This window comes from Aedes aegypti, unplaced genomic scaffold (assembly GCF_002204515.2).
Source record: "Aedes aegypti strain LVP_AGWG unplaced genomic scaffold, AaegL5.0 Primary Assembly AGWG_AaegL5_hic_scaff_735_PBJ_arrow, whole genome shotgun sequence".
In the NCBI taxonomy this organism is placed as follows: domain Eukaryota; kingdom Metazoa; phylum Arthropoda; class Insecta; order Diptera; family Culicidae; genus Aedes; species Aedes aegypti.
Window position 1 is genome coordinate 6,300 of NW_018736423.1, and position 72,089 is coordinate 78,388.

The 72,089-nt window shown below is 41.0% G+C and overlaps 2 protein-coding genes and 1 long non-coding RNA gene across 4 annotated transcripts; 2 read left to right on the forward strand and 1 right to left on the reverse strand.

The window, feature by feature from the left end:
* Positions 1-17,260: 17,260 nt before the first annotated feature.
* On the reverse strand, positions 17,261-40,805 carry LOC110681333 (MMS19 nucleotide excision repair protein homolog). Of its 2 annotated transcripts, XM_021857085.1 has the most exons (4): positions 40,702-40,805; positions 40,503-40,617; positions 39,705-40,438; positions 17,261-18,979 (listed from the first exon to the last, which is right to left on the reverse strand). In XM_021857085.1, the coding sequence occupies exons 1-4, from the start codon at positions 40,774-40,776 to the stop codon at positions 17,276-17,278; spliced, it is 2,628 nt and encodes an 875-aa protein (XP_021712777.1). In that variant the 5' UTR covers positions 40,777-40,805; the 3' UTR covers positions 17,261-17,275. The 2 variants fall into 2 exon arrangements, with proteins under 2 accessions (XP_021712777.1, XP_021712778.1); XM_021857086.1 differs by having other exon boundaries at positions 40,503-40,782.
* Positions 40,806-41,586: 781 nt separating this feature from the next.
* LOC110681337 lies at positions 41,587-42,642 on the forward strand. The gene is made up of 2 exons (XR_002503169.1): positions 41,587-42,213; positions 42,279-42,642. It is a non-coding gene; the product is annotated as an uncharacterized LOC110681337 (long non-coding RNA).
* A 13,342-nt stretch (positions 42,643-55,984) lies between these two features.
* LOC110681334 lies at positions 55,985-56,767 on the forward strand. Its single transcript, XM_021857087.1, has 2 exons — positions 55,985-56,081; positions 56,149-56,767. Exon 2 carries the CDS (start codon positions 56,170-56,172, stop codon positions 56,692-56,694), a length of 525 nt encoding a protein of 174 aa, XP_021712779.1. The 5' UTR covers positions 55,985-56,081; positions 56,149-56,169; the 3' UTR covers positions 56,695-56,767.
* Positions 56,768-72,089: the final 15,322 nt, after the last annotated feature.

A 72,089-nucleotide genomic window follows, 5' to 3' on the forward strand; every position in this document is an offset into this window, starting at 1 on the left:
GGAATCCAGCGGATGCAAGCATATTGGTGATTTGGCAACGTTTCTTGATGGCAGCTTCCACATTGTCTGCTCCGGAGAGCAAATCATCGACGTAGAAGTCTTCAACGACGGCTTGAACGGCATCTGGATACTTATCTCCTTCATCCTGGGCCAACTGCAGCAGGGTTCGAGTGGCCAGGTATGGAGCAGCTGCGGTACCGTATGTGACGGTGAGAAGTTCGTAGGTAGCGAGCGGCTCGGATGGATTTCGACGAAACAGGATACGCAGAAAATGCTGATCGACGGAATGATGGAGGACTTGTCGATACATTTTCTCCACATCTGCCACAAATGCGACTACGTGGAAACGGAAGCGAATGATGGTATTGACTAAAGGCTGTTGCACAACTGGACCGACGAGGAGTGTATCGTTCAGAGACACAGCGGAAGATGTCTTGCAGGACGCGTCGAACACTACGCGTACCTTGGTGGTGGTGCTGCTCTCCTTAAACACTGGATGGTGGGGCAGGTAACAGTGGGGCACATCGTCGTCAACAACATCGAGTTTGCGCATGTGACCGAGGTGAAGGTATTCGTCGATGAACTCGTGGTAGGTTTGCTTTAAGGCGGAATCTTTCTCAAGGCGTCTCTCGAGGCTGTAGAAGCGGCGAGTGGCAATTGTTCGAGAGTCGCCGAGGGTGACTTGCGGATCTTCGGACCGAGGAAGGCGTACGACGTACCTTCCGGAGTGAGTTCGGGTGGTAGTATTGGCATAAATTTCTTCGCATCGTTTTTCCTCAGTGGAATACGTAGGGCCATGATCGACGGCTTCGAGTTCCCAGAATCTCTGAAGCGCTGTTTCTAGAGATCGATCGACTGTCGACAGGTAGCACACCGGTGGTGCAATGGAGGAGTTAATGGCAGTTTTTCCAGAGACTGTCCATCCGAAAAGGGTGTCAACCAAGAAAGGTAGACCGTCACCGAGTGACAGACGGTTACCTGTGTGGATTTCATGGTAACATTCACCGCCGATGATAATGTCGATCATGCCCGGAACATTAAAGTTCGGATCTGCTAGTGGAAGCTTTGGTATGTTCCATGATGCAGTATTAATAGCGATAGTGGGTAGATTGGCAGTAGGCTTCTTCATGATTAGGAATTCGAGAGTGGTGGAAAAGGGTTTAGATTGGGATTTGATCGTTGCGGAGATCTGCCGCTTGATCTGCTTCATTGATTCTCCGATTCCAGCAACTGCAATATCTACGACGGCTTGACGGGTGGCAAGAGCATTTGCCAGCTTCTTGGTGATGAAGTTTGACATCGCAGCGGAATCAAGAAGTGCTCGGGCGGTGATTTCTTTGCCGTGCTTGTCGACTATGGAGAGAACAACCGTTTCCAATAGGACCGTGCTTCTACTTGATTGAACGGATAGATTCACTTCGGGTGGATTCGACGATCCAGCGGTCCCAACGTTCGCTGACGTGGATGGAATTGGTTGCTGCATAGACGTGTTCGACGAGCCGGCAGGGTTCGGCGTGGATCTTGCTGGTGCAACTTGGTCGTGCAATAACGTATGGTGCTTGGCGTGGCACGTTCTGCACGAAAACTTCGACTTACACACCTTCGCTTGATGGTTTGGGCGGAAGCAGTTCCAACATAAACTTCGCTGTGAAACCAACTCTCGACGTTGCAAGACTGGCATATTGGCAAACGTCGGACATTGGAACAGCTGGTGCTTTTGTGGGCAAGCATGGCATTGTGGAACGTTGGATTTGGGTTCGTTGGTAGCACTGTTGACGATGGACTTGACTGTGGAGGATTTCTTCGGAGCTGGGCCGGCCACCTTGATGCTGGGCCCTTGGGAACGATACTGCAGATCACTAGAGACGGACTTCAGCATCCGGACTTGTTGCGTGAGGAACTCGATCAGTTCATCATACTTGACTTCGTCTTTCTGTCGAGTTTCCTGCTCCCAGGCACGCAACGTGTAGGAATCGAGCTTGTTGCAGAGAATGAACGTGAGCGGGGTGTCCCAATGCTGAATTGGTTCACCAAGTTTCGCTAAAGCCTTCACGTGTCGTTGGAAGTCGTCCACCAGAGTGTTCAGCTCCTGCGCCGACTCACGCTTCATCGATGGCAGTTCGAATAATCGCCGAAACAACTCCTTCCGCAAAAACCGCTTGTTGTCGTATCTCTTCATGAGCGCATCCCAGGTTGGTGCGTAGTTGTCCGCTTGGATATCGACACTCTCAAACGGCTTCCTGGCATCTCCTTCTAAAGACTGCAGCAGATATTGCAACTTGTTCACCATAGGAATGTCATCGTTGCCATGGATCATGGATAGAAAATTATCCCGGAACGAAATCCAGCGCGATTCGTCTCCAGAGAACTTCGGCAGGTCGATTTTCGGCAAACGATGATGGAATCCAGTCACGTTATGAAGCGGCGCTAGTGTTGATGACGTCATCGTTGAATTAAGAAGCGGATGATTCCGCTCCGTGGGTCGCTTGGCGAGAAGAAAGCCCTTCATCTTGCAGAACCGGTTCTCAAACTCATTCCGCATCGCCATGTGGTGTTCGAAGTTTTCCTCATCATCTAGCTTCTCGATTTCGGACTGGATATGCAGAAACTCCTTGTTGGTTCTGTTCAGCGTTTCCAGCCGCACGACGACTTCACCAGAATCCCTTTCGTGGTCGTATTCGCTAATGAACCTTTCCACCACATCTCGCGTTGCCAATACCCGTTTGAGAATCAGCTTATCCTCCGCCAACTTCTTGTCCTTCTTGCCCGTCATCACTTACTACCACCACGAATCACTTGACTGCGCGAACCGAAACGTGAACAACACAAAATCGCACGAATAACTCCTTCCCGTCGCGTTGTGCTGCTCGTACGCGAACGACGGAAACACCACGGATAATCGAACGTGTATCTCCTTCCCGTCGCGTCACGTGATGCTTCTACGCGAACACGGAACGAACGACCGATAGAGAACACGTAAAATCGTAACGATTAATCCTTCCCGACGCGGTTACGTGTCTCCTTAAACGATTCGCGGATCCGCTAAAACGCCACCGCGCAATCGTAGGAAATTGAAAATCAATTAAAAACTAAATGATTTATTTGGGTTTGCCACCGAACCAACAAATGTGTGCGACACTGTATAGCGCACCTAAGGCAATTATCAAACAGGCTAATTGGGTGAGCCTATATTCCACCGCATATGATTTTGCCAAACTTCTACGTGCGCTAATTCTACATACAAACGATTCGATCGTTCTTCGCCTAGCAATACAAGCATGCAACGTTACACGTTATTCCTCACACAGTACGTACTATGGGCTTCTGTACTGGGGGCAAAGGTTGGCGCCGATCGTGTGTGCAGCAATTTGCTGATCAATAGAGATAGCTTGAATGGCCTACCTTCTGTGGTCAACGTCCTCTGACCACTTACCACAATGGCGAATACCACCAATTCGCGCGTCGATTTAGGCTTGGATGCTTCCTCCGATCCGGCTCGAAGGACCAATGTTCGAGCGTGGAGCTCTAATTGCCGGCCACCGGAGGTTTTTCTACCCGCTATATTCAATAGCGGCGCACCAAATCACGGGATCGTGAAATTCACCACTACAGCACTTCACAGAGTCGGTTATTCCCCGAAACAGTAGCCACAACTTGCACAAATTTTTACATCAGGTGCACGAAACCTGGTTGCCACAGAATAATGTTCGCGCGCGATCTCTTCTCGTTGATTAATTGCCACCGTTGGCCACAGCCGAAGATATAGTTTCGGATTCGAGATAGAGATCGATTAAATTGCACTTGCACTTGATTTATTGCGCGGAACGGGCGAGGAAAAGAACAAACGCTACCGATCGTTTTGCTAGTCTATTTGTACTGTTTGTTTGATACTGGGTATTGGGTGTGTTACGTAATACAGTTCTTGCTTCTTCTACATGTGATTGAATGGTGAGGAGTGTATGGTGTGTGGACAATTTGATCGTACAGTGTGTCATACAATTGTAGTTCCTGTTGCTGGTCAAATTCAGTGTTGATTCAAATTCACATTACTTAATTCTAGGACTATTTACAATTTAAACTATTTACAAATATTTACACCAGATCAGCGTACTGATCAGACAGAAAATCGTTTTAGATTAGCTTTCCACCAACCGTTTAAAATCTGCTAAGAAATAAAAAAATCCGGCAAGATTCTTATATAAAACCTACTTGAAGTTTGATTAGTTATCCACTACTTAACTTTTAAATGATTTTCCAAAGAACTTTCAATTGCCTGGTTAATTATCGCCTGGATTCCCGTTATGATTACTGAAATAATCTCATTAAGAATTTGCCATGAGTGTTAATAGAAGTCTATCAATCAATCTATCAATCGGGAATCCTCAAGTGCCCTTTAAGATTTTTTATTATATTAATAAAATTTCATAAGATCTCCTTTGAATTTGCGCAATATCTTGCCGCCAGAAATCTTTAAAACATCTCACAAGAAATCGATATCATTTGCTAGAAAACAAATGCCAAAAATCTCTCCAAGGAATTAACGATTTTTGTATGTTTACGAATACTAGAAATCGTTAACTATTCCTTAAGCATCTTACTAAATGTTATTCATAATGAAAAGTTTGAGTTGTCAAACAGTCGTGTATCTTGTGTCAACATTTTTCAGTTTTGTCCACGGAATATATGTTTTTCCCGGTGTGTTCTACAATTTCCCGGGTATTTCCCGTATTTTTCCCGGCCAAATGGAATTCCCGTGTTTTTCCCGCTTTTCCCGGATTTCCCGGATCGATGGACACCCTGTGTAAGTATCCGAATCGGTTCCTGAATCCACGGTTGCGAATGCTCCTGCAGAAAGGATGGACCAGACCACCAAATATCGCTGTTGGACAGTTTTTTGGTGTTCACTCCTCGGGAGATTAAATCTGCTGGGTTGTCCTTCGATCTTACATGATGCCAACAATGAGCAGACGTTTTTTGATTGATCATTTTAACTCGGTTTGAAATGAAGGTTAGCCATCGGTGCTCTGGTTTGTTAATCCAATCTAGTGTTACCATTGAATCGGTCCAATAATGAATGGAATGTATCGGAACCTTTAGTGCCGCTTTCACAGTTTCCATTAACTCCACCAGTAATGTGGCTGCTCTTAAGGTGAAGATGAATCGAAGCCAAACTTCAAATTTTCTACAGCACGGATCTGGAGAACCAAACATCCGTTTAATCTGAAAACTTAATCGATTGGTCACCACCAGCGACTGACCAATCGATTAAGTTTTCAGCTCAAACGAATGTTTGGTTCTCCAGATCCGTGCTCTAGAAAATTTGAAGTTTGGCTTCGATTCATCTTCACCTTAACGTGGCGTTGAAAGCTAATTTTGGAGAGCTCGTTCATTTGGGCAAGGAACCTGTTCCATTAATCTGCTAACAGGGGTGGTAGCGGTTCATCCCAATCTAGTTTTTCGGACCATATATCTTGCATTAAGATTTTTCCGTGGATGATTATTGGGCTAAGACTACCAAGAGGATCGAACACCTTCTGTACTTCGGATAACACATTGCGTTTTGTGACTGCTATCCCGCTGATGATTTCATTACTAAAGGAAAACATATCTGTACGCGGATTCCATCGTAACCCAAGTATCTTTGTGATATCTGGCTCTTGATCCTCATTCTGGTCGTCGGCTATGTTAGATGTCCATTTGTGCAGCTCAAAGCCTGCGCTGCTTAAAATGATGATAAGCTGTTGTTTGATCTCCAATAGCCGTTCTTTATCATCATGTCCTGTCAGTGCATTATCCATATAAAAGTCTGTTTCGAGTACCTGTCGAAAATAATAATTGAATGTTTATTGCAGAAATCAGTGTGCATGTCATTAATTGTAGATACCTCGGCAGCTTTTGGATATACATGAGCAAAGTCCAGCGCAAGTTGTTTCAGACATCTCGCTGCTGCGAATGGTGTTGAACGAGTACCATAAGTAACTGTCTTGAGGCAATAGGTGCTCACCTCATCCTCTGGTGAAAATCGCCATAATATGAGTTGTAGTTGACGATCATCCTCGTGAATCTCAATCTGCCTGAACATTTGTTTGATGTCCGCAGTCAGCACGAATGTAGGACATCGAAATCTGAGCAGAATGTGCAGTAATTCGTTTTGAATGCAGGGTCCCGCCATTAAGTTGTCGTTTAGTGAAACGCCGCTTGATGTTGTTGCAGAGCCATTGAACACCGTTCTTAATTTCGTTGTGCTGCTGTCAGGTTTGAATACAGGGTTATGAGCGAAATAGAACACGGGTTGACCGCGTTGCAAGCTGGCTTCGCTCACTTTTTCCATATGTCCCAGGTCGAGATAGGCTTGCATAAACGCATGTTGTAGTGATGGATTTCTTGCAAACCGCATCTCCAGCTTCAAAAGTCTATCCAGTGCCATACTTTTCGACTCACCAAGTTCTTGAGCGTTTGGTTTTATGGTAATCGTACTACAAACTTCTCATTCTCACCGCGCGTAGTTGTTTTTGGCAAATATCTGTTCACAGAGTTCTTCTTCCTCTGTCCATTCCTGAGCCACTAGACTATTGGTTCGGTCATCCGTTTGATGCTTCCTCCAATTAACCACCCCAGAAAGGTGTTTTGAGCTTAAGGCATATTCTCAGCGACCTTAATGTTTCCGTTACGAAGAATGTCGAACATTACAGTGATCCCTAGTAACATGTCGATAGGACTACTTAAATAAAATTCGGGATCACTTTGTTGAATTGCCAACTACTAACATCTAAATCAGACGGCGGCAACATGCCAGTAATTTGATCTAATACTAGCACATGTACAGTCCTTTGATAAGTAGACGTACGAGATTCGAACGTGATGACTGCCTTTTCGCTGACAGGGCGAACATTTTGTCCAAACCCCATTATGGATATTTTCGTATCTGCAGTTTTTGCTCCCAATCGACGAATCAATGACGTAGTCGCAAAATTGGATTGAGAACCTGAATCCAATAATACCCGACACATAATAGGTGAACCATTATCGCAGAAGACCAATACGGAAGCCGTTGGAAGGATGGATTGTGTCGATACATGATGAAGATCATGTTTCAAATCTGACAAATTTATTAATAAAAAAGAGATGTAAAGTTATATGTTACGAAATTGTCTGCAGTCTCAATTACTCACGTTTCTCATAACGCGTTCGTCCCTGAGAAGTTTCTGATTGTGGTTCACGGTGTATCGATGTGTGATGCTTACGCCCACACTTGATGCAACGTCTGGTATGACACTGATGCGATGTGTGTTTTGGTTTCAAACAATTGAAACAAAGTGAAAAACGTTTGATGATTTTAACTTTGTCTTCGATCGATTTTTCCCAGAATCTGTGGCAGTGTCCGATAAAATGGTCTTTGCCGCATGCTGCACACCCTTGCCGTCGTGTCAAAGTTGTCGCTGTAAAAGATCTGGTTTCCAATTTCGGTGTCTTCAGTGTTCCTATTTCTTGTGGAGCTTTACGCTTCACAGGAATGGCATCTAGCATCTGGCATCTGCCTAGTACAAATGTTTCAAGTTGGTTGTACGTAGGGGGTACACTTCCCGAAGCTGCTGACTCCCATTCTCGTCGGGTAACTGGATCAAGCTTGTTTGTCAATTGATACACTAGGATGGCGTCCCACGATTCTACCAGCTGCTTGAGGATTTGGAGACATCGCAGATTTTTCCTGGCTCCATCAAACAGGTTCCTCAATGCCTGTGCAGATTCCACATGAACAGGCTCCAATTCAAACAGTTCCCGTGTGTGTTTTTGTACCAGTAACTTTGGGTTGTTGTATCGGCTCACGAGTAGATCATAGGATAATTGGCTTCGATTGTTGGAAGGGAGTCAATTAGGCCTATTGCAGGGCCTCGTAGTGAAAACTTCAGATATTCGAATTTCTGAATGGTTTCCAGCGTTGTTCGTCGGTGAATCAGGGCGTTAAATTTGTCGAACCATTCAAGCCAGTTCTCGTTCGCTCCGGTAAACGTCGGCAAGTCGACTGCTGGTAGACGTACCATATCTCCACTGTTCCTTGTCTCTGCGTTCATCTTTTTGCTAGCAATGGTCTTGTCGAACAATGCGTGTCCAGAAACGTACTGGATTTCTACGGCGTCACTATTTTTCGCTTTATCCGCGCACCACTGTTCTAGCAAGTTCTGAGCCTGGTCAAAATTTTTGTAACATTCTCTTAGCATGTCACGTCGAGTCTTTAATAACATCACGTCGCTCTCGAACATCGCTCTTGTCTCGATTATGTTTGCAATTCTCGTAATGGCATGATTCCGTTGCTCCGTAACGCGTTCATGTTCCGACTGTTTCACATAGACTGGTTCCTCTACGGCTCTATTAACTGTCACTTCTTCCGACGAGCCCGCAGTGTGTTCCAGCTCTCATGTTTATGTCTGGTATCCGCAGTTCGAAGGACAACTAAATGTTTATCACTCAAGAGCTGTTAACGGTTGGCTGGTTGTAGCGAAAGTGGACGAGTTCAGGGTAAGTCGCAGTGGTGACACCTCACTCGGAGTTGTGGAGAGATTTGTAGACAAAGCAGTGGAAGGAGTACCAGATCTGACAAATTTATTTCAGGGTTGTGTTAGAAGCGGTACATTACAAAAAGGGCGTTACAACATCTTACAGTAGATTTAACATTCCTTCTATAGCCGGAGATCAGAAAGTAGATTTAAGATTCCTTCTATAGCCGCAGATTAAGGCAGAAAGGTTACTAGTAATTTGTTCTGCAGGTCTATCAGATATAGGCACTGGTTTTCGTCAAAACTTATTCAGGGTGTCGACTTATTTACAGAAATGAAATTCCCTGAGATTTCCAAGTTTTTTTTCAGGTTTAAAGAAAAACAATTCCAGGTACTAAAATGATCTGAAAATGCCTTTAATCATCAAAATTAGATATGAAGAAAATATGCTATTCTTAAGGGAAAAAGCTTTCCCTTAAAATGGGATTCTGAATTACGGACATCAGTGATACACCCATGAAATTTTTTTAGAGGGTGTTTTGTATTTTTCCAAGATGATACCTTGGGGAAATCGGGTCTGGTATCGTTTGATTGTCTTGGAAATAAGAATTTTAGATACCTCTTCCCTGAAAAAAAAAACCGAACATGTACCAGAATGAGACCATACAAATAATTAGAAAAATACCTGTAAGAATGGCTGTAGTAATAGCTGATGTGGAACCTTGAATGAAGTTTTCAAGAGTCCATGGAGTTTGGAAATATCATTAGAAAAATTATTAGAGTAATCCACAGCAATAATATTTTGATGAAATGCTGGAGAAATTCTGAGGAACTTAATAAGAAATACCATTTTTTTGAGAAATTCTTGGAAAAGTTTATAAAAGATTTCATAGATTCAATGCTTCTACATGTGTGGCCTTGAACTTTTCAGCTGTATGGTATTATTAAAATTGTAAGCCCTAAGTAAGTACTTCTACATGTGTGGCCTTGAACTTTTCAAAGGACTAAGAATTGAAATAATTTGAATTACGGTAAAGAATTACTTGGGCATCTAGATGATTTACTTAGGCACCTGGGGCTTTTGTCGGACAAATAATCTATTTCAGCATTAAGATGCACTTGAGATGATTATAAACCAAAGCTGAACCTCGAAATTCCAAGAGCACGAGTCTAGAGAGCCTAACTCTGAGCTGAAATTTTGACCGTTTTATCATTACCAGAATGCAACCAATCCATCAAATTTTCAACGCGTACGTTTGTCAGGTTCTCTAGATCTTAAAACTTGAAATTGAAAATTTGAAGCTCCATTGATTCTTAACGAACGCGAGACAAATCGATTCAGATAAATACTATTTCTAGTATGTCCTAGTTTTCTTCAGAATAAGATTCTATATAGATTAGAATAAACAAAGTCAACTTATTGTTCCTATAATGAAACTATTGATAAAGCATCAAATTAGTATGATTTTTTTTAAACCGATTTTAAAAAAAAATGTTGCAGTACTTTTCATAGAAAAGATTTTTGGTGTAGAAAAAGTCAATTAAAGTCGTTGGAAAGAATGGATTCAAAACCGGGAAAACCGGAAAAGCGGGAGTTTCAAAATCGAAATTTGGTGGCCACCCTGATTGAATAATGCCTGGAGGAATTATCTGAGCAGTTTCTGAAAGTAATCGTAGATGATCTTTATTTATAGAATCCCTATAAAAAATGAAAAATCGGCGTAGGAATTTTGGTAGGGTTTATTGGAATAATATCGAAATGAAGAATAAAGTGGTAAATCTCCTAGAAGTAACAACTGAAAAAATCGGTGATAGAATCAGTGGAAAAATATGTGGAGGAAATCCTGGAATAACCGTTGTATTTTTTTCAGGCAGATCTATGTGAAAATTACTGGAAGTAATAATGTTGCAATGCTCTAAGATTTTTTTGACACAATTTGTGAAGGAATTCATTCCTTGTAAAATTGCTGGTACGATTCCTGGAGAAATTCATAAAGGTATTCCACGAAGAATCTACAGAATACCTGGAACATTTCTTGAAGCTTCCTCCAGAACTTGTGGAATAGTCAAAATACATTTTTGTTAACAAATTTGCCTTTACCTACCAACATTCAAATCCAAGTTCTGACAAAAATAATTAAAATAATCGTAAAAAGTAAGGGCTGAACATCTCTAGTAGCGTTTTGATAGCGGCGCATCCGAAAATTTTTCTGATTGAAGAGATTTTCTGTCACAAAAAGGACAATTCTATCCTGTCCTGTATTACTGATTCAAAAAAGTTTCCTCAGCCTTATATTTAATTATCGTCAGATCACGAAAATAGTGACTTTAGTGATCATTTTACTAAAACATTGACTTTAGTAACTTTTTGTTGCAAATAATGTCTTGTTAGTGACCATGTCGAAAAAACTGGCCAAGACACTAAAAAATAACTCGCTACCAGTTTTGAATGCAATGTTTTTGACTGGCAGACAACTCCTTAGAAAACACAACATACATTTTTCACATTTTATTTGTTTTACCTACAACAATAAATCTCGAAAACGTATTCAAATAGTCTCAAGTCAGAAAAAATGAACATACTTACTTTTTCGATCCTACGTGTTTCGCTGACAAAATTCCACACGTTCCGGCTCTTACACAACTAGTTTTCTCACTTTTAGAATATTTAATACCGGAATTACAAAACGGCGTAAGTAAGAATTTCAAATTTTGCAACCCAACCGCTACTTTCACCCGTTCTATGAAGAGACAAAGTGACTTAACCACGAGTCAAAACAAAACACTACTTGAGCCGATTTTACACTAGTAGAAAAACGTCGAAAGTAACTGAATGAAACGGCTTATCATTTTGTTATAATTATTTTTGTGGGAAATAATAGAAACTACTTAGTTTTGGAACGCGAGCTGATTGTGTGCAAAATTTAAGCGATGTACCTACACGGTGAAAAAATGTTAAAAAGTTGATTCATTTTAAAACAGTTTTAGAAGACAGGTTGTGATTCTTCCTAATTAGTTTTCTCAAAACCGTATTAAAGCAATTTACGTCGATTTGTAAAAGTAATCGAGAAATGTTTCATTTTGCGTCTAGGTAGTGAAAAAAGTTATGTAAATACCAAAAAATAAATTTTTGATTAAAATAAGGATATTGAAATGCGAATAAAAGAGCAGTGAATGGCGTCTTTAAGGTATCAGACGTACAAAAAAGGTGATGGAATTCCGATCTGACTAGACTCAGGAAACAATGTAGAAAGAGTTGGAACAGACGCCGTTCAGCTGGATCAGAGTCGTTCAAGTCGGCTCGCAAGGCTTACAAGAAGGCTCTTCGTTCTGCTGAACGATCCGGCTGGAAAAACCTTTGTACAAATGTTTCCAGTTTGAGTGAAATCAGTCGGTTGAACAAAATTCTTGCAAAATCTAAGGATTTCCAAGTGAACGAAATTCGCTTACCTAATGGTGACTTTACTTCTTCCGATGAAGAAGTTTTAGAATGTTTATTCAATACACACTTCCCCGGATGTGTGGACATAGCATCTACGGATGAACCAAATGTCTTTTCATGTAGTTACGAGTCTCTGGCCTTGGCTCGCAGTATCGTAACTACTGAATCGATTCAATGGGCACTTAATAGTTTTGCTCCTTTCAAATCTCCAGGAGCGGATGGGATTTATCCTGTTCTGCTCCAAAAGGGATTTGAGTCTATCAAACATGTTTTGAAAAAGCTACTTGTAAGCAGTTTTGCTACCGGGTACATTCCCAAATCCTGGCGTGATATTACTGTAAAGTTTATCCCAAAAGGAGGACGTGCGTCGTATGAGGAAGCGAAGAGTTTTAGACCAATCAGTATGACCTCTTTTCTTCTGAAATGTCTGGAACGCATTATCGATCATCACATCCGTGATGTTTATTTGGCAAACATGCCTCTTCATGTGAATCAACATGCTTACCAATCTGGAAAGTCCACGGTGACTCTTTTACACAAAGTTGTATACGATATCGAGAAAGCATTCGCTCAGAAGCAATCGTGCTTGGGTGTTTTCTTGGATATTGAGGGTGCCTTTGATAACGTGTCTTTCGATGCCATATTGGAAGCCGCACGAAACCATGGGCTACCTACAATGATTACCAATTGGATTCATCAAATGCTCAAAAACCGACATCTCTTCTCGACATTGCGTCAAGCAGCGATTCGAAAATTGAGTGTTTGCGGTTGCCCCCAAGGGGGAGTCTTGTCACCACTTTTGTGGAATCTCGTAGCAGATACGCTATTGAGGCAACTCAATAATTGCGGTTTTCCAACTTATGGATTTGCGACTATCTAGCTCTGATAGTTGGTATGTGCATATGCACTGGGCCGTCCCTTATTTTTCGAAAATGCGAAATGTTAAAAGTTCGTCATCGTAAAGTGCTCGTTTTGGTAAGAAAAAAATCAGGTAAAAATTTGAAGTCCGTACGTGAACGCTAAGTGGTCCCCCAACGACCCTAAAGGTATTGGGTGTAGATGACCCCGTGCGCCAAATCGAGCTCGCTGCTCTAGTGTACGCAACATGAGTACGAAAAGCCACTAGTAACAAATTGATAATCAGCATATAATTCGAGGTTAAATAATATTTTATACTGTGGATATCTTCATAACACTGCACGCTGACATAAAATTCATAACTTCAAAGGGATCGTTCAAATATTACGTAACGCGACAGAGGGAGGGAGGGAGTCTTCCGTAGTGTTACGGTCCACACAAAAAATTTAATTTTTCCATACAAAAGTTGTTATGTGGGGGAGGGAGGGGGTTTAAAATTGGCAAATTTTGCGTCACGTAATATTTGAATCATCCCAAAGAAAACAAACTTCTATGCTGATTATGAACGCGCGCAGAACAATTTGTTATTGGTGGCATTTCATACTCATGCTGCGTGCACTAGAGCAGCAAGCTCGATTTGGCGCACGAGGTCATCTACTCCTAATACCTTCAGGTCCGTTGGGGGACCACTTAGCGTCCATGTACGGACTTCAAATTTTTACCTGATTTTTTTCTTACCAAAACGAGCACATTACAATGACGAACATATAACATTTCGCATTTTCGTAAAATAAGGGACGACCTAATATGCACCCTATTCGACCTGATGCAAAGTGCTCTTCAGGTAGTCGAGAGTTGGTGTCGCCAATATGGACTTTCGGTTAACCCGAATAAAACATCTATTGTTCTTTTTACGGAAAGACGAAACCGCGATGGAATTCGACCTTTGCGTCTTTTTGGCACTGAGATTAATTTGACTGATCAAGTAAAGTATGTCGGAGTCATTCTAGATTCCAAACATTCATGGACACCTCACATTGATTTCAGAGTCAAAAAAGCTTGTATGGCCTTCGGTCAATGCCGGCGAACCTTTGGTAAAACTTGGGGCCTCAAACCCAAATATATCAAATGGATTTACACAACAGTTGTTCGACCAATATTGGCATACGGATGTCTTGTGTGGTGGCAAAAGGGCGAAGTGAGAACAATCCAATCAAAATTGGGCCATCTCCAAAGGATGTGCTTGATGGCGATGTCTGGTGCGTTCTCTACAACTCCCACAGCAGCGCTCGAGGCCCTTTTCGACGTTGCGCCACTACACATATATCTTAAACAAGAAGCACTTTCTTGCTCTTACCGTTTATGGGTACTGGATCTACTGGAGAAAAATCCAGTGAATCGTAGATCTACACACACTTCGTTGTTTCCACTTTTGGTGAATTGGGACAAAATTGTCCTTGCTCCAAGTGATCTCACAATTGCTTGTAACTTTCCTTACAGGACATTTACCACACAATTCCCTTCATGGGAAGAGTGGACGTCTGGCTATTTGGAAAGAAGTATAACAAACAATATAGTATGTTACACTGATGGCTCCCTTCTTGAAGGTAGAGCTGGTGCAGGAGTATATTCTCGTTAGCTAAGGCTGAATCAGTTTTACTCACTTGGTAGAAACTGCACCGTTTTTCAGGCGGAAATATTTGCTCTTATGTGTGGAGTGCAATCAGCACCAGGCATTGAAGACGTGAGCGAGCTTGATGAGCTTGAACTTCAAGCAATCAAAGCCACCATATTATGTGAGCGAACTGTGCCACTCACTCAGAAACTAGTTAGTGATCATGAAAGATCACTGTTGAAATAAACAATGAGCTTGGAATTTCACTTAGCAACAGTAATCCAACACCAAGCGTATCAGCCTCACGACTACTAGTGTACGGTGTGAGCAAAGCAAACCAAATGTCACTGTAAAAACCAATTTTAAGAGCTTCAATCTTCAACGTTTGGCTTTTTTTCTTGCTTTTCCATCCAATATTTGGCCTATCCATTTCCATATATTTGATAATAAAGTCTTGTGGAACATATCAGTAAGGAAACGAAAGCTCAACTCTAGAGCAGTCGTATCCTCTGCCACCATCAGCAGAACCAGGTGCTGCGGTCAGAATATTTTTTTCCCAGACTTCGTGTACAGTACGGAATGCACCTACCATTATTAGAATAAGCAGCGGTCATCAATCGATATTAGTAGGTGCCTTCAATGCACTCCTACTGCACGATGCAAATTTACGCGCACAACAGGGAGGTTTTACGGAAGCTATTGTGCCACAAGATGGATCGTATAGATGTACTTTCTATTGCAAAATTTCAAATAATTCGGCCAAGAAGATGCCCAAGTACTTCTTTACCTAAAAGGACTGCAGTATTCACTAATTTAACACATGTCCTCTATTGCAACATAAGATCAAGAAATAAAAACTGAAATGAATTTCAGGCACTGGTAACCCATCCAGAAACAAAATTGTTTTGCCGAATAAAACCAAATTTGTCCGCCGCATTCAGGACAATAAACTAATATAATGAGCCCTCAAAAATATCACACTCTGAATCGAAAACATTTTATCTGCCTGTACACTTTTAGACCATTGTTATTCGAGAAAAACACTATTCCTCAATACACTCCGATTCGGTCAAATAACTGCCGTGATCAGTTGATTTCTGTTGCTGATCGGCGCAGATCACAAAGGGTTTGATCAATGATCATCAACGCTCAACGAGCTTGGCGAATCACGGCCTATCCCTTAGCTTATCATCAAGTGTGCCTAAAATAGACTGATTTTTGCTCATGAGCTGAGCATTTTCAATACCTGATCAGCACTTCAACAGCGCGTAATGGGTAAAGTCATATACTTCTGTTCAGATAGTCAGGCTGCTATAAAAGCTCTCGCTTCGGCCAACTCAAGGTCGAAGCTTGTTATCGCATGTCGAACTCAAATTGAGGAACTGAATTCAGTCAACTCTGTAAACCTTGTATGGGTACCTGGCCATTCTTCCATCGCTGGAAATGAATTGGCTGATGAGCTAGCTCGCGATGGAGCATCGCATGACTGCATTGGCCCTGAGCCGGCTATTCCAATTTCGAAGTGCTGGGTGAAGCTTCAGATAAACTCTTGGGCGGCAACTCAGCACAAGCAATATTGGAATAGTTTGGAGTCGTGTTGTTGTACATTACTGAGCCATCTCCAAAGGTGGCGAAGTATTTAACAAATCTGTCAAAGCAGAATTGCAGTCTTTTGGTCAGAGCGTTGACAGGCCACTGCCGACTCAACTATCACATGGCAAATATTCAGCGTGCTGACTCATTTGTATGTGATAGTTGTGACTCCGATTATGGAACTTCGTATCACCTGATATGTAACTGTCCAGTTTTTGCGCAAATGCGATTCCAATTACTTGGTAAACACTTATTAAGTGAAACTGAATACAGAAGCCTGAATCTTCAGGACATCCTGTTATTCTTAACCCGCTGTGGTAATGAGCTATAGGCTCTCTTTACGCTCATGCGTTTTGCAGTGCCCTTTTTAGGGCGCTGTTCGAACCCATTGTGGTATGGAGCTACATGCTCTCATTTCGCTTATGCGATCTTCCCTCTTCAAGGGACCCCACTCCTAGTTCCTCCCATCTTTCCCTTCCTTTTCCTCTCCCATCGGGTAGATGATGAAATAGGCTCAAATATGGCGATAGCACAAATCTCCCAACTGGTGGGGAACGTGCCTTTGGAGCCGGCCTTCTGATACCTGATACCTGGGGTCTCAGCTAAGGAAGACGGGACCCATATTTGAGAGTAATAAAAATGGTTTTTATCTACACGGTTTAAGTTGTACACATTCAAACATGTCGGAAAGTGTTTCTATTCGCCCCATTTTACGGTACACGGTGAAAAAATGTTAAAAAGTTGATTCATTTTAAAACAGTTTTAGAAGACAGGTTGTGATTCTTCCTAATTAGTTTTCTCAAAACCGTATTAAGGTGATTATAGAACGAAGCCACACCTCAAATTTTCAAGAGCACAAGACTTGAGAATCAAACAGCGCTCCGCGTTGAAAATTTATCCCATTGGTCACCAACAGTAAGCAAACAGTTTGATTGATTTTCAACGCGAGCTGTTGTCAGATTCTCCAGTATTGTGCACTTGAAAATTCAAAGTTTGGCTTCGTTTTATAATCACCTTAAAGCAATTTACGTCGATTTGTAAAAGTAATCGAGAAATGTTTCATTTTGCGTCTAGGTAGTAAAAAAAGTTTTGTAAATACCAAAAAATAAATTTTTGACTAAATTAAGCATATTGAAATGCGAATAAAAGAGCAGTGAATGGCGTCTTTAAGGTATCAGACGTACAAAAAAGGTGATCTACAGTGATGGAAGACTGCATGGAAAGGAAACGGTTTGTTGATCAACAAACCAATTATACAAATGCCATATTAAATTAGTCAAAAAGACTTACCTTCTTAATGTTCATTTTCAGCACCAGATGCGGCGTGGGTTTGTACACATACAGCAGAGCTTTGAGGTGGTTCTCGGCATACTTTCCGGCCGACTGTTCCAACTTTTTCATCACCAGCATGAATAGTTTCTGCTTGAACAGGTTCTTGATCAGAGGTAGATGCAGCTGGGGGAACTCCACGGACAGGATTTCGAACGCCAGGGCAGCTGTGTGACCCAAAGTGGGATGATCCAGCAGTTCGGCTATGTCGTCCACTATCTCACCGGCTTCGGGGTGGCCACGGGCGAGTAGGCCTTTTCCAATCCATGACAAGATACCGACCACTTTTTTGTTGTGGCTCTTCAGTTCGCTGCGAAGCATTTTCAGCAGCTTGAGAAGGATGTTCCGATGGTGATCGTCGTCGGGCATCCGATTGAACAGGCTGCAGAGCAACTGCTGGCTCAGGAGTTTCACATGCTCGTCTTCGTTGTTCATCGCTAGTTTGGTTAGATTGTCCACGAGGTTCTCGAAGTGATCTTCGACCGAGATGGATTCGTCTAGATAGCCAAGTATTCCGGAGGTCAGATAGAGGTCGTTGGCTTTGGTGAGGTCCATCGATGGTAACTGCTCGGTGACGATGGTTTTCTGCTTTTCTGCGGACAGTTGCTTCATCGTGTCTTTCATGGTGTTGGACAGGGCAAACAGCAAATCAGACGAATGTTGTACTCCTTCTTTGTGCACCAAGGTCACACATTGTTCGATGAATTTGTACTGATCGCATAGTTCGATCGCTACAGATGTTCCATCTGGAGTTTCCAGGACCAGTTGCAATGTCTGAAGGGCCAAAATGGTGAGGGATTCGTGATCGCACTCCTCAAATACAAGGCCCAAGAAAAACTTCAAGATCTTTGCCCTCATGCATTCAATCGGAATCAACTTGGCCAAAGCGTGGAAAACTCGTTCTGTCGATGAAGTGACCACTTCATACTTCTTGGCTACCAATTTATCGACAATGACGTTCCCCACCTCAGTTCCGTACTGAACCGCGAACTCATGCAAGCAATCCTCTACGTTCAACCTTTCGTCGCTGGAAGACAGTAGCACATGGATGATGGTCGTGTAGACGACAAAGCGATTCTCATCCACCACGGCCTCCGGTATTCGCGTGATACAAGACAAAGCAATCTTCTTCAGTTCGCTTGCATCGCTCTCCTGAACCAGTATCTGGATGAACTGCTTCTGAACTGCCCCAACCAGCTGCTGCTCCATCTCCTTCAAGATACCATGCCCCTTACAAACCAACAAAGTCCGACTCAGCACGTCAATCAGCGACAGTTTCTCCTGTTCCGTTATCGTTTCGCCATTCAGCTGAGATAAGGTCATTGGTAGCAATTTATTGGCCACGAAGTGCGCTGACTCAGGGGTCGCTTTCGCACAGGCCAGCGCCACTTTGATACCGTTTTCGAACATTTTCGATGCCACGTCCGCGATGCTGCCCATAACGGTCATGAATATGGTGGTCAGGAAGTGATCAGCCACTTGATGATCCTGTTGGGTGAACTTGACGATTTGGGTCGTTGCTTCCAGCGCCAGGTCGAATATTTCCTTGTTGCCACCGCCGGGCATGAGCTCTAGTTTCAGTGCATTCCAGATATCGTCCAGGTGTTTGCTCATGCTTGGCAAGTCGAACGCTTGTGTACATTTGATCTGTAAGAAATAGATATGTTGGATTATCCAAAGATCGACAAGCTGTCAGCATAGCTGATTCGAAGCTGGTTGTCGCTATCAAGTAATTAATAAATAGGAGCTTCAGAAACCACATGCTTGAAACTGGGAATATTTCAAGAGTTTTTATTAGGATTATTATTAAGATGATTCTTCAGAGAATCCAACCAGACATTTATTTAAGAGCAGTTCTAATAATTTCAACAGGAATTCATCCAGAGATTCTGTCGAGCGGAAACCTAAAGCGGTTGGAAATCACATACAGGATCATGTGCTTAAGAGTACCAAGCGCATACCGAACGGATACTACTAGAATATTGTTGTATACTATGAAACAACCGCATAAGGATACAAAAAAAGCAGACGAGGTTGGTAAAAAAGCCAACACGGAAAATTTAACCAATAGAGCACAATTTGAAACGGCACATAATTCAAATTCCGTAGCATCTTGAGTGTTGAAATTCGATGAGCTTTAATCGACGGCATGATTCGATGAAATGCAAACAGAACGGCTGACTTCGTTGTATGAATCGCTAATGAATACCGCTAGGAATGGTATGGATCAATGCACGCGTTCATTCCTTGATGTTTTAGCGGTGCCGTGTTATTTATGTCACCATGGCAACGAGTGAATTCGGCACCGCTCAAACGTCAAAATAGTGAACTCGTGCATCGGTCCATAGCATAGCATAGCATAGACTGACTGTACATGTCAATGGTTGCTACTCCGTGATTGATCGGAACTGGTGAGAATTGCACTACGATCCAAATGAATAAGGGATGGGAGTTTCCGCTTACTCTCGAAGTGCAATTTTAGCAGATCTAATATTATTGATCAATAACGGCGCCGGCCAAGTCCTTACAGTAAGTTGGGATGCGGAAAGAATGTTAGGGTGTAATGATTGTTGCTTCTAGAGATCGAGAATACCTCTGCATCTCCACAATCACCACGGGAAGGGTGTTTATTAGTGAGGGAGGAAAAGATCTGGGAGTCACCTCTGGTCGATGATGCGATCCATGGACAAGGGGGAAATATACGACTTATATTTAAAGCTAGTTTTGTATTTTTGTCTCGAGAAGTTTTTGGTAGAAGCTTTAAAAAATACGTCAACATCTATAATGTCGAACAATTCAAAAGATGTTTTTATTAATGTCGAAAACTGAAAATTACATGTATATATTTTAAATTATATGAAACAGGAATAATGCCGACACTAGTAGTGACGACACATAGTTTGTTTGAAAATTACATATGAGTATTACTGTGTATTTTGTCTCGATATGGTAGAAGTTTTAAAAAATACGTAAACATTCACAATGTCGAACAATTCAAAAGATAATTTTTAATAATGTCAAAAAGAGAAAAATATATGTATATTGAAATTGTATAAGAAAAAAGCATAATGCCGACACTTATAGTGACGAACCATACAAAGTTTGTTTTAATATTACTTAACAGTTACGCTTTCAAGAAAAAATGTGTTATCACAAGCATGAAACGAACTCACCAGTTGGTAATCCATCCTCGACTGAACACAAAACTTCTTGGCGTCCCGAAAACAAACCGTCTTGCTTGTGCCTTCCCAAATACCTACTCAGCAAGGCGCTCCAAAACAGAAAAAAAAATTCTTCGGCTACGAAACCACGCGCAAAACCGTGAGCAACACCTATCTGACGACGCAAAATCGAACCGTCCTGCTTGGGCTTCACGAAGAACTACCCAGCAAGACGCTTCAAAACAAAAAAAAATTCTCCGGCAACGAAAACACGCGCAAAACCGTGAGCAAAATCTATCCGACGACGCAAAACCGAACCGTCCTGCTTGGGCTTCACGAAGCACTACCCAGCAAGACGCTCCAAAACAGGAAAAAAAAAATCTCCGGCGACGAAAACACGCGCGAAACCGTGAGCAAAATCTATCGGACGACGCAAAACCGAACTGTCCTGCTTGGGCTTCACGAAGCACTCTGAATACCGTCAGGAACGGTATATGGACAAAAGGACGTTCCTTATAACGCAAAACGTTCCAACGTGTTAACCGTTGGAAGGAAGATACAGAGCCGCTCTTCCAGCTGTGGAAGCAATCATGCTTCATCCAGCTGTGCAGTCGAGGACCCAAAACCCTCGTGCGTCAACTGCAACCAAGATCACTCCTTAACAAGCTGCGCCTGCTCGAAGAGAGCGGAATTCATATAATTCCGCAAGCAAGCGAATCAACGGAAGCATCACTCGAAGAAGAAGCAGGATCCCATCGATCTAGGCCTCGACTCCTTCCCGGAATTGCCCACCCCTAAAGGAACACGGCCAGCCCAGAAGCAAGCGTACTCCAGCCCACCCCCTGGCTTTTGGGGTAAAGCCTCCAGCTCCGGATCTGCGTTCCAGCAAGGTCAACCGACCGCGCCTCCACCCCCGGATGGCATGACGCAAATCATCAACCAACTGACATCTCTAGCCCGAGATGCAAAAGATGATCATGCAGATGATGCAGTTCTTAGTACGTTGCAACATTCACCTTCAAGTTGCTTAATTGCAATGCCCACTCCGTGGCGAAAAAACAGCTGGAAGTCATCGATTTTCTGCAAAAACACGAAATTGATATTACGTTTCTAACGGAAACGTATCTCAAACCGGACAAGAACATCTGCTTCCCGGAACACACCATCGTCCGATTTGAACGAGCCAACCAAGCTAATGGCGGGGGCGTAGCCATCGCACTTAGGAGAGGCCTCGAGTACAAGATCCTGCCGGACTTTCGTCTTTTCCCCCATCGAAGCCATCGGCGTCGAGCTGGTTTCTCCCGACGGCCCAGTCATCTGTATAGCCGCCTACTGCCCTGCTCAGTGCAGAGATCCAGATGGCTCTTCCGTACGCCTGAAAAACGACATCCAAAAGCTGACCCGCTGGAGTAGCAACTTCATCATCGCCAGTGATTTGAATGCCCGCCACAGCCTGTGGGCAACACCCGGAACAACAAAAACGGCACGGTGCTGGCTGAGGACCTCCAAGCCGGCCACTATGTCATTTTCCATCCAGACTCACCAACGTTCTTCTCTCCAGCTGGCGTAGATTCAGCGCTTGACATCGTCCTCGCCCACATGGCGGATAGCCATTCGTGCCTTCATCGACCTGCCATCTGACCACCTTCCGGTGGTTTTCGAAATGGACCAAGCCGTCAACCTGCGCCAACAGGGTCAGAGGCGTAACTACCACCGAGCGAACTAGCCACAACTGACTCGCTACATCGAAGACCGCATTCCTGACGACCCTCCGCTGGCAACGACGGACGAAATCGACAGTGTTCTACACTGTCTCACGCAAGACATCGGCGAAACTGAGCAACGGTTCATCCCATCAACGCCAGTAACACGTAAGTTCACCAATATCGACAAGGAAACGAAACGAATTATCTCGCTCAGGAATGCCATTCGGCGCCGTTGGAACGAACGGAAAATCAGGGCCGGAAAGTTCTCTACCGGAAGTTGAGTAAGATTATCGCGAACAGGGTTCAGAAGATTAGGAATATTCAATTCCAGAAGGACATTCGCAGTATGCCTAGCTACTCGAAAGCCAACCCCAAACCCATCCCTCCACTAACCAGTGACGAGAAGGTCCATCTGATCTTTGGGGAGAAGGCCAATTCTCTCTCCAAGCATTTTATGGCTTCCCATAACCGGGGTAGCGACACTGTCAGTCCGAAGGAAGCGTCGGTATTGGACAGTATTTTCCTGCTCGCTAACACGCAAAGTGAACTCGCCGACGAGCAGCAGATCTCGCTGGACAAACTCAGCTCAGCGGTTAAATCTTTGAAGAACATGAAAGCCCCAGGATTTGACGGTGTCTTCAACAGCGGCCTTAAACATCTCGGCCCAAGAGCCCTATCGCTTCTCGTAAGCATCTTCAACCGTTGCCTTGCGACTGGATACTTTCCGTCCGATTGGAAGCGATCCAAAGTGGTAGCTGAAGTGTTTAATATTAGCGTGAACATATTACGCATTCAATAGTTGTTTTAATTAATAGTGTAATTCCGCTTAACGGAAACCAACACTATCAAGTGTAATGACTAACTGATTCACTTATACGAATGCAGACGAAGGTCTGATCGATCATAATAATAAACCTACGAGTCAGTAGATTCTGAAACCTAGCTGAGTACAGATCGCCTTTTTATTTCATTCCATCACAGTTCTCGCGCTTTATCTTTAGCCTCGGTTCAAGTCAGTTGTAGTTAAAACGTGAAATCTTTCTCTTTTCTCGGACTTATCAGTTGGCGACGAGGGTAAAAGTGTATAGTGAAAGTGCTGGGGAAATAGTGAATTTCTTCAACACCGACGGAGTGACGGACGTCATTACGCAGCAGTAGCAGCAGCAGCAGAAAATTTCGTGGAGTCCCCTTGTGAGCGTGATTTTCCGACGGCCACCATCGCTGCGATTGGTAATTGATTGTCCGCTTCCTCGCACCGTGCAGTGGTGACACTTCATTCCGGTGTGGTAAGTTTTGTTTTCGCCGAAAAGTTAAGAATTTGGTGAATTAGGCGTGATTTAGTCATCGGTGGCGTGAGTTCGACACCATTTTGAACAACGAGCATCTGCTGCTTATGGTTTCTTATTTTCTATTCATAAAAGAAATAATAAATTGACGAATTGAAAAGAAATTGTATGAAACAAAGGTGTCATTATATTCTTTTATTAAGAGAGTTTTTTCTTTTTATTTTACTAGACAGTGATAATTGTTCACCGGGATCGGCCATCGCTGTGCACCCTTCCGTGCTTCTGGCATTCCAATAAAACCATCAAGGCTGTCGTATTGAACCAGTTTGATCGACCTCTGGATCGACCGATTCTTCGTTTATCCGCCTTGGCCATTTCTGGTTTGTAAACCTTCACGTCAACTGACGGCTTGCGTGGTTGCCGAAGGGCGAAGACCGCTAACAGCAAACCCTTATCTCTCCCCTTGTCGGCAAAGGCTGAAGGACATTCCGGGTGAGTTTCTAATCCTTTTATCTATTGGGGAATCAAAAGTGCATTTCATTACAGTAGACACTGTTTTCTTTTAGAAACAATTGTTCTTTTCGGTAGTTGCAACCTGAGAGAGACTTGCGAAGAGGAAAAATATCAACGTCATATGCAGCCCAGATTCCCCTCTCACGAAACGTCAAATGCAGCCCATTGTTTTTATGGCTGAAAAAGTGCAAAGTATTGTGTTCAAAGTAAATTGTTATTAAAAACCTCAGTCAGCGGAGCAGTTTTTACCAAAGTTGCTGATACATCTAAGCAGAAGATTAATTATTTCTAATGTCTGCTACGTTTGCTGGCATGAAATTTCACTCAAACGGCTATCTATGATTCGATGTGATGCAAACTCAATCATTTTTTTGCTGAGAGGTTCATGTGAGGGTTTGAACGGCTTGCGCATAATTGGTATAAACAAAAAGGGGAATTAGAAAAAAACTCAGCAATCACAGAAAAAGAAGACCGTCTTCGCGAGTCTCGTCTCAGGTTGCAACCATTTTCCTTAGATTTTTTTGGTAAATTAAAATGGCCCAAACCAACATCAACAGTACAATAGAACCTTTTCGTAAGGGCAATTCGTTTGGGGATTGGATTGAACGTTTTGGGGTTTTTTTTTAACATGAATAAAGTTCCCGACGAAGAAAATCGGGATCATTTCATTACCTTAAGTGGCCCTACAATTTTTAGGGAACTCAAATTGCTATACCCTAATAGCAATTTAGCTGAAGTTCCTTATAAGGAAATGGTTGACAAATTGAAAGCACGTCTTGATAAGACCGAGTCCGATCTTGTACAAAGATTAAAATTTAATGTAAGAGTGCAGCAGCCGGATGAATCTTTAGAGGATTTCGTGCTGTCTGTCAAACTCCAAGCAGAATTCTGCAATTTTGAGAACTTCAAACAGATGGCCATACGCGACCGTATTGTTGCTGGCGTCCGGGACAAATCTCTGCAACAAAGATTGTTAAATGAGGAGAAGCTAACATTAGAAACGGCAGAAAAACTGATTGCCACTTGGGAAATCGCCAGAAATAATGCTAAGAATATGGACTACAGCAACAGTACGGAACAGATTGCATCTTTGAAGGCTTCTGGGTTTCCTGGGGCAAGATTGCACAAATTAGCGACGACAATGGAAGCAGCGGCGAGGGCCAATTCCAGTGCGAAAGTTGATCAATCTCGTGGACCGGTCAAAAGCCGATTAGGATATTCCCCTTACAAAAAAGATAGGTGGCAACACAAGCAGTGGCAGACCAGAAGTCATGGAAATGGCAAGGAGGAAAGAAACCGTCCTGATTACTCACAGATGGTGTGCGATTTTTGCGGTGTCAAGGGGCACATTAAACGAAGGTGCTTCAAGCTGAAAAATATGCAAAGGGATGCCGTGAATATGATTGACCCTGATACTTCTGGTTCCAACCCGGACGATTTTTTGAGTAATATGGTCAGCAGAATGCGAGCGGATTCAGACAGTGAGAATGATGCGGAGGGTGAGAAAAATGTTTTTAAATGTATGCATGTGTTGTCTATTGGCAAAATAAGTGATCCTTGTCTTTTGAGTTTGAAAATTGAAAATGTTTTTGTGGAAATGGAAGTGGATTGTGGTTCGCTGTAACTGTTATGAGCAAACAACAATATTTTGAAAAATTTTCAAAAAAATTGACGCATAGTCAAAGAAAGCTAGTTGTTGTAAATGGCACGAGTCTTGTGATAGAGGGAGAAGTAGAAGTTTTAGTACATTTTAAGGGAATTTCGACAAAATTGAAGCTTTTGATACTAAACTGTGAGAACAATTTTACGCCTTTATTAGGTAGGCCATGGCTGGATGTGTTTTTCCCAGATTGGAGGACATTTTTTGTAAATTCAGTGGGTTCTAGTCCACAGACAAATCAACCAATAGTTGATGAAATTAAAGTTAAGTACAAAGATGTTTTCGTTAAAAATTTTTCGTCCCCAATTCAGGGTTTTGAGGCGGATTTGGTTTTGAAATCTGAAGTACCGATTTACAAGAAAGCTTACGATGTGCCGTATAGATTACGTGATAAAGTTTTGGAACATTTGACGAAATTGGAAAATGAAAAAGTAATAACACCAATTAAAACCAGTCAATGGGCTTCTCCAGTAATTGTGGTAATGAAGAAGAATAATGAAATAAGATTGGTGATAGATTGTAAAGTTTCGATTAATAAGTTCATCATCCCAAACACATATCCATTACCCACTGCTCAGGATGTTTTTGCTGGTTTGGCTGGTTGCAAGGTTTTTTGCTCATTAGACCTTGAGGGTGCCTATACTCAATTGTCTTTGTCGGAAATGTCCAAGAAGTTTATGGTAATAAACACTGTAAAAGGACTTTACACTTACAACCGCTTGCCACAAGGTGCATCATCCAGTGCTTCGATTTTTCAGCAGGTGATGGACCAGGTTTTAAATGGAATTGAACATATTTCGGTATATTTAGATGACGTTTTGATCGCTGGAAAGGACTTCGATGATTGCAAGGAAAAGCTATTCTTAGTACTTGGTAGACTTCAAAATGCCAATATTAAAGTAAATTGGAACAAATGCAAGTTTTTTGTAACAGAACTGACTCATTTGGGGCATGTGATTAGTGAGAAGGGTTTAATGCCATGCTTAGACAAAATTGAAACAATTGAAAAAGCAAAAGTGCCTCAAAATGTAACAGAACTTAAGTCTTTTCTAGGGTTGATCAATTATTACCATAAGTTCATCCCAAATTTGTCATCCAAGCTCTATTATTTGTATAGATTATTGAAAAATGATGTAAAATTTTGTTGGGATGCCAATTGCAATAAAGCTTTTGAAGAGAGTAAACACGAATTGGTGGAAGCAAAATTTTTGGAATTTTATGACCCAAATAAACCAATAGTTATAGTGTCAGATGCCTCAGGATATGGTTTAGGTGGTGTAATGGCACATTTAGTTGAAGGAATTGAAAAACCAATCTATTTTACATCGTTTTCATTGAATGCAGCTCAACAAAAATATCCAATCCTTCATTTGGAAGCACTAGCTTTGGTTTGTACAGTGAAAAAGTTTCATAAGTTTTTGTTTGGTAAAAAGTTTTTTATTTACACAGACCATAAGCCATTAGTCGGAATTTTCGGTAAAGAAGGAAGAAACTCGATTTATGCCACCAGACTACAAAGATTTGTGCTAGAACTATCAATTTATGATTTTGAGATTCAATATAGACAATCAAGTCGCATGGGAAATGCTGACTTTTGCTCGCGTTTCCCTCTAGATCAGGCAGTTCCTGTCGAATGCGATGTAGAATTGGTCAACGGTATCAATTTTGGTAGGGAACTCCCTCTCGACTTTTCGGTGATAGCCAGTAAAACGAAGGAAGATATGTTTTTACAAAATGTTATATCATTCATGACAAAGGGTTGGCCAACAAAAGTAAACAAGCAGTACAAAGACGTGTATGCTAATCAGCAAGATTTGGAATTGGTAGATGAATGTCTGTTATATCAAAATAGAGTGGTAATACCTGTATCAATGAAAATTAAAATTTTAAAACTTTTGCATGCCAATCATGCGGGAATCGTTAAAATGAAACGACTTGCTAGGCAATGCGTGTACTGGTTTGGAATTAATTCCGACATTGACAGGGTGTCTACTCATTTACAGAAATGAAATTCCCTGAGATTTCCAGGTTTTCCAGGTTAAAAATATCAAGGTTGTATAAATTCTTCAAAATGCATAAATGATAAACGAATAGTTGATTTCATTTAAATTTTTCATATTAATAAACAAAATTTTTATTTTTGGTTTGTTCTAAACGTGTAAACAGCATCAGAAAAACAAAATTAAAATTCGGTGATTTATTTTTATTTTCACAGAAAACAATTATTTTTATCAAATGATCTAAAAATACCTTTAATAATCAAAATCAGACATGAAGAAAATAGTCTATCCGAACTTAAGGGAAAAACCTTTCCCTTGAAATGGGATTTTGAATGATGGACATCAGCGATACACCCACAAAATTTCTCTAGAGGGTGTTTTGTGTTTTTTTTTAAGATTTTGTCTTGAACAATGCAGAACCGACATGAACCAAAAAGAATACAAAACAGACATGAATCATGAATATGAAAAGAAACCCAACATGAAATCTCGTCATGAGATTTTGGTTCCTCATTTGAACGGACAGTCCTCTAAGAATGATTTAAGACTTTTTTGGAGTCCCTTGAGGTTACGACAAGGTACTGTGGATTTCTTTCACATCTCATCTCACACAATCTCACGAGTTTTTTTTTTGTGGTTTTTCAAGAAGTTTCTAAGAAACTCTTCCAAGAATTTAGTTTTGGATAACTTCAAGAACTCAATCTGCAGCTTTTCTGGGGATAACCATAGAAACTACTTTGGAGATTCCATCAGGAATCCCTACAAAGACCGAGGAGAAATGTTTAAAGGAAGTCTCAGGTTCTCAAGAAATATATCCATTGATTTCCCTAGGACTTTCTTCAACATTCCCGTTTAGAGCATCTTCAAAATTCAAAATTCATTCAATAATTCCTGTTATTTTTTTTGTATTTCCCAAAGAAAAAAAAATCTTGCAGAAATTTCACTAGGGTAATGTCAAGGGTTTGATTCAGATTTGTTTGGCAGAAATTTTGAGAAAAATCCGCGTGGAATTTCTAAAGAAAATGTTTGTTTGTGTTCTAAGTATGCCTTGATGAATTCTTACGAGGATCTCTGAAAATACTACTGTATTCTTAATAAAATTGTTCTTAGGATTTTGTGATGCGAAACCTTGAATGAAGTTTTGAAGAATCCATGGAGATTAGAAATATTATTTGAAAAAATGTTAGTCAAATGTTTGAACCACAGCAATAATAGTTTGTTGAAATGCTGAGAGAAAGTTCTGGAGGAACTTAATGTGGAATTCCAGGTCAAATTTTTCAAGGGATTCTTGGAAAAATTCATAAAATATTTCATCGAATAATGTCTGAAAGAAGCAATTCTGTGCTGAATGTTTATAGAATACATATAAAAAATCAATTTTTTTCAATCGGCGTTATCGAAACTATGGAAAAAACCTTTGTGGAAGAACTTCATAAGGATATGTGATAAATCTCATAGAAAAAATCGCTGAATGAATCAGTGGAAAAACATTTGGAAGAAATCCTGGGATATTCACTGTAATTTGTTTTTAGAGTGATCTATTTGAAAATTACTGGAGGTAATAATGTTGCAAAGTTATACGATTTTCTTGACAACATTTTTGAAGGAATTCATTTGAGCATCCCTTCATCCCTGATAGCATCCCTTGAGAAGTTTATAAAGATATTCCAGAAATAATCACTAGAATACCTGAAGCATTCCTGGAAATTTCCTTCAGAACTTGTGGAATAGTCGAAAAACATTTTTGTGGACAAATTTAAATTGGTTTTAAATAAGTTTCATATGCTCATGAACGACACCCAACTGTAAATGGGAACTGTACTTGCCTTTCCCAACTTTCTAATCTTAAGTTAGGATTAGAGTTAGGTAAGAAGTTAAGATAAGGACGCTATTATCTACACATGTTTTTTGTCGGATAAATAAAAATCGTTAGAAAAATTTTAGGAATGAACATATCTTGTAGGTTCTTGACAGCGGCGCAGCCGAAAAATTTTATGATTAAAAAGATTTTCTGTCACAAAAAAGATATATTCTACCTAGTATCACTGATTCAACAAAATTTCCCTGATTATGGCCGAAATTCCCTGAGAATTCCAGGTTATTCCAGGTTGAAAAAAAATCCCTGATAATTCCAGGTTTTCCAGGTTTTTCCAGGTTGTAGACACCCTGATTGAGGATTATGTTACTGCTTGTGATACTTGTAATAGCATGATGATAGTTCCAAAAGCAAAAACAGTTTCCAAATGGATACCTACGACGAGACCATTTAGCAGAATTCACATTGATTTCTTTTACTTTGGACACCGTACATATTTGCTAGTAGTTGATAGTTACTCGAAATGGGTTGAAGTAGAGCTAATGAGGAATGGCACAAATTGTGATAAGGTTTTAAAGAAATTAGTGGCGTTATTTGCTAGATACGGATTACCAGATGTTTTGGTATCAGACGGTGGTCCTCCATTCAATGCACACTCCTTTGTTAATTTTCCAAAGCGACAGGGAATCAATGTTCTAAAAAGTCCGCCTTATAATCCATCCAGCAATGGACAGGCTGAAAGGTTGGTGAGAACCGTAAAAGATGTGCTCAAAAAGTTTTTGAATGACCCGGAGTTCTCTCATTTGGATGTCGAGGATCAAATCAACCTGTTTTTGATCAATTACAGAAATAGCTGCCTGGCTAGTGAGGGAAATTATCCATCTCGATTGATTTTCTCATACAAGCCTAAAACTATTTTGGATTTAATAAATCCCAAAACTCATTATAAAAAGTTTTTACAAGGAGGAACTGTTCATGAAGATTTAACTACTAGTATAAAACTATTTCCTGGGCATGATGACATTAATACGAAGGACTGCGGGAATGTCCCGAAAAACTCGATAGATCCTTTCGAAAATCTGATGCCTGGTGAGGAATTATGGAATCATAACCCACATCATACAGCTAAATGGCTAAAGGCAAATTTCATTAAAAAGCACTCTCGCAATACCTTTCAGATTCAAATTGGAAGCGTGGTAACAATGGCTCATCGAGAACAGCTTCGCGTGTATAGAGGTGGCGATTCCCACGAAAAACCTAACATAAGGGTGGTCCGGCGACAGCCGGGGGCAGACAAGGACAAGGATTCGAGCCAAGAATTTTTCGGATTTCCCGAGGATGAGGTTCAGAAGGAGAAGCGATACGTCAGAAAAAGGAAGTGCACCGAGAAGGTAGAGCATACGCCAGAACTTGCTCCCCGACGTTCTAAACGACAACGAACGGACAAGCGCAATGATGATTTTGTGTATGCGAAGTAGTGATAGTCGTGATGACTTCATACAGCGATATGTTGAATGTAGATTGGTAATAAAATTTGACCTTACTGTTGAGTGGAACCGCATGCAGAGCAAGACTCAAGCAAGGATTGGTGGCTACCTACATACATACAAGTAGTGATAGTCGTGATGTAGTCATAATGATTCTTAAGTTCGATCTGAATATTTTTTTTATTTGTATTTGAAATTGTAATTCTATCTGAACATGAATTAACATAGCTCTAAATGTTGATTGATATTGTAATATGAATTCGAAACTTCTTCAAAGGGGGAAGGACTGAAGTGTTTAATATTAGCGTGAACATATTACGCATTCAATAGTTGTTTTAATTAATAGTGTAATTCCGCTTAACGGAAACCAACACTATCAAGTGTAATGACTAACTGATTCACTTATACGAATGCAGACGAAGGTCTGATCGATCATAATAATAAACCTACGAGTCAGTAGATTCTGAAACCTAGCTGAGTACAGATCGCCTTTTTATTTCATTCCATCACAGTTCTCGCGCTTTATCTTTAGCCTCGGTTCAAGTCAGTTGTAGTTAAAACGTGAAATTTTTCTCTTTTCTCGGACTTATCAGTAGCCATTGCCAAACCAGGAAAGGACCCCACCTGTCCTTCGAGCTACAGTCTGCTTTCCTCAATAAGCAAGCTCTTCGAAAAGCTTATATACTCCCGGCTTCTGTCCCACACCGAGGCCAACAACATATTTCCGGAGGAGCAATTTGGGTTCCGCCGAGGTCACTCGACGGTCCATCAGCTCCAAAGAGTAGCGAATACCATCAACCAATCGAAAGCGATTTCGAAGATGACAGTCATGGCCCTGCTAGACGTCGAAAAGGCCTTCGACAATGTGTGGCACGACGGCATAGTCCACAAACACGCCCAATACAACTTCTCGGGGTACCTGGTGAAGATAATTTCCGGCTATCTTGAGGGTAAAACATTGCAGGTCTGTGTAGACAGTGCACTCTCGGATCCCTATCCGATTCCCGCCGGAGTCCCCCAAGGTAGCATTCTGGTACCCCTGATGTACAACCTGTATACGGTTGACGTCCCTCCGCTCCCATGTGGAGGCACCTTGTCGCTATTCGCAAACGACTCTGCGATTACCTACTCAGGACGTGTCATACGCCCCCTTGTGGGTAGGCTCCAACGCGGTCTTGACACGTACATCAAATTCCTCACGGATTGGAAGATACATGTCAACGGTTCCAAAACCCAAGTCATAGTATTTCCACACCGAAACTCCGAGCGACACAAACCGCAAACAAAAATCCGCATCCAAAATGCGGAAATCGAGTGGTCCCCTGAGGTCCGCTATATTGGACTGATGCTCGACAGCAAGCTCCTGTTCCGCTCCCATGTCGAAGACCGAGTATCGAAGGGAATCACCATGATGAAGTCCCTCTATTCCATCATCAATTATCGCTCAAAAATGTCCGTAAGCAATAAGCTTACTTACTTACTTATTTGGCTTTACATCAATTATCTTGATAAAGCCTCGCCAACAATATTTCGCCAATTCACTCGGTTCATGACCGCTTCTCTCCATCGTCTACTGTGACCCACGCTCTCCAGGTCCTGGTGCACCTGGTCAATCCATCTAGCTCGCTGCGCCCCACGCCTTCTTGTTCCGACCGGATTCGTAGCGAACACCATCTTTACAGGGTTGTTGTCCGGCATTCTTGCAACATGTCTTGCCCAGCGTATCCTTCCAGCTTTAGCTACCTTCACGATACTGGGTTCGCCGTAGAGTTGAGCGAGCTCGTGGTTCATCCTTCGCCGCCACACGCCGTTCTCCTGTACACCGCCGAAGATCGTCCTTAGCACTCGGCGTTCGAAAACCCCAAGAGCTTGCAAGTCCTCCTCGAGCATAGTCCACGCCTCATGCCCATAGAGAACTACCGGTGTTATGAGCGTTTTGTACATCGTACATTTGGTGCGGGGGTGAATCTTTCTTGACCGCAATTTCTTATGGAGCCCATAGTAGGCAAGATTTCCTCTGATGATGCGCTTTCGTATTTCCCGACTAACATTGTTGTCAGCCGTCAACAAGGATCCGAGGTAGACGAACTTGTCCACCACCTCGAAGGTATCTCCGTCTATCGTAACACTGCTTCCTAGGCGTGTCCTGTCGCGCTCAGTTCCGCCAACCAGCATGTACTTTGTTTCCGACGCATTCACCGCTAGCCCGACTCTTGTTGCTTCGCGTTTTAGGCGGGTGAACAAATCTGCCACCGTTTCAAATTTTCTCCCAATAATATCCATGTCGTCCGCGAAGCAAACAAATTGTCCGGATCTCGTGAAAATCGTGCCTCGACTGTTAAGTCCGGCTGTCCGCATAACACCTTCAAGCGCAATATTGAACAACAGGCACGGAAGCCCGTTGCCCTGTCGTAGTCCCCACCGAGACTCGAACGAACTGGAGTGTTCGCCCGAGATCTTCACGCAGTTTTGCACACCGTCCATCGTTGCTCTGATCAATCTTGTGAACTTCCCGGGAAAGCTGTTCTCGTCCATGATTTTCCATAGCTCTACGCGGTCGATACTATCGTATGCCACTTTGAGAACAAATGGTGCGTAGGGACCCAGTACGCACGGCATTTCTGGAGGATTTGCCGCACGGAAAAGATCTGGTTCGTTGTCGAGCGGCCGTCGATGAAATCTGCTTGATAACTTCCCACGAGTTCATTTGCTATAGGTGATAGACGACGGAAGAGTATTTGGGATAGCACTTTGTAGACGGCGTTTAGGATGGTGATTGCACGATAATTTTCACACTCCAGTTTGTCACCCTTTTTGTAGATAGGGCATATAACGCCTTGCTTCCACACCTCCGGTAGCTGTTCCGTTTCCCAGATTCTGACTATCAGCCAGACAAGCGGCCAACCTGTCCGGGCCCATCTTGATGAGTTCGGCTCCGATACCATCCTTGCCAGTAGCCTTGTTGTTCTTGAGCTGTTGAATGGCATCTTTAACTTCCCCCATCGTGGGAGCTGGTCGGTTTCCACTGTCCGCTGTGCTGACGTAGCCGTCGCCTTCGCTGTCCTGACTTTCTGTGCCTGTGTTCTCTGCGCCATTCGGGTGTTCATCGTAGTGCTGCTTCCACCTTTCGATCACCTCGCGTCCGTCCGTCAGGATGCTCCCATCCTTATCCCGGCATATTTCAGCTCGCGGCACGAAGCCTTTGCGGGATGTGTTGAGCTTCTGATAGAACTTCCGCGAACGATACAGCAACTCCATCTCTTGACATTCCACCTCTTCCAGGCGGCGCTTTTTGTTCCGGAATAGGCGGGTTTGCTGTTTCCGCTTCAGTCTGTATCGTTCCACGTTTTTCGCGTACCATGCTGCAGCATTGCAGCCCGCGCTGCATTCTTCTCCTCTAAAACCTCCTGGCACTCTTCGTCGAACCAATCGTTTCTTGAGCTTCGTTCCACATATCCGACAATGCTTTCGGCAGCGTCGTTAATGGCTGCTTTGACTGTCGTCCAGCAGTCCTCAAGAGGGGCCCTTTCGAGCTCGCCCTTACCGGCAACGCTGCTCAAGATGCTGCGCGTACGCATTGGCGACATCCGGTTATTTCAGTCGCGCTAGATTGCACCGAGGCGGGCGTCGGTACCGTACATCGTTGATGACGGATAGTTTTGGGCGCAGTTTCACCTTCATCAGGTAGTGGTCGGAGTCAATGTTAGCGCCACGATAGGTTCTGACGTTGGTTATATCGGAGAAGTGAGTCCATCGATCAAAACGTGGTCGATTTGCGATTCTGTCTGCTGAGGTGATCTCCAGGTGTACCGATACGATACGGGAGGCTGTGCTGGAAACAGGTGCTACGAATGGCCATATTCTTGGAGGCGGCAAAATCTATCAGTCGTAGGCCGTTCTCGTTCGTCAGCCGGTGGGCGCTGAACTTTCCAATCGTCGGTCTGAACTCTTCCTCCTGGCCAACCTGAGCGTTCAAATCTCCTATGATGATCTTGACGTCGTGGCTTGGGCAGCGGTCGTACTTGTCATCATCAGTGCTTCCGGAATGTGGGCTATGCACGTTGATTATGCTGAAGTTAAAGAATCGGCCTTTGATTCTTAACTTGCACATTCGTTCATTGATCGGCCACCACCCGATCACGCGCCTTTGCATATCACCCATCACTATGAAAGCTGTTCCCAACTCGCGTGTGTCGCCGCAGCTCTGGTAGATGATATGGTTACCTCTAAACGTTCGCACCAATGCTCCTATCCATCACACCTCCTGCAGCGCTACGATACTGAAACCAGTCAGTACATTGGAGAGTATGCGAGTACTTCAAATGAAGTTAAGAGATTTGCAGTTCCACGCACCGAGTTTCCAATCACTAGTCCATTTTCGTCGCTGTGGTCTTTGCCGATTGTTCCGGTCCGTATTCTCTCGTTGACGTTCCTATGCTGATGTGTTTTTACGGTTGACTTGCAGGGCCTGACACCAACCCTCTAGATTTCCGGAGGACCATTCCCCCTAAATGTTCGGAGGGCCATTTAGCTTAGAGTCCTTCTCTGGCACTCTCCTTCTCTGGCACTCTGGCTGCAGCCGCCCCTGACATGGGGAACAGACGCTGTTGTGAGCCGCTCCTAACATGGAGTACAGACGCTCAAGGTTTGCAGAAACAAAAGATCAAATAAATACATACGAATAGTAAAATGAGCTATTACGGCAAAATTTTATATTAGTTTGTTCTCATGAATTATTTAAATAAAGTCTTCAAATATCAAAATAATTTCATATTTTACTGTGATGGCGATGTTTGTTATTCTTTAGATATTGAAGTCGAGTCGAGTCTAGTACACGACACTGAAGACGGCCTTACAGTTGAGGTCGAAATACGCGTACCGTGACATGCTCTATTACCGTGAGGTTAAAAAAACTCAAGTTTCAATCGATCAGATAAAAATAACGTATGATTATTTTCTAGTCTTTCATGTTTTATATAGTAGACCGTTTTATACAATTTGCATAAAAAATATGATTTGAACCATTTTGAAAATTATAACCATAGTTACAGTTGATGTTGTTAAACATACCAGTGTTCCAAATACCGTGCATCTGACCCCGACTGCCGGGTCACATTTTGAAACATCTCTCAATTGAACGAATGAAGCGCATCAAAAAAAAACTTTTGTATCAAACAACGTATTGAAGATTGCATGATTGATTCGGGAAATAAAATATATATTTCACTTTGGCATTTTGTAATTGTAATTGTAATTGCTCAATCCACACCCTGGCAGACAATTATCCGCCCATCTAGACACGGGCTGGGTGAGGACCTACCAAGCCTCCCCCGTTAACATGTCCTATACCGTTTAGCACACCGGGATCTTCCACAAGCAGGCGCCGGAATTAAAGCGGTCCCACAAGCTTCAGATACATTAAATAGATATAGTCCCTCTGGCACTAAACCGAATAGCGGCCTTCATATTACACTAGCACTGCCTATCCCGCACTCCAAACAAAATGCCAGAAGTAGCGTGCCGTGTAGAACATCCGATGTTCTACACAGCACATCACCTCCGACACCATGCTCAACGTACAGCAAAGACATCGCTAATAAAAAGCGGAATGCGTCATTCGATTCAGTGCCAGAGGGACTATAAATGTAACGAAGAGGAAATGAAAAGATAGTAGAGATGGTTTGGTTGTTGGATTGCTGAAACGAGAAGAAATAAAGTCATTACGTTAAAACGTGGTTTTTATAGTTGAATAAATGTATCGATAGTTTCTCATCTGTTTCTTTTCCGTGTCGTAGTTGCGTCGATTCTATCCACCTCGAGTTTTGTCGTCTCCGCTCGAGCAATGAGGACCGCGATGAAATGAAAATATAAAAAATATAAAAATATGACCATTAGTGTTTATCTATTATTTAATGTGGTTCTCATTTGCTTTTAAATACCTAAGTAACATGTGAACTCTGCCTCTATCAGAAAATTCTAATGAATTATATTTAATTCTCCTGCACTTTCCCTAACACAAAGTATTCCTATTTAGTAAGACATTTACAAGTGCAAAAGCGCAAATAAAAGTGTGGGACCTCATCGAATCATGTTGATGCCCTCAGAGCATTCATTCTTCGATTTGCGAAAAATGAGTCCGCTGAAAACACCGACCCGACTCGACGCAATCGCGCACCTCTACCAACGCCTCCGCACATGTAAAAACATCTGCGATAAACCTGTGGTGTGAAAGAAATGCGCAATATTATTTTAATTTCAATCCTAACTGCATGACCCGTAGGCTCTATGCGTATGATTGTTCATTATTTTAGCTAAATATACCAGTTATTCCTGTACATCAGAAGAAAAGAAAAACGATTAAGAATATCTTGCAGCGTAAAGTTTAAGTGATCAAATATTAATCCTTTCTTCGAACCTAATTTCATTATACATTGGGTTATGCTATGCTTCGCGTGTGATACGAACAATTAGATTTATCAATATAATGCATTAGCATCCAAACAAATACCCTAGAAAATTTTCTTATTGTCCGACAAACATTTCAAAACAATTACGAACTGCAAAAATTCAACGGTAACTTTACTCAACAAAGCTTTCATTCGATCACCCTTAAAATACACAGTCATCAGTAGACCATGCACTATAATATCCTCCTAATATAACGCAGAGCTAAAAATCCTCTCTTGCGTTACCCAATCTGAACAAGAAAACATTTTCAAATACTTCCCATAATTTGTGCACGGCAAAACAGATTCCACTTTCTACGTAATTTAACCTAGTATGAACAGCTGCCCAACTCTCCAAACCTGCGCCCTCCAAGATCCAAGGTGCTGCTGCCTTACGTTCAAAACTTCTTTCCTCAAAGTCTGTCTATCAATTCCGAACTCTATTGCATACTACCATACCAATCAGACCCTATTCCTGACAAAACACAGAGTCATAACCCCAATATGATGGATTTACCCAGTAAATCCACAACCTTGTCCTAACCTCTCTTACGTATCGCTATCCTCGAAAGTCACCCATATTGATGCTTGGCAAAAAATATCAGTATTCAATCCACCAATCCCAAATTACACCACATTACGTTGGTCCGTTTGGCGTCGCCGGTGGATACCTGTTCTGACATTCGTTTCTTTTAAACTCCATTTCAACCATGTCCCTCCACTTTATCAATACGAATGTTGACGAATCACGATAATCTGAAGATCGTGACCAGAACGGAGGTAGGATAAATCACTAGGGACCAACTACCACCTATATATTTCACTTTGGCATTTTGGAATTATAACTGAAACACGGTATTTGGAACACATAAGCAACCGTGCCCTAATACCGTGTGTTGGCACCAGGCGATTACATTCTAACATTATTTTTGTTTGTTTGTGTGTGCAACTTTAGTTCAAGTTTGTCATGGCTTTGTAAATACTACTTAATGTGCTAACGTTTGTGACAATCATTTGGAACAATAAATAATATAATATGCTAGAAATCCACAAAATTCCCAAATACACGGTATTAGGCAACACACGGAATTAGAGCAGGTCACGGTACTGTCAAAGGATACAAACTCTAGTGGAATTAAATGGTATAGTACTAAATTCGGTTTTTTCATCTACTTACAGATATTGAATGTTTTTTTTTAGAATTTTTGCACAAATAACAAATTTTACCATGATAGTATATTTTGTTATTGATTAGTTATTACATGACTTTCAAGAATAACAGACCAATGACCAATATGATTACAAAATTTGTTCTTATTTCTTTTTTCACGGAGACGAACCAGCCACTGGCTGAAAGTCTCCTTAATAAAGATAATATAAATAAATAAATTGTTCTCATTTTAACATTATTTTGTTATTCACCTCTACCCGAGTAGTATTAAGTTTTGTTCACTTTCTGCAAGTAGAAAAAATGGTTTCTACATCAATCTGTTCGTCATAGTATCATGAAACTTCGGTATTCATACGGGACATTTAAAAAAATGTTAGATACAAATACTCTCGGTAAAAATGGCATTCGTTTCAACGTCTATTGTTGTCCATTACAAAGGACGAAAGAAAATACACAAGAATGTTGTAGTAAATCTTTCAAAGAGATCTTAACGTCTTCTGGATGTATATCGTCAGGAATTTCGCCAAAAAGCTTTAGTATTTTCAAACAGACATTTAGTAAATATGTCCAAATTCAATTTAGTAGGTGGTTTAGTAGTAGAACCTGAAAGATTGGAATTTCTGTTGAAATTTTTTGTGAAGTTCAACAATGAATTGCAAAATTTTTCATTAACTAAACTGTTCATATTTTTAAATCCCCACAAGAATCGCTAGTCCTGTCTGAAAAAAACATCCCTGAAAAATACTTAAAGGAACCTTGGACGATATATCAGAGAAAACAATAATATAATTCTCTAAAGAAATCCCAGAACAAATTGTTACTGTCGAGTATTTTTGCGGACGAGTTTGAAACAACAGTTGAATGTCTTTCGCTAGAAACTTTATAGAAATGTGTGAATGTTTAAAGTTTTCTTAGGAAGATCTACGGAGAACTTCTCTGAGAAATCGCTAAGAATATTTTCCCAATCGAATCCTGTCGAAACTTGAGCCTATTTTTCTTTCCAAAAATCTTAAGACTGAAACTGTCTCTAAAGAGTCTTTAGAGATCATTAACTAAAAATATATACTTTTTAGATACTCTCATTTAAATAGTGATAAAAAAGAATATTTTTTTCTCAAAAACTTACCAGCAATCGCAGGGAATCCAACTTGGCCACAATCAGCTCACTTTCCAGCTTTTCCAACAACAACGGGACACAGTACTCGGCGAATTCCTTCGCCCCACACAGGCACTGTTCCAGCTTTTCCGCCAGCAAATCCCGGGTGATGGCCTCGGGGTCGCTCTGGTTCGGATGGAAATCGATCGGGAAGTAACAGGCAAAGATTTCGAACATTTCCTCTCCCAGGTGCAGCAGTGGATATTGGCGCAAAAACGTCGGCATGTACTCGAAGAGGAAGATAAGATTCCTTGGGTCACGCTCCCCATCGATTGCCCCAATGACCCCGTACACAAAATCCGCTCCCATGGCCTTCAACTCGTCCTGGTTGTGTTCCGCCAGGACGCTGAGGAAGCGGAAATATTTGGCGCGCTCATCTTTCGCTTGACTCTGGCAGGGAATGTTCAGGAACAGAGCGCTGGCCAGTTTACTGCCCGATCCGTTGGGGAAGCTTTTCATTCCGGCCAGTGCCAGGACGCCGTCCAGAATGGCCGGGATCACCGAGTGGTGATCTTTCACTCGATCACAGTAAAATGCCGTGAGGAATTCCAGCTGCTTTTCGGTTAACAAATCGGTGGGAAGGTTTTTCAAAACCTCAGAAAGCAGCTGGGTGGCCTTCATTCGGATGCTGGAGTCTTCATGGGTTAGAGCAGGGCCCAGTTCCTCAACGAACTCGGAGATGTCCAACTTTTTGCTGGAGATCTCTGTAAAAAAGAAAGATATCGTTGCTTGAAGTTCACGCCCAGCTCAAGATTCGTTGTTATTTACCTTCGCAAAGTTTATCGCACTTATGATGCAGCTTGGACTCATTCTTCAGCACTTCGACCAACGTCGAATGTGACCACGGGAATTTCATTGTTAACTGGACTTCACTATCTTTTACCTGACAAGACGGTATACGATAACAGATTTATTTAAGGAAATCCTCTACAGACTCGTCCCGAGATATTGAATTTCGAATAATAACCTTCACGAAAACAGCACACGACGGTTTTATATCTGTCTCGACGAAATTCTCAAAACAGCGAACAAAGGAAAACATCAACAAACACGAAACAAAAAGATCGGTGCGAGAGGGAAAGGAACGGAAACACGCTGAAAAAATGGTGACCAAAATGTCGGCCAATGCACATCATGCAACACTAAAGAGCCTGTAAACAAAGAGACGAAAAAATTTCCAATATAGCTTTTCACGAGCGCTATAACTGAAAAGACATGATAAGGGCTCATTCATTTATTTCATAACGCTGAAATTGGCCATTTTGGACACCCATCCACCCCCTTATAATGCTTTTTGTATGAATATTATTCAATTTTTGTATGGGCCGTAACATCCCCTCTAGCGTTATGAAATTTGTGAATGGGCCCTAACGCAGACCATATTGGGGGTTAAATTAAAACATGTTCACTACCGTGTACCCTCGCTAATTTGAACGGTACCTCATGCAAACCATCGGGGTTCATTTTTAATTTGAACATCTAGTCACCCTAGAACCAAAGACAAATTAAAGACCCCGATGTCCCTTGCAGTTGCCCAAAATGTTATGGCTCATAAGGTAATCTAGAATGCCGTGAAAAGTGTACTGCGATCTGTCAAACTTGGGTACCTTTTGTACTACCGAGGGACCAAATGCAGTACTAGAAGTGGTACACAATCTGAGCCCGAGTGTGACGGACCTGCTAGAACCGTGTAACCTCTTTCTCTGTTTTGTTTTGATTTTGCGTTCTGTTTCAAAGCGTTCCATTCTACTTTACTCCGTTCCATGAGCTAAATGACGTTTGAATCATTTTTTATCTGAACGATGTGGAAATTAGCAGGGTACAGATTAAAAAGTGTTCAGATTAAAAGTGGTCAAACCAATTGGTTAACGGGGGTACCCGGTACTTGATTTTTACAGTATCACAATATTGTGGTGAAAAATACCATGTTTTGACAACAAATCAGCATGGTGGGACTTATCATGCGCATGGTTATAATGAGAACAAATAGTAATATTTGTAGTCATTTTCCATTCTGAATGAAACTGAACACGTTTTTTTTACTTCCACAAATCAAACACGTCTATTCACAGTTAAACAAACCAACAAACTGAATTTACATTTGTAAAATCTATGGGTACTACGATCACGATTTCTTTTGCGCTTCTACTTCCTCTCCTCTCTTTTCCTAATTACTCCTAGTTACCATCTTAACCCTTACGTTCCCTACAATATTATTTTGTTTTAGGTGATGATCGCAAAATGAAAAGCTTGATGCAAGGGGCAATACAGTGTTCAAAGCAGAGTGAATCTGGAGCAGTTCAGAGTAACTCTGAGCAACTCTGAGGAATTTGCGGTTCGAAATTCCCACCTTTGAATCATCTTGATTTTGGCAAAGCGGTTCGAAAAAAAAAGAATAACAGACCAAACTCAGTTTGACATATCGAAACAGCGATAAATAATGAAGATGAAAGGTTTTGAAGTAATTATTGATTGTAAAGTAATTAAACCATATTTATATGATTTTAAATTTCAAAAATTTATTATGATTATTTATTTTTCTAGGAAAAATTTCTAAGCCACATACAGCAATGGATTCAGTGTGAAAAACATGTTATTTGCAACTATCAAACGGTTATCCTGCCGCATCTACGCCTACGCGGTGACAAGCCTGAAGATTAAATCCAGCAAGGACAATATTCGCCCGAAAAAGACACAAGACCGATCCTCATGAAGGACAAAACTGCAAATAAGATGAATTTCCAGTGCCGGGAAGAAAAATGTATGTTCGAAGGCGAATGGGGCCGTTCACAATCCGGGCTAGAAGCAGGAACTACTTCCTGTCGGAGACTTAATTCAGTTTCGATGTCGAGTCTGTATTTGAATATTCCGTATTTATACCGAGAATAAAACGTAAATTGAAACAGTTTTCATGTACTTTTATTATCATTATGGAACTCATAACAGAGAAGACACGCGATGAAAGATAGTTCATTATCACGTCGTGCCAAAGGTTTTATTACAAAGTACTTCAGGCTACACTACAGGCAAAACTCCATTCAGGATGGTTCATGATACTCTTCTCAGACTGTGATTTTCTTCGACGCAGCATACGCATTGTCCTGCCGAAAAAATGTTGACGGTTCGGCTACATCTGCTGTTTGTGATTAATTCATATATAATTACAACGTAAACTTTTAGCTTACATGTAATGGCCAATTAAATAATACAAAATAGCTGAACTTAACGTTGATCGAAATTAAACATACACAACCATGGTCAATTTGAAGAGTGACAGAGTTTGATTTGGTCTGATTATGTCTGAGACAAACTGAAGCATTCTGAGCAATCCTGAGTAACTCACGTGTCTTCTGAGGAATACCCGTTTAGAACTTCCCACCATCTTTTATCTTGGGGTTACCTTGACAAATCTGTAACCTGAGCGAATTTGATGAATTCTGAGTAACTCTGGTGAAAAGATTCACTCATGTTGAATCTGTCTTGCCCCTTGCGGCTATATCATGATTTAACTTTAATTTAAAAATTGGGTCCATAAATGAACCTTGACACTTTTGATCATGTTTGACGTTCGCTTAGTCGACAAAAACACCACAAGGGTTTTAGTTTTAACACTAAGGGGAACAACCCCCTAACTGACATTTCGGAAGGGACACGGAAAACAAAATATACCCAAATTTTGAATTTAAGCCAAGGGGTGTGACAAAATCTAAAGAAACATGAAAAAATGCTTTTTAGACTTAAACCAACGAAAAACATTAAAAAAGTGAGTAAACATGTGTTTTTGGCCTAAACTTAAGCGTTTGGCACTAGAATTGGGACAGGGCTGTAGGACCCTATTGTTAGATAGGTCGTTTTGAAAAGTTACGCAAGATTTCGGTATTTCCAGGATGCTTTTCTATATTGGTTGTGCAAGCGCTTAGATAAGATTAGATTAGAAATAGGAAAGTGAACTATTGTAATTTTCACGAATGATTAGACTTTCATGACGAAATTGAGAAGCTGCCAATAATGTACTCATGGTACATTTTCAAACACCATCGACCTTTCATCCTTGATTTTAGTCACTACCAGCTGGTTTTGACACGAAAACACGATCAGCTGGAACATGAGAACAATGACGATGACTGTAAACATCGGAGGACCAGCTGGTGTTGTTGTGTACACAAGACCAGCTGGTGAATCGAGAACAAAGAAAAAATGGTAAACATCGAGCCGGCCGGAGAAAACTGTCATGAACATCAGGATAATTGCATGGGTGGCGGTGATCGAAAAGGGGCAGCGAAATCGATGGCGAAATCTGAGAAAGACGAAATTTAGATCACTAAAGTCTAAGTGGTGAAAAAAATCGCAATAAATCTTTCATCGATGTTATTTTTTCATCCTCACCTGCTATCTTGCATGCAGTAAACAACAATGAGCGAGTTGACAGAACGATCAATGAAGCAAAACAACTTGGAACGATTTTGACATGGAGGCTGTCATGCGGGTATTTTGACAATCGCTTCACAAATTCACAAATTTCATAACGCCAAAAATGGCTATTTTCGACAACCACCCACCCCTTTGTAACGATTTTTGTATGAATATTTTACAAATTTTGTATGAGCCGTAACATCACGGGGACACCCACCCACCCCCTTTTTGCGTTATGAAATTTGTGAATGGGCCCTAAGACCGCCGCCGGACTCTAATTTAAAATAAGCGCGACAATATATGAGCGTCTTTAAAGCTCGACATAAAGAAATGTGAAGAAAATTGAAAAAAAAATGGTTGACCGGGAAATGGCTGAGGCTGTGAACCGGTTCAACGAATCGTTTAACTTTTAGTTAAAATTTGGTAGTTTGATAGTTATTTCCCCTCCGGTCAGAAATAACCCTGCTCTAGAGCATGGTTAAGTTTGACAGTTCGAAAGTTATTTTCTACCCCCGTGAATATGGGACTAACTAATCATCTGTCAACTTTGTTCTGAAATAACTACTCGACTGTCAAAGCTCAAATGGTTGGACCGCGAAGTTCAATTTATTTAACCATTTGAAGGGGAAATAACTATCGAAATGTCAAATTTTAACTAAAAGTAAAGGCCCAAACGCAATGATAGCGGAACGGCAACGGAATGCGGAACCGGTTCGCCAGCATGAATCACACCATCTCGACTGAGCTGTCAATGAATGAAAGTGAACCAACACTGAGTCGACTAGCATACTACAGTTCATACTGGCGAACCGGTTCCGCTTTCCGTTGCCGTTCCGCTGTCATTGCGTTTGGGCCTTAAAACGAATCGGTCAAACGGTTCACAGCCTGAATGAGATGTCAGATTTCTCATTTTTTAACTACGTTCCCCATTAAACATGTGACAGTTCAACAGCCGACTAAATTGGTTGAAAATTCGGTCGATTGTTGCACCGACGCTTATGGAAGTTTAACACAGCGATCAACTGACTAATCGCTAAATTAAATCGGGTGACCGAGGAAATCTGATGTTTAGTAGGTCAACTTGCTTGGATTTTTCTTAAAATACCGATTTATCCACCTATTTAGTAGGATTATGTCGGCCCACCCTATTAAATCGGGTGATATTCGGATGATCCCTGTGTTAATCTTTCATAAGCGTCGGTGCAACAATCGACCGATTTTTCAACCAATTTAGTCGGCTGTTGAACTGTCAAATGTTTAATGGGGTTCCTTCTAGATACAGTGGCCCAATTTCATATTCGTACAGGATACTGTTTCCACATCAAGTTACAGCGGGGATTCGCTGGTTGGAACACGACTGCCTTCCATCTAGCGAATCCGATCCGTTAGTTGGAACGACTGACAGCAGGTGAAAATGCTCCACACTAACGCATCTGGAGAGCAAATCGTCACGAAACGCACATATACATACGCATTTGTTCTATATATGGAGACTTCAATGCGACGGTACTCAGACGTCAAAGTCAGTTTGACATTTTCTGTTGACATTTGAGTGCTTTTTAGTTGGAATATTTTCCAACCAGCGAACATCCAACCATCGAGTCATTCCATGTAGCGGACCCCCAACGAGCGAATCCCCACTGTAGTAAAAAACTATTAAATGAAGTATTTGAAGAGTCGTCAACCACATCCTGTGCATTACTTTTCCACTGGGGCGACTGCCGCACCCCGACGGCGACTGCAGAGCAGTGTGTAGAGAAAGAGACAGTGTTCAGTTCAACTTTGTACATCCGACGAGAAACACGTAGAGTAAAAGTTTCCTTTATTCAGTTTTCCTAAAACTCGTGGTCGTTCCTTTTTCCGGTAATCCGAAACATACGCAGATTCCCCTGTGCGGTAAATCGTACTCTCCCACAGGTTATGAGCCCGGTTTGCGTTTCGGAAAGTGCGGGAGGAAATTTTTGAGAAATTTTCGTTTCGTTTGGCGGCGTCGCGAGTGGCTAATCGGCGGTGGTAGTGCATTTGCAAAATGGCGAATTTCAAGGGACTCGCTTTCGAGAAGTTGAACAATCGAAATTGGAGCACGTGGAAATTCCGCATTGAAATGTTGCTCACCCGTGAGGAGGTTTGGCATGTGATTGCCGAACCGAAGCCAGAGCCAGTGGACGACCGGTGGAAAAAGGCTGATCAAAAGGCGAGGGCGACTATTGGGCTTTGCATTGAAGAAAGCCAATATAGCCTAGTGAAAAGTGTTGATTCGGCGAAAGGGTACTGGGACAAGTTATGTGCGTACCATGAAAAATCGACAATCACGACACAAGTGGCATTGCTGAACAAATTGTGGAGCATGAATCTTTCGGAAGGTGGTGACGTTGAGTGTCACATTCGCGAGTTAGAAGAAGTGTATGACCGGTTTGATATCCGTTGATAAGCTAACCTCCAAAGGGTTCACGGCTGTGTTTGAAGCCAGAGGTTGTGAAATTCGTGACAAAACTGGTGAGGTCGTTGTTGTCGGTGACCGATATGGTGGCTTGTATCGGTTGAAGCTTGGTGAAGTGTCGAGGAAGGTGGAAGAAAAGGTGCATAATCCGCTGTGCCAGCACCAGTGGCACCGACGTTTTGGCCACAGGCATCCGGGAGTGATAAACAGGATTAGTGATGAGAAGCTAGGTAACGGGATGAAGGTAGACTGCGGCATTCGGCTTACCTGCGAGCCGTGCATCGAGGGCAAACTGGCTCGGAATCCGATCCCGAAAGTGGCGGAACGCAAATCAACGCTGCCGTTGGATTTGGTCCACACAGATCTCTGTGGGCCAATGAAAACGACATCCCCCGGTGGTAAGAGATTCATCATGACGATGATTGACGACTTTAGTCGTTATACCGTGGTCTACCTACTCGCCAAGAAATCGGAAGCACCAGGTAAGATCAAAGAATATGTTCGTTTTGTCCAAAATTTGTTCGGCCGCAAACCCAAGATCATCCGATCTGATGGCGGCGGCGAATACTGTAACCAGGAATTGCGCACATTCTTTGCGGAAGAGGGAATCAAGGCCCAATATTCTACGGCGTATACTCCGCAACAAAATGGCGTTGCGGAGAGAAAAAATAGGTCGCTTCAGGAGATGGCTCGAACCATGTTACTGGATGCTAGTCTTCCCACGCGTTATTGGGGAGAGGCAGTGGTGGCAGCGGCGTTCTTGCAGAACAGGCTTCCCTCGCGTGCTGTGGATACTACTCCCTTCGAAAAATGGCACGGACGCAAACCAGAGTTAGGATACCTCCGCGTCTATGGGTGCCATGCGTTCGTACACGTCCCAGATGTTAAACGCGGTAAGTTTGACGGGAAGGCGCGAAAACTTCGCTTCATTGGATATTACGAAGAACATAAGGGGTACAGGTTTGTCGACACCTCTACCGACAAGATCACCATAAGCCGGGATGCGCGATTCCTGGAGTTGGATGATGGATCTTCTCACAGCCTGGCGAAGGATCCGAGTCAGGAGCCCGTGAACACTGAAGTGGTATGGCCGCTCAAGGAAAACTCGGACCAGCAAGCTGAAGAAGAGGATGTTCCTGCGGAACTGCCTGAAGATCAAGACGAGGATAGTATGTTTTTCGACCTGGAAGATCAGGATGCCGAAGCTGACCCCCTGGCTGTGAAGCAGGAGGAGGAGGACTCGGAGGAAGAAGACCGTGAAGAAGCAGCGCGATCGAATCAAGGAGCAGGCGTTCGGCAATCAGGCCGCCGGACACGTGGTGTGCTACCCAACCACCTATCAGATTACGTTGTTGGTGTAGCAGCACATTCGAAGTTGGAACCGGTAAGTTTCAAGGAGGCGATGTCTTTCCCGGAACGAGATGCTTGGAAATCGGCTATGGACAGTGAGATGGCGTCCCACAAAAAGAATGGTACGTGGGAGCTAGTTCCTCTCCCGAAAGGCAAGAAACTAGTTGGAAGCCGATGGTTATTCAAACTCAAGCGGAATGAATGCAACGAGATCGTGCGCTATAAGGCACGGATTGTGGCGCAGGGGTTTACCCAGACTCCTGGTGTGGACTTTGGCTACGTTTTTGCTCCGGTGACTCGCCATGCCACTCTGCGAACTCTTTTGGCATTGGCTGGAAAGAAGAATCTCGTAGTGAAGCACCTAGACGTCCGAACCGCTTATCTGTACGGCAACATAAGCGAGGAAATCTACATGAAGCAGCCCCCGGGATATGTCGCTCAAGGCAAGGAGGAGCTTGTATGCCGGCTGCGTAGGAGCATATACGGGCTGCGACAATCGGCCCGCTGCTGGAACGAGAGGCTGACGGAAGTGCTGAAGAAGATGGGGTTCGAGGCAAGCGATGCTGATGCGTGTCTGTTCGTGGGCAATGTGAACGGGAAGAAAGTGTACTTGATTGTTTATGTAGACGATTTTCTCGTGGCATGCGAGAGCGAACAAGTGATCACCAGTGTTTTCGAACAATTGAAGAAGAGTTTTGACATTCAATGCCTCGGCGATGTGAAATGTCTCCTGAGTCTCGAAGTACAGAAGAAAGACAATGTGTATAGTGTGAGTCTGACAAACTATATAGACCAGTTGGTAGCGAGAGTGGGACTCAGTGAAGCAAAGGTTTCAAAAACGCCGATGGACAAGGGTTTACTTGGTGATGAAGTGAACGATAAACCGTTAGAAGACGTTACGAAATACAGAAGCGCGGTGGGTGCACTTATGTATATTGCCGTGTGCGCTCGCCCCGACATCATGAACAGTGCTGCAATACTTGGCCGGAAGTTCAGTGCACCTTCGGAGAGTGACTGGACGGCAGCCAAACGCGTAATCCGTTACCTCAAAGGAACACGCGATTGGAGGCTGATTCTCGGCGGTGATAAAGAAGATCTTGTGGCATTTTCGGACAGCGATTGGGCAGGAGATACCGGGACACGAAAGTCAACTACCGGCTTCGTGCTATTTTATTCAGGAAGAGCCGTTTCGTGGGCAAGTCGCCGGCAAGACTGTGTCACGCTGTCGACTTTAAAAGCAGAGTACGTTGCTCTAACGGAGACGTGCCAAGAGGTGGTCTGGATGCGACGACTGCTTCGTGATCTTGGAGAGGAGCAAACTACAGTGACGGTTGTTCACGAGGACAATCAGGGATGCCTCAGCTTTGCTCAGTCCGAGCGTTCTAGCAAGCGGTCAAAGCACATAGAAACAAAGCGCCACTTCGTGAAGAACCTATGTGAACGAGGCGAGGTTGCGTTGGTGTATTGCTCGACGGAGGACATGAAGGCGGACGTTCTTACGAAACCGTTGGGAAGAGTTAAGCATCATCACTTCGCGAGTGAGCTTGGATTGGTTGGCGGTGTGCCGAGCGTCAAACATTGAGGAGGAGTGAAGAGAATAAGCAGTGTCTTGCCCCTCGTCAACCACATCCTGTGCATTACTTTTCCACTGGGGCGACTGCCGCACCCCGACGGCGACGGCAGAGCAGTGTGTAGAGAAAGAGACAGTGTTCAGTTCAACTTTGTACATCCGACGAGAAACACGTAGAGTAAAAGTTTCCTTTATTCAGTTTTCCTAAAACTCGTGGTCGTTCCTTTTTCCGGTAATCCGAAACATACGCAGATTCCCCTGTGCGGTAAATCATACTCTCCCACAGTATTGAGCTACAAATACTTTATCCACATTGAAGGTAACAGGTGTTATCTATTGTTTGCCAATCACAAAATGTTTCCATTTACATTCATCTTTGGATTAATAGAAAAGTATTGAATTGATGTCTAAAATTCACCCAATTCCATATTCGTACACCTACCAAAATTCATACGCACAACGTTCAAAACTAAATTTATAAGCTCTATTTGATTTCTGAAATGCTTTATTATGATGTTCAGATGTAGTGAAATACATTTGGGCAATTTATTAGTGGACATATATGAAATTTAGGTAAAGTTATGAGAAATGTCAGTTTTCCAATGATTTTTGCTATTAAATCCTATAATTCGAACAATAACGTTTATTTTTGTCATTGGATCCAACCTATAGATTATACTCGTAAGCTCTGATAGAAATTTAGTTGAAATATATATAGTTTACAGAAATCATAAACAGTTTTTATCCCTTTTGAGTTCAGAAAATGGTTGTGCCATAAGTTCAAAACTCTTCTAAAATGATATTTTTAATCAATGTAAACAAAATTTTCATTCTAAACAACAGGTAAACGTTAATTTTGAATTTGTCTGTAAAAATAATTTGAACTACGAACTTCGTTTTACAATAAAGTACACACTTAAACTATTTCACCGACCTCAGTAAAATTTTTCGCCGAGAACCCAACAGCTGAGAGCTCGGTAAATTTTAACGCCGAATCTCGGTACTTATTTTACCGAGATTTCGGCAATCCGAATTTTTTGCCGAGATCTCGGCGAACGTTACCGAGATTCGGTAAACGTTTACCGAGATATCGGTAAAAGTTTTACCGAGAATCGTCAAATTATTACCGAGATATCAGCTGTTGGGTTCTCGGCGAAACCGTTTAAGTGTGTACCCTAAACTACGCTGTACATACCTCCAAATAATTGATGTCATCGTAATATTCAATTATCTTTGAAATAATATTCAAATTATATTCAAAATAGCACCCTATTTTGCAATTTATTGATTTTATAAGAAAAATACAAAATCACTTGAATGAGCAGAGAGCATTGATATACATTTAATAGTCTTAGAATTAAGGAAAATGCGTGTAGCTAGGCTAACGGTAATGGAAGGAATGAATTTATTTCTGACATTGTAATATAATGACTACTATGATTGAGATCTTCAGTATTCTGGATTGCAAGGTGACTACGATGCACATGCTTCAACACTCCTCCTCAAGCGTAGTTTTCTTGATCGATTTCAATCCAGATGCATCTCTGAAGGTTTGTAGTTTAGTTTTTGATAAAGGCTTCGTCATCATATCGGCTATTTGTTCACCCGTTGGGCAATATTCTACGTTGATAACTTTGTTTTTCTTCAAATCTTTCGTGAATGCGTATTTCGTATCAATATGTTTTGATCGTTTCTCAACTCTTTCGTTCTCCAGTTGATGTATACAACTTTGATTATCTTCCATAATCTTGATCGGTTCATTGTTTTCACCAAAATCGTCCAGTAATTTCTTCAACCACAGTAACTCCTGACAGGCTTCAGCTAAAGCGATGAATTCAGCTTCGGTTGATGATAACGCCACACAGTTCTGTTTGCGAGCGGCCCATGAAATCAATCCTCCACCGAAATATACGAGATATCCTGAGTTCGATTTCCTGTCGCTGACATCACCTGCCCAGTCGGCGTCCACGAAACACTTCAGATAATCCTTGCTAGCGCCTAGATTCAATCGCAAGTCCCGGGTGGTCATCAAATAGCGTAACACTCTTTTGGCCTCTGTCCAATCAGCATAAGAAGGTCTGCTCACTTTTCTCCCAAGGATTGATGTAGCGATAGCAATGTCTGGTCTGGTCATCACTGATACGTACAATAGTGCTCCGATAAGGCTTTGATATTCGTCACTCTTGGGTAGTGCTTCAGAATCCTCCTCCTTTCGTTGGATATATCCTGGGTCCATGGGGATTGCTGACGGCTTGGCATTTTGAAGGCCGAATTTCTCCGCAAGCTTGGAAATATACGCCTTCTGACTCACCATGTAACAGCCATTGTTGAACTCCACATGCATTCCCAGGAACAATTTTAGATTTCCTAGTAGCGACATTTTGAACTTCTTCTCCAAAGTAGCCATAATTTCTTGAAATTCGGTTTCGCTGCTGCACGCGATTACCATGTCGTCCACATAAACTGCGATGAACGTGTTCCTCTTCTTCGTAACTCTCTTGTATAAACATGGATCCGCCGTAGACGCAACGAATCCCATTCTCCGAAGTACTTCATCCAGCGTTTTATTCCAAACACGACCAGCTTGCTTGAGGCCATACAAGCTTCTTCTCAATCGGCAAACTGTGTTGGAACTGGGTTGTTCGATTCCTGGAGGTACCTTCATGTATATGGTTTCTTGCAACTCACCGTACAAATAGGCCGTCTTAATGTCCACGTGCTTGACAATCAGGTTTTCACGAGAAGCAACAGTCAACAGGATCCGGAAGGTGGCTTGCTTTACAACCGGAGCGAAAACTTCTTCATAGTCCAAGCCATAGCGCTGGGAAAAACCTTGAGCCACTAATCTAGCCTTGTAGCGTACAATTTCACCATGTTCGTTCGTCTTGCGTTTGTAAATCCAGCGGCAACCGATGGCTTTTCTTCCGGGTGGTAGCTCAGTCATTTCCCACGTCCGATTCTCCGCCAGAGAGTCCAATTCTTCCTGCATCGCAGTAACCCACTGATTGCGCTCGGTACCACTGACAGCTTCCGTGTACGAAAGAGGCTCATCTTGCAAATTACCAACGACCGCGCCGGTGATTTCTTGATAACGAAGTGGAGGAATTCCCTTGGTAATTCGATCCGAACGCCTTGGTGTGATAGTGACTTCCGCCTCCTGGTCTTCGAACGACGATTCGGCAGCAGATTCAAACTCCTCCTGAAGATTGTCATCAGTGTCTCGTTCATCTTGATCTACGACATCTGCTCCAGGATCTTCCTGAACAGGAATCAGTTCTTGTTTCTGCTCATCCAGGTCATATTCCCAAACTTCCGGTCTTCTCGCGATGTCTTGATTGGCCTGATGTCCTCCTGCATTGAGCTCCATGAAGTCCGCATCTCGGCTTACAACCAACTTCAGAGATTTCATGTCCAGGAACCTCCACGCCTTATGGTCCACCGAATATCCAACGAACGTCATTTTCTGCGAAACAGAACTCAGCTTCTTCCGGAGTGGCTTCGGGACATGCACATATGCTTCTGCTCCAAAAACACGCAAATGCTTCATATCTGGTTTCCGTCCGTACCAAATTTCATGTGGAGTGACATCAACGGCTCTCGAAGGAAGTACGTTCTGAAGATAAACCGCCGTATTCATTGCCTCCGCCCAGAATCGGTTGTCCAATTTGGCATCAGCCAGCATGCATCTTGTCATTTCGGACAGGTATCGGTTTTTTCGTTCAGCAACTCCATTGGACTGCGGCGAGTAACTTGTAGTGTACTGTGCTTGGATTCCGTTTTGCTTGTAAAACTTCCGCAGCTCTGCACTGACATATTCTCCACCATTGTCCGATCGTATGGCTTTCGGAACTCGACCTTGTTGTGTCTTGACCATTCGTACGAATTCTTGAATTTTCTCCGGAACTTCCGATTTTTTCTTCAGAAAATAAAGCACACAGAAGCGGCTATGGTCATCGATCAGGGTCACGAAGTACTTGAAACCACTTAGTGAGTACGCATCCATGGGGCCGCAAACGTCGGTGTGTATAAGGTCCAACGTAGCCGTTGACTTCTTCTCGGTGGACTTCGGAAACGGCTTCCGAGCTTGCTTTCCTTTGAGACACGGTTCACAAAGTTCGTTGGTTCCACAGTCACGTACCTGTATTCCGCTCGCCAAATTCTTGCTGATGATTTGTTGGATGACGGCTTCATCCCGGTGTCCAAAACGCCTATGCCAAGTGTGCTGGCAGCTCTCGGTGTGATTCTGTCCGGCAACCATCGCTCGTTCACCATGGATCTTCAACCGGTACAGACCTCCATGTTTGACTGCTACAGCTACTACTTCCGTCTTGGACAAAATTTGGCAACCGTTTGTTCCAAACTGCACGTTTGCGCCTTTTCCGATCAACTTACCCACCGAGATGAGGTTCATTTCCAATCCAGGGACGTAGAGAACATCGGATAAGGCTATAATCGTCCGATCACCGTTGGAATCTACGCAGAAAATCTTCACCGTACCTATTCCTTGGACTTTGGCCTCTTTCCCGTTTGCGAGATAAACACTCTTCTCCGAACTTGGCTTCACTTCTTCGAAGAAACTTCTGTCGCAGCACACATGAGACGTCGCGCCGGAATCAACGATCCAGTCAACCCTTTTTCGATCAGCAGAATCAAGAACGAACGCGTACAGCTTGTCATGAGGCTTGCTCTTACCAGTGCCAGGATTGTGCTTCAGTTTCGAGTTCTTGTTCGTAGGTTTGTTGGGATGGTTTGATGTTTTGAAGGCTTGACAATCTTTCTTCTTGTGCCCTTTCATTCCGCAAAAATGACAGATGATCTTCTTTGCTTCTACCTTAAACGCGGATTCATCCACGACAGCATCATTCTCCTGTAGCTTCCGGGCGTAGTCCAAAACTTTTCCTTTGACGAAAGACATCTTCAGTTCATCGTCCTTCAGAACCAGTAAGGCTGTCCGGATGCTTTCGTAGGATGCCGGAAGGCTTCGCAAAAGAATTGCCACTTGAACATCTTCTCCCAGGTCTTTTCCTGCACCTTGAAGTCTTGAAAACAGTTCCTCCAGTTCGTACATATGTGCTTCAAGATCTCCTCCTTCTGGAAGCTTCTTATCGCAAACTTGGCAGATGAGCGATACTCTTGAACACATTGTAGTCTTCTGGTGCTGCTCCTTCAATCGATTCCAGGTTTCCTTCGCAGTCTTGACGTCTCGGATGAGTGGATGTTGACGCTTCTCGACCAATAAAGCAATTGTCGCTCGAGCCTTCCTGTCCCCTGTTGTCCACGCTGCAGTGACCGGGTTCGGAGTCGCATCGACGACGTACTTCCAGAGATCTTCACGCTCTAATAACATCTCCGCCTCAAACGACCACTGGGGGTAGTTCTCGTTTGTCAGCTTTTCTATACCGAGCTTCGAATCCATTTCGTATTGCTGCTCTCGGTCTCTCTACCTAGCTCTTACTGGGTCCACAACCTCTTAGAATTAAGGAAAATGCGTGTAGCTAGGCTAACGGTAATGGAAGGAATGAATTTATTTCTGACATTGTTATATAATGACTACTATGATTGAGATCTTCAGTATTCTGGATTGCAAGGTGACTACGATGCACATGCTTCAACAAATAGAATATATCCTGTTGTTTTCATCATTTTAAAAAACGTTTGTGTTGCGGTTATGGCAATAATATTCATTCTTTAAATCTCTAAAATCATGTTTGGTAGTAAAATGTAAATTAAAAATGATAATTACGCAATGTTTTGATAGGAACATTAACTATGGATTATGTATATACATTTAGGAGCCAAACATAAAAAAATTGACTAAAATTTTTGGTTTTGGATTTGTTATAAATGTTATACTACCTAAGATTCAAAAGTATAAGTTGTCGATATCCACTCCTAGCTACTCTAAAACTGATTATAATTTTTTGAAACTTGTGCAATATTCGCAGCAAGATTCGCAGTTATCATTCTTAAGGAAGTGATGTTGAAAAAAAAAATGCAACTTATTGTTCGATTCACCGAATATTTGAGCAAAAAACATGGGAAAACTGGTAATTTTCTTAAATTTACTTAAGTTTCAAATATGTCCGCTTTTAAATTTTCCAAATGTATTCTACTGCATCTGAACAACACAACAAAAAGCTTAAGTAATCATCTAGTCCATTAAAAATTAGTTTTGAATGCTGTATATTTATTTTTGTTAGGTGTACGAATATGGAATTGGGTCAATTATAGACACAATCTCAATACTTTTCCATTATTCCAAAGAACTAAGCAAATGAATACAGTTTGTCATTGCCAAACAATAGATGACACCTATAACCTTCATTATTGATAAAGTATATCGAAGTCCATGCACCATTTAATAGATTTATACAAACTTGATATGAAAACAGTGTCCCGTACGAACATGAGATTGAGTCACAGTACCTTATGGTTGCGTGACTTTGTACCCTCTGCTCTTCTTTACCGACGTTTCATCAGTGAAATGCGCAGAAAGTGAAACAGAACTTTGCAGTTTTTTCCATCGCTTCGTGACATCACACGCGTTTTTCACTTTGCGCAAACGGCTTGAAAAGTAATTTGAATTCAAAATTGATCAAAATTTTGAATTGATAACATATTTTCCTATCCCTCCGTTGCAGCCTATTATTCAAAAAATCATAATGGCTGAAGTGAGCCGTTCCTACAAAGTGCACCAATCGTCGGACGAGCGTTCCTGCCCTTCGGAGGACCGGAAAAGACGCATCCGGAAGATGATCGAAGTAACCCGTTCGACGCGTTACACGGCCTACGTAGAAGGTGACGAGGAAATGGCAGCGGCGGCCGGAACTGATTTGATTCTCCCGAGCTGTCAAATGGCCACCCGGACGGAACAGGATTTCACGACCACGATGGCCGTGCTCGATTCCAGCCTGGGCAAATTGCCGGAAGTTATCGGCGACGACAGGGCGCGGTTCGGGAGCAAGTGCCGCAAAATGGCCAACCAATTCCTCGAGCGTCTTCAAGAAATTGATGTGAAAGTGGAAGAATGTGCCAAAACGGCCTCGAAGTACAAGAAGCTGGATGGCCAGATAAAGGTGGAGAAACGGGACATGGTCAAAAAACTTCGAGACGTGTTGGAAACCGGTCGGAAGAAGCGGGAGAAGAGGGAAAAATTTCTCATGAGCCTCATGAAGAGAATGGCGTAAGGTAAGAGAAGTTACGCGTTCAATTTTAAGTTTATGTCCTTGAATTTCAATATAAAATTGTAATTGACAGTCAGTATTGATTACTTCTTCTTCTTTATGACATTACGTCCCAACTGGGATAGAGCCAGCTTCTTAGCTAAGTACCTATACTGACCTATGACATTGAAAACGTATGACACCTGGCTAGTAGCCTTGAAATAAGCCCAAAAACACATTTTCAACTTGAAGCATAATGAAATCTTTATCATATGAGCTGAAAATTTGACCAGACATTGTTCTTAGCATGAGAATTCCGAATACTGCTTGACCGGTAGATTTCCAGACATTTTTTTAAATATGAACAGGTCTACTGGCTAGCTTGTTTTGATCAGACAGACAAGCATGCCATGAAATTGAAATACAGTGATACCTCCATTAGTCGATGTTCCATGACTCGATATCGACTCATGGAACCCTGAGAGAGACTTGCGAAGAGGAAAAATATCAACGTCATATGCAGCCCAGATTCCCCTCTCACGAAACGTCAAATGCAGCCCATTGTTTTTATGGCTGAAAAAGTGCAAAGTATTGTGTTCAAAGTAAATTGTTATTAAAAACCTCAGTCAGCGGAGCAGTTTTTACCAAAGTTGCTGATACATCTAAGCAGAAGATTAATTATTTCTAATGTCTGCTACGTTTGCTGGCATGAAATTTCACTCAAACGGCTATCTATGATTCGATGTGATGCAAACTCAATCATTTTTTTGCTGAGAGGTTCATGTGAGGGTTTGAACGGCTTGCGCATAATTGGTATAAACAAAAAGGGGAATTAGAAAAAAACTCAGCAATCACAGAAAAAGAAGACCGTCTTCGCGAGTCTCGTCTCAGATGGAACCATACTAAAAACAAAATTTCATGGTTACTATGATGGTCCCTAGAAGCAGCTTTCCAAAGAATTGCTGTTCTATTGGTCGATATTTCCATGAGTCGATGGTCCCTTCAATATCGACTCATGGAGGTTTCACTGTAGTTGTTTGGTGAGGAACTTCAAACGCCGACAATAAAATCATTTAATGAGCTTATGCAGGCTCATATTGGCCATAAAAGCATAACTGTTGCATATGGAATTGCTATCGTTCGAAAAATTCGTCGATGAATAAATGATCGTTAAAGAATCGCCAATTTAGCGTAAAAAATGACAGTATAAATAACCAGCGGACCAATATCGTGTTTTATACTATGAGTCTACAGGTATTTTGAATAGTTTCTCACGAAAATATAATATAACGAAGAAAGTTTTCTTTTGCATAGAGTTGGGAATGGAAATAGTAGTAGGCTTGAGTTTTTGCGAAAATCACGTGCTCTTCTAATACAGTAGTTTAACCCTTTCTTTCCCACGAGGTTTTTCGTAGTTTACCCTTTCCTTCCCATGGTAGCACAGGTGATCCACCACTTTGCGTATGTCGTATACAAACTGTACAAGTTAGATCATATACATTTTTTCACCACATGTTCACATATGTTTCATGAAATAATGTACAAAGTTTCATCAAAAATAATCACTTCGATTTTTAGTTAAAGCACAATAACCGAAGTAAAGTCAGCATTTTTTTCTAATTTAAATAAAGTGGATTTTCAAACTTCTATGTTTAGAAATATAAACATGATTTTCACCAAACAAAAATAAAAACAAGCTCAATTGAATTATTTTTCCAAGATTCAGTAGAGTTTTTAAAATATTCTTTACACAAAACTATTGATTTTGCGGAAAGTTAGGTGGATCACTGGTGATCCATTGGGAATAAAACGACATTATTGTCAATTCTGTTTTAACCTCTCTTTTCGAAAACAAAACTATCATTATGTCTTGGAAATCTCGCGTAACTTTTCAAAACGTCCTAAGTAACAAATGTAAACAAATCGAGATTATCATTGCAAATCATTTGCGTTGCACCACTTAGCAGCACACTAGAACACTCGTTCTGATATATTAACAATAAATTAATCTATTAAAAGCTTAACAAAATGATCAATGTTCAAAACTGCATCACTTTTATTCAATTGTTACATTGGACCTTTGATCAGAGAACCAACCACGTGTCCTAAGTAACATTTATGAATAAACACGATTCTAATGTTACATTGGACATTCCTGAATAAAGCTTTGGATTGGAGTTTAAAAGGTAGAATGATTTGTAGAAGCGTGTCTGAGACGCTACTTAGATGTATAGAATGCCATAATAAATGCTTCACAATCATTTCAGTCGATATTTTCAGAGTCGCACTGCCTCGCAAAATTGAAAACGCTCAAGTGACAAAAAGAGAATGAGTTACACAAAACTGTATTTTGGTCTTTTTGCCAAACCATGTTTTACCGTTTCGCTGGATTGGATCTGCTGCAACTTCTCTTTTCATATTATTAGCGCATTGCGTGCATATAGGGGAATGATATTGAGCAAAAGATTGAGCATCATGATGTCATTGTATCAATCTGATTCAGATGCATGATCGATCAAGCATATAAATATGCTTCCCGGCAGCAACGTACATGCGCGACTTGCTCACACATATTTTCAGAGCGATCAATCACCGAAGGGAGGAGAAGCTGTATGTATTTGTTAGGCGTGGGCTCCTTTCTCAAGTTCCTACAACAAGATGGACGACGTCGGCATCGTCATCATTCCCCACCGCAATTTCTTGTTTCAACCGACGGCTGGTGCTGATTGCAACACAGCCGTCACCATCACCACGTCATGCAGTGGGAAACTCACGCATGATCATGTGGGCGAAACCGTCATAAAAACGGGGGGGAAATTGAGGGAGAACCAGTGAGCAAAATGTCCTACATACAGCTCAACGTTTCCCCTCCTTCTGTTGTTACATAGGACACATAGACGGAGGGAAGAAGAAACGTCGTGGGATTGAATGAATCAAAACAAAGCACAGCTGGTGTCTCCGATTAGCACACCGCAACAAAATGTCCATATTTTCAGAGTCGCTCTGCCTCGCAATATTGAATAAGCTCAAATAAATAACAAAAAGAGAACAAGGTACACAGAACTGTATTTTGGCACGGCAGCAACACGAGCAACGTGCATGCGCGACTTGCGCACATAGATTTGCAGAGCAATCATTCACCGAAGAGCGGAAAAGCTGTATATATTTCTCGCGTAACTTTTCAAAACGGCCTATCTAACAATTCACACATTTCGAGTAATTCGAGCTTGAAGGTTGTGAAAATATATTTTGAAACTGTATCAAAATGAAACAATTTTTCCCCACTGTGTTGCTTGTAGAGGGAAGCAGTGTAATAGAGTTCAACGTAAGAAATGAAATTTTGTCAATTTATTTGGAAATTACACTGAAATCTATAAAAACATCAGATATGACGTTTTGACCAAAAATATGTACATAGGATAAATCACATAGTTCGTTCTGTTTCAACAATTGTTACATTGGACATGCACTTCGGTCATTTTGTTTCAGTTATAGTAACATCGGACATTTTGATTTGAGCACACAGCAAGCATGTTTTATTTCTTTTTGTATCCACGTGCGTTGAACTGCTTCAACATTCAAGTTGAACTGCTCATTTTGTTGCAGTGTGATAATCGTAGGCACCAGCTGTGCTTTGTTTTGATTCATTTGAAGAAGGGACGAATGACCTTCGGGTTAAAGTCCCTCACAAACAACAACAATCGCCGTCACTTTTTCGCCTCCGTCTATGTGTCCTATGTAACAACAGGAGGAGGGGAAACGTTGAGCTGTACATGGGACTTTTTGCTTTCTCGCTGTTTCTCTCACAATCTTCCCCCCGTTTCAATGCTGGTTTCGCCCACACTTGTTCGTGTGTGAGTTACCCACTGCACGACGGGTGGTGACGACTGTGTTGCATTCGGCACCAGCCGTCGGCGCAAACAAGAAATAGCGGTGGGAAATGATGACGATGACGGCACCGTCGATTGTGTTGTAGGAAACCAATGCCAAACAAATACATACAGCTTCTCCGCTCTTCGGTGAATGATTGCTCTGCAAATATATGTGCGCAAGTCGCGCATGTACGTTGCTCGTGTTGCTGCCGTGCCAAAATACAGTTTTGTGTACCTCGTTCTCTTTTTGTTATTTATTTGAACGTATTCAATATTGCGAGGCAGAGCGACTCTGAAAATATCGACATTTTGTTGCGGTGTGCTAATCGGAGACACCAGCTGTGCTTTGTTTTGATTCATTCAATCCCACGACATCACTTCTTCCCTCCGTCTATGTGTCCTATGTAACAACAGAAGGAGGGGAAATGTTGAGCTGTATGTAGGACATTTTGCTCTCTCACTGATTCTCCCTCAATTTTCCCCCCGTTTTTATAACGGTTTCGCCCACATGATCATGTGTGAGTTTCCCACTGCATGACGTGGTGGTGGTGACGGCTGTGTTGCAATCAGCACCAGCCGTCGGTTGAAACAAGAAATTGCGGTGGGAAATGATGACGATGACGACGCCGTCCATCTTGTTGTAGGAACTTGAGAAAGGAGCCCACGCCTAACAAATACATACAGCTTCTCCTCCCTTCGGGGATTGATCGCTCTGAAAATATGTGTGAGCAAGTCGCGCATGTACGTTGCTCGTGTTGCTGCCGGGAAGCATATTCATATGCTTGATCGATCATGCATCTGAATCAGATTGATACAATGACATCATGATGCTCAATCTTGTGCTCAATATCATTCCCCTATATGCACGCAATGCGCTAATAATATGAAAAGAGAAGTTGCAGCTGATCCAATCCAGCGAAACGGTAAAACATGGTTTGGCAAGAAGACCAAAATACAGTTTTGTGTAACTCATTCTGTTTTTGTCACTTGAGCGTTTTCAATTTTGCGAGGCAGTTCGACTCTGAAAATATCGACTGAAATGATTGAGAAGCAGTTATTGTGGCATTCTATACATCTAAGTAGTGTCTCAGACACGCTTCTACAAATCATTCTACCTTATAAACTCCATTCCAAAGCTTTATTCAGGAATGTCCAATGTAACATTAGAATCGTGTTTATTCATAAATGTTACATAGGACATGTGGTTGGTTCTCTGATCAAAGGTCCAATGTAACAATTGGGTCCTAAAATTTTTAATGAAATCTTGTTTTTATTTAATAACACGAAAAAGCATGTTACTGTAACTACTTTAGCAATTTTTCCCGCTCAAATAATGGCTATATCATGTTTAAACTTTAATTTAAAAATTTGGTCCATAAATGAACCTTGACACTTTTGATCATGTTTGACGTTCGCTTAGTCGACAAAAACACCACAGGGGTTTTGGATCGACCACTGAGGTTGTTCCTATCTGACATTTCGTAAGGGACACGGAAAACAAAATACGCCCAAAATTTGAGTTTAAGCCAAAGGATGTGACAAAATCTAAAAAAATGTTTTTTGGGCTTAAACCAACGGAAAACATTAGAAAATCGAGTAAACATGTGTTTTTGGCCTAAATTTAAGCGTTTGGCACTAAAATCGGGACAGGGCTTTAGGACCCTATTGATTAAAAGCGATGCAGTTTTGAACATTGGTCATTTTGTTAAGCTTTTAATAGATTAATTTATTGTTAATATATCAGAACGAATGTTCTAGTGTGCTGCTAAGTGGTGCAACGCAAATGATTTACAATGATAATCTCGATTTGTTTAGATTTGTTACTTAGGACGTTTTGAAAAGTTACGCGAGATTTGTTTGGCATTGGTTTCCTACAACACAATCGACGGCGCCGTCATCGTCATCATTTCCCACCGCTATTTCTTGTTTGCGCCGACGGCTGGTGCCGAATGCAACACAGTCGTCACCACCCGTCGTGCAGTGGGTAAGGCCGATGGCATACCGAAAGAGAAGAGAAGTGAAGTGAAGTGTTGGCGAAAAGAGAAGAGAAGAGGTAAAAATGGTATGGCATACTGGGAGAGGTTTCGAAAGAGTTTCAATGCGCTCCGTGTTTTCATTGATTTTGTGCTTCGGCAACAGCATGCTGCCTGCGACCAGAGAGAGAGCGCGCACGGCTGCTTTATTCGGTTTCTTCTCCTTTCCCATGTCCCATTCGCATCAACAGAGGCCTGTAAAGGCGACTCTGTAGAATGTAGCAAGTTTGTTAAAATCATTTCTCATCAAGCAGGAAGACTGCTTCTCGATGGCGTGCGAAGAAAACCATTTAAATCACTAAGCATGTTTATTTTTCGTCATCATCCGCACTCAAGTCCGCTAGAAATTACAATGTAGGGCCAACCTACAACTTGGATGAAACAAGCAGAAATAGCAATCATAGGCTATCATTCAGAGTATATACCATGACCCCACAGTTATGGATCAAATAGTGTGGAGTCCAACCTATAAAATTCAATAAAACTACATAGTAAACGTAATTTAAAGCACGAATTGTATCGTTTCAAATTGGATCTTCATATAGTAAACTGTTTTGAATGTAATATTTACATAGGATTGCATAAAAATTAAAAATTGTATCGGTTTCTGAAAACCATATTATGGATCAATTTTCATATTATGGATCAAATTGTGACACATTACGGATCAGTGCGCAAAATCAAGAGATTTTCAACTCAATGCATCTGTTTTGCTTGATTTGACGAAAGTTAACAATGTGTCACATATTACTGCAAAAAATAGCAGTATTAGTGCTGGAAACAACGGTAAAATGCCCTTTTTTGTGATACTGCATTGTAGTAACTGAGACATGAACTGTTTTCGCTCCATACCAAGTTTTCCACCCATTTTTGTCTGCTAAAAAACGAAATTGACAAACCTAGATGTTTTATTAGTTTTATCCTTAGTGCTTTTGTCTAAAAATGTCGAATCCAATGCTTGAAATGGCAGAAATCTACATTCTTTGGATGTGATCCATAACCATGGTAAACAATCATCACTAGTTAGTAGTGCTAATATTTGGTATTTAGAATCAACAATCAAGAAAAATGTTTTCCAATGATGAATTCATACTGAATCGAAGCGAACAAGCATGCTTTATGCTATAACATTTGAATTTTACCACCTGTGGGAGCTTATGAATGCTGACGGCACTTCTTACAGAAAACGACCATACAATGATAGCTGTGTGGTACCAACTAAACATTTGTCAAATACACCGTTATTTAGCGGTTGAATGTTGTGCTTGACATTAAAAATGGTAGAAGACAAATAGTATAACATGGGAAAAATATGTTTTACGTCAACGTTTATGTTTTAGGCAAGTTATTCGATGTTGAACGCCAAAGTGATCCGTCACTGTGGGTGATCCGTAACTGTGTGGGCATGGTACAACATAAAAATTGGAAAAAATATAACAGAATAAATAAGTTGTTGTTAATCTGATTGAATACACGATTGACTACATTAATTAAATAACCAATGAATAGATTTTTGTGACATAGTTTTTAAATATGAATCACTATCACATATTATCAAAACAACTACTAAAAAGTTAAATTAATTAATTCAAGAGAACAAAAATAAATCAAAACATATATGGTAATGGTTGTGTATAATGATGATAGCTATCAAGCCGACTGGTATATATATGAAACATAAATTGACTCTAATCTGTTTACATTTCTTTCAAACAAAACTTGATATAAACAATGCTCTTGAAACTTTAACGAATTCCATTGTTGAAGCCAGGAGCATTGCAGTTCCGAAATGTGAAGTAAAATTTGAATACGTGATTATAGACTATGATGATAAACCGTCTTAAAAAAACGTGAGGAGAAGGCAATTTCAACGCACTCGCGATACTGCTATGAAAATTATATGGCCGGATTTGCAGGAAGAAATCAAGAAACGTTTTTCTCAATTAAGAAACAAAACCATTTGAAAATAAAATTTCTCAATTGTACCTTGGCTCTTTTGGAAATTATCTAAAATTTTGAAAAAAAAAACCTCAGAAGCCAATACCGGCATTGGAAAAAAAAAAACAAATTACTACTAACTAATTGCGAAAAAACTCAAAAACTTGCTATGCAGTTTGAAAGCGCGCACAATTTTAATTAAGGACTTACTAGTCCAATAGAAAATCAAGTTCTTCAAAATGGACTTCGAAAATATTCTCATTCAAGAGAACGTTTTCGAAAATTCCTGGGATACTGATTTGGAAGAAATGAGTACTATTATTTAAAAATTCAAAAATATGAAAGCTCCTGGCGATGATGGAATTTTTTACATCCTCATCAAGAAAATTCCCGAAAGTAGCTTATCATTCTTAGTTGATATTTTTAACAAATGTTTTCAATTAGCATATTTTCCTGACAAATGAAAAAATGCTAGGGTTGTACCAATTTAAAAACAAGACACAAATCCTGCAGAAGCTTCCAGCTATCGTCCAATCAGTTTGCTTTCCTTCATCAGTAAACATTTTGAAAAAGTCATTTTGAACAGAATGATGGCCCACATCAACGAACATTCATTTTTTGCCAATGAACAGTTTGGATTCCGCCATGGACATTCGACCTCTCAGCAACTTTTACGTGTAACAAATTTGATTCGTTCCAACAAATCTGAAGGCTATTCTACTGGTCTTGCTTATCTAGATATAAAAAATGCATTCGACAGTGTTTAGTACTGAAGGCTTGATCGTAAAATTAAAAAACTTTAATTTTCCAACATACATTGTTAGAATAATTCAAAGTTATCTGTCAAACCGTACACTTATGCTTAATTATCAGAACTCCAGGTCTGAAAGACTTCCTGTAAGAGCTGGTGTCCCCAAGGCAGCATTTTGGGACCAATATTATACAATATTTTCACATCTGACTTACCTGAGTTAACTCAGGGATGTCAAAAATCTTGCGGATGACACAGGCCTCTCAGCCAAAAGACGAAGCCTGCGTGTCATCTGTAGTCGATTGCAAGAAAGTTTGGATATTTTTTCTTCATACTTGCAAAAATGGAAGATTTCTCTTAATGCTTCCAAAACTCAACTAATAATATTCTCACATAAACCAAAAGCTCTTTATTTGAAACCTTCAAGTAGACATGTTGTCACGATGAGAGGGGTTCCAATAAATTGGTCAGATGAAGGTAAGTATCTAGGGCTCATGCTAGATAAGAATTTAACTTTCAAAAATCACATTGAGGTCATTCAAGTCAAATGTAACAAATATGTAAAATGTCTCTATCCCATTATTAATAGAAAATCAAAACTTTGTCTTAAGAACAAGCTTTTGATATGCAAACAAATTTTCAGGCCAACCATGTTGTATGCTGTACCAATATGGACTAGCTGTTGTAATTGTAACCAGGAAGAAAGCTCTTCAGAGAATTCAAAATAAAACACAGAGAATTCAACACAGAACACACAGAAGAAATATATGTAATATTTGAAATGATACTTATAAAGAAATTTAAAAAATGATATCTATCAAGCCTACCGAATATTTTTTCAAAAAAGGTTATAATTTTCGAGAATTTTGAAATTGAATGCCTTTTTCCACACAAAATTAAATTATTAAACTTCTGGTGAACCGCGCGACGACTGGAAGATTAAACAATACACTAGTTATAGATATAATATCATGTTTGTATCTATGGAATGAAAAAGTATGTTAATTGCATACCTTTTCTACGAGTACTGTAAATGTTTTATGGGAATCTTTTCTAAGCTTGAATCATCGATATTATAAACAAGATCACGAATGGTTCCAATTGCAGTTAATTTTTAAGTAAATATTGATTTTCCGAACGAGTAATAATCGATCAAATTTGAGAGCAATTTCCCGTTTTATTAAAGTAAAAGCTATGGTTTTAATGATTGATAAAAAATCGACTCTCTTATTTATAAGTCATGGAACATTGTGGTTTTCTTTTTTTTCTACGGAATGGCCGAGTGATAATTTTGAGTTGGGGAATTTTATTGTATAGGATCAGTTCAGTGGTACAAAGCACACATTTTTTTTTTTCAAATATAAAAAAGAACTTTTCTTTTGTGTTTGTTAATTTAGTTTACTCCCAACTGTTTTCATCAGTTCGAAATTCACGCGCAATATTAGTGCTGCCAATAATAGTTCAAATTATCTTCAAGCGTTTTCGCGCGTCGAAGCACCATACGAACTGCTTTCACGCTTGATCACACTTTCCATCCCTCTTCGCATCGCTTCAGTATGCCAGGTAAGCGCGATTTTCATACAACATGCATGGAGAGACCTTCAACGCGTACGCTCCTCTTTCACATCCTCGCTTTCTGTCTGTACTAAGTAATATAGTTTGAGATTTTATCAAACATGCCTTGTCGATTTTTTATATACCGCATTGACAAGTGATCCACAAGGAGCAAGTTTGTTTTACGTAAGCCATAGTGTTGCACAAAATATCTAGATACAGTGAAATCTCCATGAGTCGATATTGAAGGGACCATCGACTCATGGAAATATCGAGTCATGGAACAGTAATTCTTTGGAAAGCTGCTTCTAGGGACCATCATAGTAACCATGAAATTATGTTTTTAGTATGGTTCCATGAGTCGATATCGAGTCATGGAACATCGACTCATGGAGGTGTCACTGTATTTCACAAAATTTTATTGAACTGGTGCTTTATATCAATCGTAATCAAGAACTCTAGGAAGATTTCCTGTTTTTTGAGGCGTTTTACAAACAGTTACTTAAGGTTTATCCGATCGAATTGCCCGGAACCCATAATGGCGTTGTTTTGTTTCACATTGGGCTGGATAGATTATTTGGGAGGTGAGGTTGGGACGGAGAATATTGCTTTTACCTTGAATTTCAATTTTCAATGGAAAGTCCATCTGAATTTTTTTTTTTTTTTTTAAATTTAGATGTCAGTATTATCATTCTGTATTTCTGTTTATTTGCTGTCAACTCATCTAACTGCGAACAATCTGCTCTTCAAATCAGCAAATTGAGTCACATAAATCCAAGAGTACTCTGAAAATTACACAAGAGTGAATGTTCAAACTGATGAAATTTTAAATCAAAGCCTGAGCTTACATGATCAACTGATCATATTCTTCGACATCTTTTTATCTCGATTTATGAGGAAAATGTATACAGGAAACAAGACAAATAGAAATAAGGAATAGATGATTGACGAATTATAATTATTCATGATTGTAATAAAATTGTTGAAAAATCTAGATATTTAAAAGAGAGATTAGTGCTGAACAAGCAAAATATTATTCACCCCTGTTCTTGTTTATATTCAAATGCCATTTCGATCGAAAACAGTTTTTCATTTTCAAATGCTTGCATACGATTGGTTAATCGTTATTTTATTATGTATTACTTTGAGATGATAGCTTTTAAGTTAGAACTTGATAATTTTCACCAAATTTACAATGAATTTAATGAAAATTGAGTTAATTCTGCATCATGTCGTGTCCATAAATCCGGACACATGAATCAAAATCCGGACAACGATGCATCAAATTCCGGACATTCAAAAAATCGCAGTTGTTCTTTAAAAAAATAAAAACCATTAAACATACCTTGATATCACGATACAAAGATTCATGGATTTGTAAAAATAATGTTGTTCCTCTGTTGGATTATACAGAAACATCATAAAACGTAGGTTTTGTAGTCTTCAAAAGATACTTGTGATATGTGCATCGTTCCCCCAATAATTACACATAACTTACAAACATTTTCAGTTAATACTATTTAAAATCACAACGGTTCAACATTCAATGAGTTTTCCAGGTTTTCGAACAATTATGATGTTGTATTTCTTTTTGAACTTTGAAAAATTGTATCCTAACACACTGTGTCAGGATTCGAAACCACACATATAAGTATCCGGACAGTCTTCTTCTGGCACAGAATTACATGCATTTCATTAATTTCTTCGAAACTATTGACTTTACCGAGAACAAAATACAAACAAATCACTACAGAACATGAATCACATATGATAAGCACGTAACAAACGCGTGATGAATCGCCGAAACGCGATGGCGCATTGAGTAGAATTTCTTTGGTTATCGTTAATTTTGAAAGCAAACGCGTCCTAGCGGAACCGACTTTTGTTTTTGTCTTTAATAATGTTTTACAAGGCTAACTTGATGTCAATTCATGTTACAATTCATGTTAACTATTGTTGACATAGTTAACATTAATAGTAGGAATAATATTCTCACACTAGGAAGGATATTTAACATTGAAATGATTGAATTTCACCAGAGTGTCTGGATATTGGTCCTGTCCGGATTTTGATTTATCACGCTAACAGTTTATCAATAAATCAGTTGTAATTATGATAAGTTACAAAACTTAATTCATTTAATTATAAAATTCCCTATTTGTGGATTTAATTTACTAGCAAACGTTCTGATCCGTGCTCCATTTACGCCAAAAACGAGCGCAGTCATATCATATTTTTCTAGCGTTCACTAGCGTTCTTGCGCGTCGAAGCAGCAAATGATTTCCACAGATCTCTTTGAACCTCTTTGCTTCGCCTTCAGTATACCAGGTAAGCGCGTTTTCCATATAGTTTGCATTGAGAGAGCTTTGACTCTTTTCTCTTCTCTCCTTTTATCCCTTCTCTACTCCTGCAATATGTCATCGCCCTACTCACACACGAACAAGTGTGGGCGAAACCAGCATTAAAACGAGGGGGAAGATTGAGAGAGAAACAGCGAGAAAGCAAAAAGTCCCATGTACAGCTCAACGTTTCCCCTCCTTCTGTTGTTACATAGGACACATATGTCGAATTCGTTTTTGTTCAGTTCCAACCTAGGTTGGCACTAGTTCCAACCTAACTGCTGTCAAAACGTTTTTTTATTCGCTCAGGTTGGACCTAGTTTCGCACTATTTCCAACCCCAAAACCGATAGGTTCGCACTGTGATAAATCACGGTTTCTTGACTGGGTTCACCAATACAACTTCATACGAATTGTCAAGATTGTAACAACAAGAACTGTTCTTCAGTACAAACCAACAAAAAAACATCCAAAATGCAAAATTGTGTGCTTGCGGTTACGCTCGCTGTTTCCGAGGTCAAATTATTTGAATCAGAATCTGAATCAAATTTTAACTCGAAACTCCTGCCAGTGAGGTGCAGATTTGGTTTTATCAGTCATTTCGAAAAAAAATATAATTAAACAAAAGCGTGTGGGCAATTTTATGAACGACGTGGTGGAGAACTACATGGTATGGATAAAAAGGTAGTATGTACCGTAATCCGGGGTCAAATTGATCACTGGAATGAGTAGGTAAATTCCGGCGAACAATTTCTTCGAAGAGCAGTAATTTTCTTCCATTACTCACCAGCAAGATTTTTTTTTTTTTTTCGAAGAAAATACGCGCCGGAATTCGTCTACAGATTAGTTGTTTAATGTTTCGTTAACATCACAGACATGTCATATTTTCTACTTTATAAACATCTAATGATGATTTTGAACTACAGTCGACTCTCCACAACTCGATATATGCTATAAATAGATGGATTTATCGGTAACTTCGAATTTCTTTACATCGTGCTCTCCTTAGGTCGATATTCCCGTAACTCGATATCTCCACTAGTCGCTGTCACGTTAGAGGTAAATGTCTTCATAACTCGATATTTATTTCAAAATACTAGTTCTTGTTTGGAGGTTGAAGGTTTGGAGGAATAAATCCTTGTAAGTTGTAATAAAAGTTCAAAACATTAACAAATAAAATTATTGATTGTCAGTAAGGTAACGTGATTTTACAAAAAAAAAAGTTTTCAAATAATAGTTTTTAAAATACTTTTACCAAAATAATATTGCCTTCTTAAGGATGTGATCATTAATGTATTGGAAATACAGAAATTTGTTCCTTTGATTTTGGGATTGTGTCCGTATCTACAACTCAATAATTCTTTAAGTCGATGGTCTCTTGGATATCGAGTTATGGAGATTCCAAAGGATGGCATAACAAAAAGTTGTGAAACGTGCCTTGCGATGTGATCAATATGCTCCCGGATTACGGTATATGCATTTGTATACAATTTGAGTACAGAATTATTTTATTCTAGTTTCGACGAAATTTCCGCCTGTAAAAAGCAACAGCTGAAATTATTGTCATGAGATTTGCGCAGTTTTGGAAACGGATACGAAATAGTAGTTTACGGAACAAGTTGCAGAATGATGATTTTTACAGCACGCACCGTAAATTTATCCTACGAGGCTTGCTGAGTGCTGTAAAAATCGAGTTCTGCAATGAGTTACGTACAACATTTTTTACAATTTCGTAGAAGATCACTTGACGGTATCAAAAATTGTATCGGAATGCATAAACCATAATTTTACAATTTCTGATTTTTTTTTAATGATTCTTCACGCAACTTAAAACAGTTGCGTAATGAGAAAGCGTTGCGTAATGAATCTTTACAGCACTGGTTTCAGTTGGGTAATAACTATTCCCGCACTGCATAATAATATAATATTTATAATATTTATTGTATTTTTGTGTTAGCTTGGTAAAAACGGCAAACACAGGTTGAACAAGAATATTATAGCGAAGCAACGTTTGACAAGAAAGCTCCGCGTGATGGCACACACACCAACACACGGTTTGACAGATTAACCTGAAAACGTTTTTTTATTCTGGAGTCAGGTTAACACTAACCCAGGTTTAAAAACGAAAACGACAATAGACGGAGAGAAAAAAGTGACGGCGTGGCATTGAATGAATCAAATTGTTGTTGTTTGTGAGGGACTTTAACCCGAAGGTCATTCGTCCCTTCTTCAAATGAATCAAAACAAAGCACAGCTGGTGCCTGCGATTATCACACTGCAACAAAATGAGCAGTTCAACTTGAATGTTGAAGCAGTTCAACGCACGTGGATACAAAATGAAATAAAACATGCTTGCTGTGTGCTCAAATCAAAATGTCCGATGCTACTATAACTAAAACAAAATGACTGAAGTGAATGTCCAATGTAACAATTGTTGAAACAGAACGACCTATGTGATTTATCCCATGTACATATTTTTGGTCAAAACGTCCTATCTGATGTTTTTATAGATTTCAGTGTAATTTCCAAATAAATTGACAAAATTTCATTTCTTACGTTGAACTTTATTACACTGCTTCCCTCTACAAGCAACACAGTAAGGAAAAATTGTTTCATTTTGATACAGTTTCAAAATATATTTTCACAACCTTCAAGCTCGATTTACTCGAAATGTGTGAATTGTTAGATAGGCCGTTTTGAAAAGTTACGCGAGAAATGATTTTAAGTTGGAAAGAAAATTGTAAGACGCTGAGGACGATCAACAAACCAACATATTCAGCAATAGCTATAAGCTCGGTATGACGGAGTACAACATTGGCCCGTTGAATACCGTTCAGTGCATATATCAATGACCATTAAGATCATTTAATTGCACTAAGTGTGATGTTTGCTTGTCTCAAAAAAGACAAAAACTTCTTCCCAGCTTTTCATTT

What these genes read in the sequence shown, in the direction of transcription:
- LOC110681333 (XM_021857085.1), bottom strand. Translation starts at nt 40,776, where the DNA reads ATGTTTTCCTTTGTTCGCTGTTTTGAGAATTTCGTCGAGACAGATATA. An exon ending in CGTGTGCTGTTTTCGTGAAG is followed by an intron (nt 40,618 to 40,701) that starts GTTATTATTCGA and finishes CCGTCTTGTCAG; the next exon opens with GTAAAAGATAGTGAAGTCCA. An exon ending in TGGATTCCCTGCGATTGCTG is followed by an intron (nt 18,980 to 39,704) that starts GTAAGTTTTTGA and finishes TATTTCTTACAG; the next exon opens with ATCAAATGTACACAAGCGTT.
- LOC110681334 (XM_021857087.1), top strand. Translation starts at nt 56,170, where the DNA reads ATGGCTGAAGTGAGCCGTTCCTACAAAGTGCACCAATCGTCGGACGAG.